The 72,089-nt window shown below is 44.1% G+C and overlaps 2 protein-coding genes and 2 pseudogenes across 2 annotated transcripts; 2 read left to right on the plus strand and 2 right to left on the minus strand.

The window, feature by feature from the left end:
* The first annotated feature begins 26,858 nt into the window (after positions 1 to 26,858).
* Positions 26,859 to 27,806, plus strand: LOC115638047 (olfactory receptor 11A1-like). The gene has a single exon (XM_030539644.1). It carries the CDS (start codon positions 26,859 to 26,861, stop codon positions 27,804 to 27,806), a length of 948 nt encoding a protein of 315 aa, XP_030395504.1.
* Positions 27,807 to 36,792: 8,986 nt separating this feature from the next.
* Positions 36,793 to 37,749, plus strand: LOC115638048 (annotated as a pseudogene).
* A 15,597-nt stretch (positions 37,750 to 53,346) lies between these two features.
* Positions 53,347 to 54,027, minus strand: LOC115638049 (olfactory receptor 6B1-like). Its single transcript, XM_030539645.1, has one exon. It carries the CDS (start codon positions 54,025 to 54,027, stop codon positions 53,347 to 53,349), a length of 681 nt encoding a protein of 226 aa, XP_030395505.1.
* A 7,581-nt stretch (positions 54,028 to 61,608) lies between these two features.
* LOC115638050 lies at positions 61,609 to 62,653 on the minus strand (annotated as a pseudogene).
* Positions 62,654 to 72,089: the final 9,436 nt, after the last annotated feature.

The following is a 72,089-nucleotide window of genomic DNA, read 5'->3' on the forward strand; positions in this document are numbered from 1 at the left end:
GCACATACATGCTTCTGAGACATAGCCTTCCCCTCCCCTGGCACTCACCTGGAGGAGACACTGAGGCGGCTTCTGGTGGGAGACAGGATCATTGGCAGTGGACCTCACTCATCACCTGAGCAGCTTTTGGGGCTTTGGTGAGTGTTTGACCCTGTGATCTGCACACCCCGCCCCCAGCCATCACTCCTGCAAACTGAGCAAGGGGCAGCCCCATCCACTACCCCAAGTGAGGCTATGGCAAGGGACAGCAGAGGAGGAAGGAAGCCACATGTGATGGCTGTCACATCCCCCCAAGCACCCACCACCCTCAGATCCCACATCCCCCTTCCAGCCCCCAAACTCTGTCCCAGAGCCTGCACCCCAGACTCTGTCCCAGAGCCCAACCTCTCAACTGTCCTACACCCCAATCCCTGCCCCAACCCAGGGCCTGCACCCCAGACCTCCTCCTCCAACCAGATGCTTGGCAGGGGTATGCCAGGCTCTTAACATGGTAATTACGGGTACTTGCAAGCTAGGTAAGAGATTTTTTAAATAGATGAAAATGAAAGAATCAGAGCCCATTCCAAGTATGGGGGTCAACTTGGGATGAGATTAAAAAGGAAATGGGGAAGGTGTTAGGGGACCCAGAGGGATGGGGGCTGGTTGAGGAGCCCACCCTCCTTGGTAAATGGGTAGCTGAAGGAGGTCTGTGCCCACTGAGACAGGATGCTTCCAGGGAAAGGAGGCACTTCAGTCCATTTGTAAGAGGTTTGAAGTAAAGGCAGCATTATGGAAGGCTGCCACTAATCTTTCAAGTGTGGTGCTACTCCAGGAAAGGCAGCTGGAGGATTGTAAATTAGAGTTAGGGGTGGCTAAAGATAATTTGGCACTACACGGTTTGGAGTCAGAAGCAGAGTCAAGAGCCCACCTTAAGAGACAGAGCTGTGACTTGGTCATAGTGGAGTGAAGGAAAAACGTTTCAAAGTGAAAACCAGAGAGTGAGCAGGTTAACACATGGAGCTACTCAGAAACAGTGAACTGCCACAGAGAAGAGCAATCCTGTAATCCATCTGGCATGCAAAAAAAAGCAGCAAACACTGGGGGAACAAATTCAGGGTTTACAAGAGCAAGTAACAACTCCCATTCCTCTCCCAGAGCCAGGATAAAAACTAAAGGTAAGTGTTCCCAACTGTTTTAATCCAGGGAGCCCTACTCTTTGCTCAGAGCTAACTATATTCTTGTCTGCTTCTTCACCGCAGTTTGCTAAATTTGCTGTTGTTAGCCTATACTTTAAAACAACCTCACTGGGTTAATTGGTTGCTTTTCACCCCACCCCCCTTTCGCACTTTGGTTTTTCTGATGTTTTAATGGAGGGTACTTTGGATACTTATGTGAAATGGTTTTGCGGACAAAGCATGACAGGGGTCTGCTGTATTCCACTGAAATTTTTAGAGTAAAAGACGCATGGGCAGCCATAGAGACAAATGTATTCCTGCCTTGTTGAACAATCCCAAGGTAAAGAAAGCACAGACTAAGGCAGCTGTGTCGCCAGGATTGTACTTGGTGGCTTAGCCCTGGTCTACACTGCGAGTTTAGGTCAAATTTAGCAGCATTAGATCGATGTAACCCTGCACCCGTCCACACAACAAATCCATTTTTGTCAACATAAAGGGCTCTTAAAATTGATTTCTGTCCTCCTCCCCGATGAGGGGATTAGCGCTGAAATTGACCTTACTGGGTCAAATTTGGGGTAGCGTGGACACAATTCGATAATATTGGCCTCTGGGAGTGAGAGTGGCGCGGCCGTGGTTTGTCCCTCAGCGGGGCTGTGGAGTATCCCACCGCCTCGCCCTAGCTCACCAGCTGGTGGCCCTGCTGTCCTGGGAACTAATGCACACTCAGCTAGGGGGGTTCAGACCCAGGGTGGGGTTGAGTCAATAGTCTGAAACTGGCTCAGGCCCTAGGTCAGGGTGGAACAGCAAACACTGAGTCCGAATGCTCAGACCCTCAGGCAGGGCTGAGCAGTAACAATAGTCTTAAGCCCGGCCCTAGGTCAGGGCTGGGCAACAAACAGGGCTGAGCAGTAATCATAGGCTTTGGCCTCCTCAGGCTAGGGGAAGGGGGAGTCTGCCACCCCGGAATGGGGTGGCAGGGGGGACACAGGTCCTCCCACTCCACTGCGTCCCAGGCAGGGGCCCTAGCAGCGGCCAAGACTTGCTGCTGTCAGTGGGGATCCTGGCCGCAACACACTGACATTGGCTCTGGCAGTGCTGCAGCCAGATGGGGGTTGGTTGCCCCTGGGATACTTCCGCACTCCCCCTCGTAAAGTACCTGAGTCAGTGTAGCATCACCGGCGGTCTCGAACACCAGCGGCTCCTCGGGGTAGCAGGCAAGAGGCAGGCTCGACTCTTCCTTGGGGTAGCTGGAGCGTGGTGGCAGGCTTGGCCAGTCTTCCTCGGGGTAGCGAGCATGGGGCAGGCTCGACTGGCCGGGTGTGTGGTCTGGCTGGCAGCGGCTGCAGACATCTGGCCCCTGCAGTGGCTGGGCCTTGACTGAGCTCTGCAGGAGAGCATTTATACTTCCGGGTCTGCATTGTGACCTCTGAGGGGCAGGTGCAGGACCCAGTGGCTCCGCCCACGGTGGTGGTAGGGGAGGTTTGTCCCTCAGTGGGGCTGTGGGGTATCCCACTGCCTCGCTACAAGGATGCTCTATTGTAATCACTCTGGACAGCACTCTCAACTCAGACGCACTAGCCACATAGACAAGAAAAGCCCTGCGAACTAATTTCATTTCGTGTTTGACCAGCATGATGAGCTCAGAGGTAACCATGCAGATTGCATCAGCACAGGTGACCAACTGCAAAAGAGCTCCAGCATGGACAGAACGGGAGGTACTGGATCTGCTCGCTGTATGGGGAGATGCATCCATGCTATCAGAACTCCTTTCCAAAAGATGAAATTCAGTAACATTTTAAAAAATCTCCAAGGGCATGAAGGACAGAAGCTATAACAGGGACTCAGAACATGAAACTTAAGGAGCTCAGGCAAGCCTACCAAAGAGCCAGAGAGGCAAACAGCCATTCTGGATCAGAGCCCCAGATATGCCGCTTCTATGGTGAGCTGCATGCCATTCTAGGGGGTGTCCCTACAACTACCCCACCCCTGTGCATGGACTCCATCAATGGATTCTCACACAACAGGGATGCAGATTTTGGGGATGAGGAAGATAAGAAGAAGGTTGAAGATAGCGCATAGCAAGCAAGAGGAAAAACCATTTTCCCCAAGATCCAGGAACTGTTTTTCACCCTGGATCTAGTACCCTCCCAACCCACCGAAGGTGGGCTCCCGGACCTAGAAGGCAGAGAAGGGAGCTCTGGTGAGTGTACCTTTGTAAATATAATACATGGTTTAAAAGCAAGCATGTTTAATAATTAATAGGCCCTGAAGACTTGAGATGCATTCATGGCCAGTACAGCTGCTGGAAAAGTCTGTTAATGTGTATGGGGATGGAGTGGAAATCCTCCAGGGACATCTCAGTGAAACTCCTAGATGTAGTCCCAAAGCCTGTTAGCCACGCGGTGGGGGAAGGAGTGAAGTGATCATCCCAGGAAACTGGGTGTGTGTGTGGGGGGGGGTTAGTTAGGTTTGTGCTTCACATTAACCCAAAAACCGCAGCCCCTCCTTTTTAAATTGCCAACCCAATGGGTGCTTGGTATGTGAAATGAGGGCGCTACTGTTTGAAACCATTCCCACATGTTATGAAAACTGTGGATTACCACAGCTGCCTGCAAGCTGAATTCTGTTGCCCGCCAGCCCTGTGTGTATGATCTCTCACACCAAACCGGCAGGCCCTCAATATAAGAGGCAAAATGCAACCATGTAAAGAAAGCACACATGCTATGTAACGTTAACAGCTTGGTTCACTGTGAAAGCGTCTACCCCTTGTTCTCTAAAATGTGTCTTTCTCAAGACTACTCTCCTTTTTTTTCCTCCCGCAGCTGCAAATGTTTCAACACTCCCTGTATCAGCTTTGTCCCAAAGGCTAGTGAAGATTAGAAGTTGAAAAAAACACACTCACGATGAAGTGTTCTCTGAGCTCATGCAGTCCTGTCCCCAGCAGAATGCATGGAGACAGACACTGTCAGAGTGCAGGAAAGCACAAAATGGATGCAAGGACATGTGGCGGGATCAAGATGATAGGTGGCATCAGGGTGATGAGAGGAGGCAGGATGCAATGCTCAGGCTACTAGAAGATCAAACTGATATTCTCCGGCGTATTGTTGAGGTGCAGGAAAGGCAGCAGGAGCACAGACTGCCACTGAAGCTCCTGTGTAACCAACTGCCCTCCTCCCCAAGTTCCATGTCCTCCTCACCCAAATGTCCAAGAACACATCTGGGGCCTCCGGGCACACAACCACTCCACCCCAGAGGACTTCCCAAGCAACAGAAAGCTGCCATTCAATAAATAAGTTTTGAAGTGCAACGTGACCTTGTTCTTCCCTCCTCCCCTTCTTCACCACCCCACCCAGTGCTGCCCTCCTCCACAGGCCTCCAGGCTACCTTTGCATTTATCCCATTTGTGTGACAAATTAATAAACAATGCATGAATTTGAAACAACAATTAATTATTGCCTCTGCAAGTGGTGATCAAAGGTGAGAGGGGAAAGTGGTTGGCTTACAGAGAAGTAGAGTGAACCAAGCGGGTGGGTTTTCATCAAGGATAAACAAACAGAACTTTCACACCATAGCCTGGCCAGTTATGAAACTGGTTTTCAAAGTTTCTCTGATGCGCAGCATGCCCTGCTGTGCTCTTCTAACCACCCTGGTGTCAGCTGCACGTAATCAGCGGCCAGTTGATTTGCCTCAACCTCCCACTCAGCCATAAACGTACCCCCTTTAGTCTCACAGATATTGTGAGCACACAGCAAGCAGTAATAACGATGGGGATATTGGTTTCACTGAGGTCTAACAAAGTCAGTAAACTGCGCCAGCGCACTTTTAAACATCCAAATGCACATTCTACCACCATTCTGCACTTAGCCTATAGTCGAATAGCTCCTTACCACTGTCCAGGGTATCTGTGTACGGCTTCATGAGCCATGGCATTGAGGAGTAGACTGGGTTCCCCAGGATAACTATAGGCATTTCAACATCCTCAAAGATTATTTTCTGGTCTGGAAAGAAAGTCCCTTTCTCCAGCTGTTCAAACAGACCAGAGTTCCTGAAGATGTGAGTGTCATGTATCTTTCCCAGACATCCCATGTTGATATCAGTGAAATGTCCCTTGTGATCCACCAGTGCTTGCAGCACCACTGAAAAGTACCCCTTGCAGTTTATGTACAGGCTGCCTTGGTACTCCAGTCCCAAGACAGGGATATGCGTTCCGTCTCTTGCCCCACTACAGTTAGGGAATCCTATTGCAGCAAAGCCATCCACTATGACCTGCACATTTCCCAGAGTCACTTCCTTTGATAGCAGCACCTCAGTGATAGCTTTGGCTACTTGGATCACAGCAGCCACACAGTAGATTTGCCCACTCCAAACTGATTCTGGACTGACCGGTAGCTGTCTGGCATTGCAAGCTTCCACGGGGCTATTGCCACTTGCTTGTGAACTGTGAGGGCTGCTCTCATCTTGGTATTCTTGTGATTCAGGGCAGGGGAAAGCAAGTCACAGAGTTCCATGAAAGTGCCGGTACACACGGGAAAATTTTGCAGCCGCTGGGGATCATCCCAGACCTGCAACACTATGTGGTCCCACCAGTCTGGGCTTGTTTCCCAGAACCAGAATTGGCGTTCCATGGCATGAACCTGCCCCATTACCACCATGATGTCCAAATTGCCTGGGCTCGTGCTTTGAGATGATTAGATGATTGTCCTCATCACTCTCGTCACTGCGCTGCTGTCTCCTCCTCACCTGCACTTGAAGTTTCTGGTTCTGCATATACTGCAAGATAATGTGTGTGGTGTTTACAGTGCTCATAACTGCCGCTGTGACCTAAGTGGGCTCCATGCTTGCTGTGATATGGCATCTGCACAGAAAAAAGGCACGAAACAATTGTCTGCCGTTGATCTGATGGAGGGAGGGGCGACTGATGACATGGCTTTCAGGGTTGGCTTACAGGGAATTAAAATCAACAAAGGGGGTGGGTTTGCATCAAGGAGAAACACACACACCTGTCACACGAAGCCCGGTCAGTCATGAAACTGGTTTCAAAGCCTCTGTGACGCGAAGCATGTCTTGCTGTATTCTTCTAATCTAATTGCAAACAGCCTAGTCAGCAAACAGCACCAGCGAGATTTTATGCATCCAAAGGCACATTCTACCGCCATTCTGCACTTGCTCAGCCTATAATTGAACTGCTTCTTACTACTGTCCAGGCTTCATGAGCCATGGGAGCAAGGGGCAGGCTGGGGTAGGTGTGACCACGCCATGCTGCCAGCTGGGAGAGCAGCCTGAGGCAAAAGCCTCCAACTCACATGATATTCAGGCAGGACTGAATCTCCATTAGATAAAACTTAAAGAAAAGAATGACCTGGAGTCACTCCCATTTATGTCCAGCCGCCCTCGACCGACCTCACCGAGGCTGGCAGGAGCAACCAGGAGACAGCAGCAGATGGTGCAATATGGCTGCTAACCATCTTTGCTAACTTGCAAAGGCAAGGAGCTGCTGCTGTGTAGCAATGCAGTACTGCGTCTGTCAGCAGCACCCAGGAGATTATGGTGGCAGTGAGCTGAGCGGGATCCATGCTTGCCGTGGTATGTCATCTGCACAGGTAAGCCAGGAAAAAAGGTAAGAAACAATTTTTTGCTGTTGCTTTCATGGAGGGGGCAGGGCTGACGACATGTACCCAGAACCACCCTCGACAATGTTTTTGTTGCATCAGGCATTGGGAGCTCAACCCAGCATTCAAATGGGTGTCAGAGACTGCAGGAACTGTGGAATAGCTACTGCAGTTCAACGGTCCGAAAAATCAATGCTAGCCTCGGTACTGTGGAAGCACTCCGCCGACTTAATGCACTTATTGGGGACGCATACAATCGACTGTATCAAATCAATTTATAGAAAATCAACTTCTATTAAATCCACCTAATTTTGTAGTGTAGACATACCCTGAGTCTTTATTGGCAGACTGCACCATTTTAAGAAAAAGTGTAAGAGTCAACTCAATGATGCTGCAGAAACAGCAGCTGATAAACACAGCACTCTGAGTGAGAGATCGGAGGGTTCAAGTTCACAAAACCATGCTGGCAGTGAAACTTTAAAAGCCATGGCAGCAAAGACTAATATAATGAAGCTCAGATATGATAAACTGAATGTGGAAGTAAGCGATTTAGGGGGGGTAAGAGGAGCAATTTGCCCCAGGCCCCACAGGGGCCCCCACGAGAGTTTTTCGGGGCCCCTGGAGTAGGGTCCTTCACTCCCTCTGGGGGCCCCAGAAAACCCTCGGGGGGCCCAGGCCCCCAGAGCTTCTTCCGCTCCAGGTCGTCGTCAGCAATTCAGCGGTGGGGGGTCCTTCCGCTCCGGGACCTGCTGCTGAAGTGCCCCAAAGACCTGTGGCGGGGGGTCCCTGCTGCTAAATTGCCGCTGAAGACCCAGCACTTCGGCGGTGGATCCCGGGGCGGGTCTTCAGCAGCAATTCAGCAGCGGGGGGTCCTTCCAAAGTGCCAAAGACCCTAGGCCCCTGAATCCTCTGGGTGGACTTGCTTTATTGTACCCCCAAATTTGTGGATGACACTAAGCTGAATGGGCTCCTGAGCCCATGCCCCAGTCTGTCTCCCCACACTAGCCCTTCTGGAATCCCCCAGTAGCCCCATGTGCACTGCTCTGTCCATCCTGTGCTTCGCCCCTGGGACTGTTGTGAGGAATGCAGCCTCTCGCCCTCGCTCTCTGCCATCTGGTTGCTCTCTCTTCTGGTGCCACAGCAGCCCCTAGTGAGCAAAAGGTGAAACTGCAGCACCTTGCCCGCAGTATCTATATTCTGCGGAGAAAAAAAGTCTGTGGAGGACATGAATTCTGCATGTGTGCCATGGTGCAGAATTCTCCCAGGAGTAAAAAATCACATCAGCACCTTTGAAAATTCCAGCCTACACTCCACTCAAACAAAGCAATTGTCCCATCCAGCAAGCCCAAGAAGAGAAGTGTCCTTTGTCTTTAGAAGACTGAAAGCATCAAGGCTGTTCTTTGTTCTCTCTACACAGATAATTCAGGAGGAATTGCCGAGACTCAGGCCTGATCTACTCTACAAAGTTAGGTGAGCTTAAATATGTTGCTCAGAAATCCATTTGTCTGAACAGTTTAGTTATGCCACTCTAAGCCTTCCTAAGTCCCTGTGTAGACATCTCTGTTTGGTACACGGTCCTGACTTCCCTGGTAAACCCCCTCATCTACAGCCTGAGAAACAGAGAGGTCAAGGAGGCCCTAAGGAAAGCTTGCAGGAAATTCAGGTTTGGACAATGCTACCTGATCAGTTTCCTTAGGTTGAAATGAAATAGATATCCCATAGGCTGGTTTAGGACCAGAATCAAAGCCTACAAAAATACAAGGTCATGTTGCCATTTGCTTCCATGAGCTTCTTGTCATGCTCTTATGGAGTCACAGCTGAGGAAAAAACGGAGGTGTGTAGACCTTTAAAAAAATCTGTTACCCCATTCCTGTCAGGACCCAGCGCAGATGCCACAGGTGGGACACAACTGGGCAGGTGGGAGACTTGAACTGATGGCTGGTCAAAATAAAGAGAGTAGGGGAGACTGTGCTCAGTGAGAGGGTGCAGGTGTTGTACATCATTCAGCTGTGTGTGTGTGTGTCCTCTCTGTGTGCTGCACCAGCTCTGCGCAGATGGCCAACACAGCAGACCTCAATCAAATGGCTCAAGAGAACCACCAGACTCCGAGTCAGTAGCGAAGTTGCTCAGCCAGGTTTATTGTTAACGAAACACGGTCCTGGTATCCCGTAGACTCCACAGGGCCACTGATCATGTAGGCCCATTACAATGGACCAGTTCAGTCAGTGATGGGACTTTCCACTGCCCGCTAGGCCAGACAGTGGGTTAAGGTAAGGTATCCCAACATTTATAGGCTGAGACAAATAGTCTGGGATAAACAACTTATGCGTCACTTTATGCGTTTCATGACATGTTTCTTTCTTACGTCCCCTTGTACCTTTCTCCTGATGTTTCAGATAAAATACCACTCTTTATCACTTTTGTCAAACCATTATACCATGATCTAGGTTAAGGGGTTCTTGTGCTGGCCTGCTGTGTGTTTTAGCAATGCATATTCCATGTGTTTTAGCAATGCTAGAAATACTGGTGCCAAGTTCATGTACCAGATGCTGACTTGCCAGCAAGCATCTGCTTTTGACAGGGCCGGACTGTTGCTCATAGCATAATTTTTGCTGACTTTGGATCAGGTTTCAGGTCTTGCACCAGGCCCATGCTTCAGGCTGTCTCTTTCTACTGCAGCATGCAAAATGGACACAGTGAGAAGTACTCACAGACACACACAGTGCCTACATTATAAAAATATAACGTTAGCATGGAACTCTAGTATTAGGAAATTGTACAATTAACTTTTTTTCTGATAGTTAATTACCTCCCCTGGCTTCTTTCAAAAGAAACAGAAAAGCCAAAGGAAACCCTCTAACCTGTGCCACAGAATACAGGCCACCAGCACAGGCCGCTTATTTGCCCATTTTCAAAAGTGACATATAGCCAGTTTTTTTTAAGTATTTAAGTTCCCTGCTGGCAAGTCAGGCAAGGGAACACCTACCTTCTCCAGGTTTGCATTACTCTGGGGCTTCAGCATCTGGATGCCTGGTGTGGAGCTGCAGAGGGCATGTCCAGAGGTAGAAACATAGGCGCCTATGGCACATTTAACACAAAAATTTAGGTATCTACAGGGTTTTCTGGCAGCTGAATAGGGGTTTTATGAATCCGGGGGTGGGGGTAGATTCTATGACTCACAGCCTAACATGGAAGCTTTGTGACTCTAGCCCTAGTTCCACATCCTTATCCTCATGTTATAATGCTCTCCCGGAATTTGATATTCCTATGTGTACCCCAGAACTTGACAGCACTGCAGTCAGCCATTTTCTATGTGCAGCCACTGCCGGCTGAAAACCAAACATCACATAGCTAGGAATAATCTATGGCCTTTGTGAGACAAGGTCAGATAGCTGCACATTTGCAGTTTGTTAATCAGAATGGGAGGATGGAATAGAAAGATATGAAGGAAAGCGAGTGAAGAGCGACTTTGGTTTTAGGTGCCCCAAACATATTGTTGTTATGGCTAGAAATACTAGAAATGTTTTGAGATAATGAGTAGTTTGTTGAGATTAGGAGAATTGTTGAACCAGCAGAGGTTATTATGCTGACCCACTAGAAGTCTCTATCGGCTGGGTGCTTTGTTAGCATTAGCTATAAAAGATTAGGTAAAAGTAAATATCTCAGAGCAATCCAAGGGAGCTTTTCTTCAGGAAAGGAGCTGACATCTAAATTCCCCATCAGTTGGAGGGAAAGAGGGCCCCTGGAAGTCTGGCTGGTGATCATTCAAAACCATCTCAGACTGTGGGAAAGTATATCTGGGATGTTCTAAACCTATTGCTTATGTCTATGTGTGCTTATCATCTAATAAATTGTAGTTTTAGATAGAGCACACTTACTTGCATTAATCATTTATGAGATGAAATTGCTGTGTTCCCGTTGATTTATCCCTGACCCTGCCTAAAGTGAAACAGTTAAATTACCACTGTTTTGGATTCCGAAAACCCTGGGTAACAATAGCTAGGGAAACTAAGGCAGAACGAGGTGAAATTACCTGCCCAGAGTCACTCAGCATGTTAGTGGCAGGAACAGGCATAGAAACAAGCTCTCCAGAGTCCCAGTCTAGTACACTCTCCACTCCACCATAATTGACAATGGGACCTAAGGGTGTTAGGTGCCCAACTCCCATTTACTGTCCATAGGATTTGAGTGCTTAACATTAGTCTCTTATGGGAAAATCCAGCATGTACCTTTATAGCCAGACCACTATCCTGAGAATTCCTTCCACTCCAGGTGATGTTTCTACCAGTTTCTTCTCATGTTTTACCATTTTCTAGGATATCCTAATAGCTGTGTATCTGTTACCAATAAAAGAACTAATCTAAGTCTTCTCTTTCTTTCTTCTTTGTTTTCATGCTTCCCCTTATCTGTCCCCTTCATATGCAGTGTGAGGAATAAATGCACCAAGGTTTGTCTACATATAGAAGCTGCACCACTTTAACTATAGTGGCCTATCCCTGCCTATGACAGGGCTACATGCCACTGAACTGGAAAGTCAGGGCCCAAGCCAGCCCTGGTTAGAGAAGGGTCCCCACCTGAGGGGAATCAGGCCATTTCCAATAAAGGGCAGAAGGGGGCTAGAATAAGAGGCAAGCTCAGGAGGCTGAAGTGAAACTTCAGAGAGTGAATGAGGGGAAACTCTGCAGCCATGGGAATTGCTCCAGCTAGGAAGAGCTGGGAGTAATCTGCTAAGGCAGGAAGGACTCAGACCAGATGGGGGGGAGTTTGGGGTGTAGGCAGCTGGAGGGAAGATGTCTGTGTTTAGTTTTAAATGTTAAATTAATAAATGAAACCTAAATTGGGGGCTATTTTGATTGGACTGGAAAAAACTGTGTGTAATTTATTTGAGGAATGAAGAATGGAAACTGAGGTGAGGGGCTGAGTTCTGGCCCTGAGGCCTGCAGGGGGCACCATTAGATGCTCACATTGACACAGAGCAGATGCAATTATACTGGTGTAAAGCTGCTTCTATCTGTATAGTTCATCCCATATGGGAAAGGGAATAAGCTATACCAGGGATCGGCAACCTTGGCACGTGGCTTGCCAGGGTAAGCATCCTGGCGGGCTGGGCCAGTTTGTTTACCTGCCACATCCACAGGTTCGGCTGATCGCTGCTCTCACTGGCCATTGTTCACCGCTCCAGGCCAATGGGGGCTGCGGGAAGCGGCGCGTGCCAAGAGATGTGCTGGCCACCACTTCCCATTGCCCCCATTGGCCTGGAGCAGTGAACCACGGCCAGTGGGAGTCGCGATCGGCCAAACCTGCGGATGCGGCAGATAAGCAAACTGGCCTAGCGCACCAGGTGCTTACCCTGGTGAGCCAAGTGCCAAAGATTGTCGATCCCTGAGCTATACCAATATAAGGGACCTAAATATTGGTAAACTGTGTGCGCACTAAAAGTTGTACTGGTAGAATGATTTCCATAAGTCACACCACTAACCAGAATAGTTATACTGGTGCAAAATCTGTGTGGAGACTTCGCGTAAGTAAGTCCCGGTGAAAATACATCAGTACACGCCTGGCTTTGAAAAAACTGATAATCCAAGAAATATGACTTCTTGCACTAAAATGGAATGCTGAGAATCGAAATTGATTTTCCAAGTCAAAAGCCACTGACTGATGGAAAGTCTGTTCTTTAAAAAATACAATTATGTGTGCTACAAATATTCAGCACTGGGCATTATGAAAAAAAAAACAACACTCTAGTTTGTTTTGCATTCAGAAATAAGTGGATATTTGTATTCTTCTGTAAAGGCTGGAACAAACCTTTCCTTCAGGGATAGAAGTGGCTGTATGCTAAAAATGTCGTGCTGGAAAAGCCCAGTTTTTTAATCAAATTGCAGAATATGCTGTAATACACACAAATGGAACGATCGCAGTCACTGTATCCAAAAAGGATCATGAACTGGCTAGTGGGAATATATAACCAATCCAGTAGAAGAGAGTAATCAATAATGATCTAATGGTTATCATATACTCCAGTAGACCAGCAAGGTACCTATAATTTTGGTACAAGATTCTCTAATTTGTATAATTGCCATGGCACTGAAGATCCCTGAAACTTTTCCGGGATATGTGAAGAAACCATTTGCACTTTATAATCTCAGGTGGTTAACAATTCAGTGGGAGCTGGGTGATTATTGTATTTATTGCCCCTCCCCCTTTGAAAATCTCAAGCTATATTTGTAAATCACTTTGTTATACCTGCATTTTATCTGAGCAACAATCTTCATTTGCTCTTTTCAGCAATGTCTGACCAGGAGGTTTTGAACTAAGGATAACATTGTGAAAAATGCATCTGACAAAGTGGGTATTCACCCATGAAAGCTCATGCTCTAAAATGTCTGTTAGTCTATAAGGTGCCACAGGATTCTTTGCTGCTTTCACAGATCCAGACTAACATGGCTACCCCTCTGATATTTTGAAAAAACACTTGAGCAAATTTCAAAAGGGGTTTAGGAGCCTAAGACCCATTGACTTTCAGTGAGATTTGGCTGCTAAGCCTTAGTAACAAAGATACTATTGAATGTTGTATTCTTAATGGCTGCATCCTTTTCCCTGGAGTATTTAGGCGCCTCATGGGTGTTTCTAAAGCACTGAGGCTCCTCAAACACACTGATTTCCAGGGCCGCCCAGAGGATTCAGGGGGCCTGGGGCAGGGCCGAGTCTTCGGCAGCAATTCAGCAGCGGGTCCCTCTTGGAGGAGAGGACCCACCACCAAAGAATGAAGCGGCAGCAGTAGAGCTGCTACTGATCATGGCTTTTTTCTTTTTCTTTTTCTTGTTTTTTTCCGTCGCTTGCGGCGGTGCTTCTACTCACTGGGCGGCACGACGAGGCTTCAGCAGCACTTCAGCGGCGGGTCCTTCACTCACTCCGAGTCTTCCACTACACTGAAAGAAGCTCTGCCGAAGACCCAGAATGAGTGAAAGGCCAGCCGCTGAAGTGCCACCGAAAACCCGGAGTGGCTCGCGGGGCTCCTGCGAGGCCTGGGGCAAATTGCCCCACTTCCCCCCCCTCCCCTCCCTGGGCGGCCCTGCTGATTTCAAAGGGCGTTTGGCACTTTGAGACTTTCAAAAATCCTACCACAGGCTGGCTTCCACAAAGGGTCTGGGGTAATTATCTTGAACTGCAATATTTCCTCCAGAGATTAATTGAAAAACATAACCCCCAAAAAAATAGAATCTCTTTGTGAAAAATGCTATTAAGTGCGACACAAATATTCAACATTAGGGATTATGCTTTGGAGACACAAAATTGCTCACTTGATGGTAAACTGGAATGAGATCTTATTGTATGTTTGAGAGCTAATTATGTTAGAAGGGTCCAGGGAATACCAATCTTCTCATTTGTTTTGCATTCAGAAGTGGATATTTGTATTCTTCCGTAAAGTCCGGAACTACCCTTTCCTTAGGGGGAAGAAGTAGCAGTATGTGAAAACACATCATGCTGAAGAAGTAGCTTTTGGAATCAAGTTGCAGAATATATTGTCATGTGAATGCCATATGAATATATGCCATACAAATGAAATGGTTATATTGATAGCACTCAAATAGAAGAATGAACTGGCTAGTGTAAATGTATAGCACTGACCTCTACAGGACAGAATGAGAACAGTTCTGTTGCTTATCACACTCCCCTATAGACTACAAAGGAGCCTGAAGTTCTACTATAAGATTATAGACTCATATAAATCAGAAGGGACCATCATGATCATCTAGTGTGACTTGCACATTGCAGGCCACAGAACCTCATCTCCCCGCTCCTGTAAAAGACCTCTGACCTCTGGCTTCGTTACTGAAGTCTTCAAATCAAGGTTTAAAGACATCAAGTTACAGAGAATCCATCATTATACTAATTTAAACCTGCAAGCGATCTGTGCCCCATGCTGCAGAGGAAGGCAAAACACCCCAAGGTCTCTGCCAATCTGACCTGGGGGAAAATTCCTTCTTGACCCCAAACATGATGACCAATTAGCCCCTGAGCATGTGGGCAAGACGCATCAGGCAGATACTTGTACAACTTCTGTGGCACTGAAGATCCATATGACCCTGAAACTTTTCAGGATTTGAGAAGAAACTATTCGCACTTTATAATCTCAGGTCTCTAGCCTCAATACTTGCACCCTTTGGGCATTTTCAAGAAGCCTAAGGGAATTGGGTGCCAAACTCTCATAGCAACTCAGTTGGAGTTGGATGTTTGTTGTGTACATTACATCGCTTTGAAAAATCCAGCCCAAATGTATCGACCAGCTTGTTGCACCTGCATTTTATCTGAGCAACAACAGCATTTGCTCTTCTTGGGAATGATTGACCAGGAGGCCTTGAACTGAGAGTAACATTTTCAAAAGCACTCAAGAAAATTTTCAAAAGTGACTTAGGAGCCTAAGTCTGATTGACTTTAGATGGGAACTGGGTGCGTGCTTTGTTCCTATTGAGGGCAACAGGACATTTGGTTGGTGAAATTGTAGGCTCAGCTAACTATGCTGAGATTTTCAAAGCTGCCCAAGGGAGCTGGGTAGGAACTCAGTGTCTAAATCACTTAGGCAGCTCTGACAATCCCATAGGTAAACTTTATTTTTTAGAATTAGTAAGTTATTTCTTCACAGTTGATGCAGCATTCACTCAAGAAACAGAGAAAATCGTTTTACGATTAGAAGTGTCTTCCCTCTCCAGGACTTTCCCTTTCAGATTAGAAATTTGACTCTACTGACATAGCGTGAAATTAAAGATGATATTAACTTTTCTGTGCCTGTTATGTTCCCCTGCACCTTCCCTCAGAAAGAAATATAATGAATCAGAAAAGATGTTCCCCATTTAGTGGAGGGTACGATGAATAGGGCACATTGCCAGACACAGCAACAGAGCCATGCTAGCCCGTCTGGGATATCTCATTCTATCTGCTATGAAAACGGAAGTAAGTGAAGTGGGGAAAGAATGAGGTGGGGAGAGAAAATGGACTGAATAACCTGGATCCTGGGTCCTGAAATCCTGAGTAAGGAGGTGACATCACACTCTGGCTTGTGATAGACCTATTGTACAGGTTCCTTGAAGGCCCCAGTTTTTGAAGCAATGTACATTTGTTAGGTAACTAAATTCCATGGAATTCAAGGAGAATTTGGCAATGATCTCTCTCAAACTCCCAACCCAAGGCAAAATTATGGAATTTGAAAAACCTGTCAGGTCACCTCTATCCTCCTAGCTCCTTCTCTGGCCCTCATCACTATGCTATCTGAGCACCTCTCTGTCTTTCATGTATCTATTTCCCCAACACTCCTGTGAGTTGCTATTATTCCTTCTTTACAGATGAGGCACTGATGCACAGAGGAACTGATTTACAGAGGTACTTTTTGTGACCTAAAGACATACAACCCCCCGCGCCCCTCCCCCCAGCAGGATTTGAAATCAATAGGCGTCAGATACTGAACCAACCCAGGTACCAGTCTGCATTCTTAGGTTCTTACACACCTTTGAAAATCTGGCCAAAACTAACACAAGAGACCTTTGACAAACTACGATATTGAACCATCCTCTACCAATTCCAAAGCAAACTTTTTAAGTGCTGAAAGAGTATTGTGCCACTTTAAACTTTCCTCCTTGCTACAGGAAAGACTGTATTCTTCAGAGTGTCTTTGGAGAATCTATTCTGTGATCCACACAAAGTCCTTCAGAGTAGTAAGTATAGCAGCTGGGTCACGTTTGTCCATTGAGAATTTTGATTTTGACTGGAACGTTCAGTTCTTGTACTGGGATCAAGCCATGACATGACTACCTCACTGCTAATGGATTTCTTTAGTTCCTCAAACGCATTTTTATATTCATCTGTCCAAGCCCATATTCAATCCTTCCTGGTTAGATTTCTCAGATATGGCAGCTAACCTCAGAATAAATCTGCCACACTAATTTGCAAGCCCTAGCAGGCTTTAAACTTCAGCGGGATTGTAGGCATGGTGGCATTGTGAACATCCTTCACTTTCTTAGGCTCTCCTGAACACCATCTTTGGGGATGTAAAGGCCAAGACTATAACAGGGTTCAAAAAAGAACTAGGTAAGTTCATGGAGGATAGGTCCACCAGTGGCTATTCTCCAGGATGGGCAGGAGTGGTGTCCCTAGCCTCTGTTTCTCAGAAGCGGGGAATGGGTGACAGGTGGTGGATCACTTGATGATTACCTATTCTGTTCATTCCCTCTGGGGAACCTGGCACTAGCCAGTCAGGATACTGGGCTAGAGGGACCTTTGGTCTGATCCACTATGACCGTTCTTATGTTCTTCTGTTCTTGTGGGAATATGCATCCAAAAAATTCTAAATGATAAAGCTTTGCATTTTTGAATCTCAGCATCTACACTCATTAAATAATTATTTTCTAGTCCTCCCCTTTTGTCTGCCTCTCCATAATTTCCTGCAACTGTGAAAATTTAAATTGATAAAAATAAAAAAGCTGAATACCCATGATTCTGTGCAACTGTGAACATTTAAATAGATACAAATTGCACAAAAATGTTTAAAAATAAACATCAATATTATCCATCAAAATTATCAAAAAAAGGAAAATAAATTCTGCCAAGCCTATATATAAAGTGTGTTATGTTTTGTTGTATATAAATAGTACTCAATATTTTAAGAGTTAATCCAATTAAATTTAAACAGTAGTAAAATATTCCCATTGTGGTCATCAAGTCTGACCTCCTGTATAATTCAGGGCAAAGAACTTCCCCAAAATAATTCCGGTTTCTATTTCTATTGAACCATCCTATGTCTTGAAATTTGTTTTCTGCTCTCAATCTGTTATTCTATAGCAGGGTGGTTATCCCGCTCCTGCCCTGAAGAAGTTAAAATCAGCCTTTGCAGGGAGCTGTGGTGGGGAGAACGCAGCTACTAGGCTGATTGAGGAAGCAGTGGCAGCTGGGTTATGCCCCAATCGGGCCACAGTTGGCCCTATAAAAGGCCAGTTGAGCCAGGAGCTGACAGTCTCTCTCTGCCTTCAGAGAGAGAGATGGGAGCCTGGCTGCTGGAAAGCTTAGGGTGCCTAGAGTGAGGCAGGGCTGGGGAAAGGCCAGAGGGGCTGGGGAGCTCCAGGCTGGCTACTCCCCAGGCTGCAGGGCCTTGTCCAAGGTCCCATAGAGGTACTGGGTTGCAGAGAAAAGCAGCAGGTCCAAAAACCCTCTTGCCTGTGATGAGTGGCTTATACTGCAGTCTGGCCCAGGGAGTGGGGACTAGTTGGTGCCTGGCAGCAGCCTATGACTGAGGCGAGGGGGGATAGAGGGTGGGGGTTCCTGGGGAGGGAAGACTCAGACTGTGGGGTATTGCCTAGAGGGGAAGCATCTCAGGTAAAAGGGCACCAGGGTCCTGGGAGGGACATGGGGGTCAGTGGCAGCAGGACACTGGCCTACAGAGGGCACTCAGTGTTGGAAAGAGCTTATTCCCTGAGATGACCAGCAGGAGGTGCTGCAGCAGTGAGCCCCACACTGTCACACATTCCTTACTTGTTCTTTCTTTTGCTCTTTCCTTTCAACTAGACGTTTTAAGTGTCTTCTTTGGGTTTGTCAGTGGAGCCTAGCTCCTTTTGGCACCCTGGAATGTCCAGTGAGAATTCATAGACATCAGGAAGTCTAGTCCACCCCCCATGAGGCAGGACCAAGCAAACCTTGACCATCCCTGACAGGTGTTTGTCCAACCTGTTATCAAAAACCTCCAGTGAAGGGGATTCCAGCACCTCCCTTGGAAGCCTGTTCCAGAGCTTATCTACCCTGAGAGTGAGAAATGTTTTTTTTAACATGTAACCTAAATATCCCTTGCGGCAGATTAAGCCCATTACTTCTTGTCCTGTCTCCAGTGGACACAGATCAATTGAGCCTCGTCCTCTTTATAAGAGCCCTTAACATATTTGAAAACTATCAGCTCTTCCTGACCCCCAGGTCAGGTTTTTTAACCCTTTCAATAGTTTTGTTACTCTCCTCTGGACTCTCTCCAATTTCTCCATATCTTTCCTAAAGTGTGGGGTCCAGAACTGGACATAGTGCTCCAGCTGAGGCCTCAAGAGTACTGAGTGAAGTGAGACAATTGCCTCCTATGTCCTACAACTATCCTGTTAATAAACCCCAGCATGATATTTGCCTTTTCATTCAAGCTGTGATCCACTATAACCCCAGTTCCTTTTCAGCAGTACGACCACCTAGCCAGTTTTTCCCGCTTTTGTAGTAGTAGAGTTAATTTTTCCTTTCTAAGTGTTGTATACTGCACTTGTCTTAGTTGAATTTCATCTTGTTGATTTCAGGCCAATTCTCCAATTTGTCAAGGCCATTTTGAATTCTAATCCTGTCCTCTCCCAGCCTGATGTCATTCACATTCCATTCTCCAAGTCACTGATGAAAAAATTGAATAGTACCGAACCCAGGACTTATCCTTGTGAGATCCAACTAGAGGAGCCCTCCCAACTGGACAGTGCATGATTCATGTCAGAAAACCTATAGAATGACCCTACTGCTGCGCTGGTGAGAAAGCACTTGGAATAGCATGTCCTGTTCTGGTGTCCAGACTTAAAAAAGAATATTGAATATTTGGCGATGGTTCGGAGAAGAGTTGCGAGAATGATTGGTGGCATGGAGAACCTGCCAACATGGAGTTAGGAGGCATGGAAAGCACAGCCAGCCTTCCACCAACAGTCCTAGTAGCTGCTAAATCAGGGCCATGCCTGCCAACTCTCTCTGCAGGTGCTCTGGTAGAAGACAAAATCTATGTACAGTGTTTATCTGTCCTGCATTCCCATGATATCTAACCATCTCACAGCCTTTCATGTACATATCCTCACAACATCCCTGCATGGTACGGATGTGCAGTCATCCCCAGATACACTTGGGCCATGGAGGCACAGATCCACAAAGGGACTTAAGTGCCAATCTCCTATGTGAGGTGCCTTAGTCCTATGTTTGGATACCACTAAGCCCTGCACAGCCACCATCTAATTCTGGAGTTACTTAACATCCCTCAGTGCCTTAATGGTCACCGTAAAATTCCCCAACATACCCAAGTTTCTGCCTCTGGGACATGTGCTACACTAGGAGGCCTATTTCACACCTAAGCCCCGGCGCGATCCTGAAACCAGGTGAACCTAGGCACTGCTTGCCTATCTTGCCCACAGGGTCTGATCTGATAACCCCACCCAAAAGAGCCATGAGAGAAGAGGCCTCCCTTATAACCTTTAGCTCAGTGGTTGGAACATTCACCTGGGATGTGGGAGACCCCAGCTCAATTTCCCTCTCTGCCTGAAGGGAGAAGGGATTTGAACACAGACTTCCCAACTCTCTGGTGAGTATGACTGGGCGATTCGGATCTGAGTATCTCTCACTTTCTGACATTGATGTTGTTCCACTGTGTTTAAACAATTAATATGAATTAGGTCAGAGATGCTTCGGATTTTCAAAGGAAACTAACCGAGTTTGGTGACCAAATTTCATTAAATTCAGTGAAGGTTGAGTGTCTAATTCCCTTGGGCTACTTAGAAAACCTTACTCTCCTGTTCTCCAGGGTCAATCTCATCCATACTGGTGACAGGTACTGCCTACAAATATCTTGCTAATGTTGATTTAAAATTGGCAGTATATTTCACTGCATTTGCTCTATTCCCGAGTGATGGACATGGAGTAGCTGGAAGACATTTGACATCTGAAAGTAGTAGCCTGGGGAAGGAGTTCATTTTTTATGGCAACTGACAACATCGGGTTTAATTGCACAAAGGATACAGACCTTTAAACTTTATCCCTGGACCTGTTGGATTATTATGTTGCTCTTAATATATTATCTCCCCTGATATAGACTTGATAATGAGAGAGAAACAAACAGAAACCAGAGAGAAGAGATTTCCTTTGAGGTTAGATATTCTCCTCTCCCCATTTCTTTCCCTTTCAGGTTAGGAGTTTGACTCTCTTAACAATGTCTAAACTTTTCCTTGTATGCTAATTGAAAATTCCCATTTGCAGAAATGCCCAGAGAGATTTATCTTCCTGCATGAAGGATAAATAATGAGACAATGGAGAGAGCTACTTTTATACATGGCAAATGCATACCAAGCAGGGCAGCAGAACCAGGACATCCTATGTGCAGGTTACTTTGCCGAAGGGAATCAAATACAATGAGAGATTGTATTAGAACATGCATCCTAGCCCCTGAACCTGAAGTTCTGAGAGAAGGGGTCATATTGAATGATTCCATCTTGAAATAGACCTGAGATAAAGGTAAATCAATCTTCATTATGCTTTTCAGTTAAATGACAGCTACAGACAGACAGGAGCCAGAAGCTGATAATGTCCATTTGCTCTGCTCGGTGCTTGATTTTACCTTTCAGGATGGGATCTGCCTCACTGGGATGTTAGGAAGATAGATAAAAATTGTTAACATCCATCTAACTATATAGGCTGAATCCTTCCAGTTCCCCTAGGAAGATTTGGCAGTCTCAGCCTGCATAGTATATTTTGGAACCACAGAAATGGCTCTGTTGGATCAGGGCATTGGTCCATCCAGTGTCTTGTTGTCAATAGTTACATGCACAAGCTGATTGAGAGGGAAGTATTCTAGGTAATGTAACTCTGGCTGTTCTAGCTATCCATATAAATGCTTGGGCCTTTTTTGCATCATTGCCTCATTGCTTGTGGCAGTGAGTCCTGCAGCCTAGTATTTCTTTACAGGGCTGTTGGAGGTGGAGGAATGGTACCGAGGCTCCAAGAAATGGGCCTGCTGCTTTATGTGTGAGAAATCATTTCTGTCTTGTCCATTTTAGACCTAGTGCATTTCATTTCTGTGCCATGCCTCCTCTTCTGTATCATCCATTACCTTGTTTGCCTTTGTCAAAGCCCTTCTCATTTTTTTTCTGGGCTGGGAATTTTGAAGGTCCTAGAGGAGGACGGCTTTAATTTTTAGAGGGACTTGGGTTACTAAGGCATTCAGGCACTTCAAGAAGCAGATAGACAGTTAGAGGGATTTTGGTTTCAATGAAATTTTGGCATGTTTCTGAAAATCCTTGTAGGTGCTTATGTCAGTTATCTGCTTCTTTAGAGACTAGATGCCTTTAAAAATCCATCCCTAACACCTTTGAAAATCTGCCCCTTCTCTCTAATCTGTCTGGTACGACTCTAGTACAGAACTGTGTGACAGCCTACGGGCAATACTTCCAGTAATGGAAACTGCCCATTTATTCCCATCCTTTGCATTCTGTCTCTGAACTAGACTGCTGATCCCTTATTTCTTAGTGTTGAGGGAGTGATTTCTCACAGGAAATCAAATCAATGCACAGGAAAAAGGCAAATATAGTGCCCATCTATAAAAAGGGAAATAAAGACAACCCAGGAAATTACAGACCAGTCAGCTTATCTTCTGTACCTGGAAAGATAATGGAGCAAATAATTAAGCAATCAATTTGTAAACATCTACAAGATAATAAGGGGTTAAGTACCAGTCAGCATGGATTTGTCAAGAACAAATCTTGTCAAACCAACCTGAAAGCTTTCTTTGACAGGGTAACAAACCTTGTGGATGGGGGAAGTGGTAGATGTGGTATATCTTGACTTTATTAAGGCTTTTGATACTGTCTCACATAACCATCTCATTAACAAACAAGGGAAACGTAACCCAGGTGGAGCTACTATGAAGTGGGTGCAAAAGTGGTTGGAAAACCGTTCCCAGAGAGTAGTTGTCAGTGGTTCACAGTCATGCTGGGAGGGCATAACGAGTGGGGTCCTACAGGGATCAGTTCTGGGTCAGGTTCTGTTCAACCTAACCTAATTGCCTTCTATGAGGAGATAACTGGGTCTGTTGATGAGGGGAAAGCAGTGGATGTGTTATTCCTGGACATTAGCAAAGATTTTGATACGGTCTCCCACAGTATTCTTGCCAGCAAATTAAAGAAGTATGGGCTGGATGATTGGACTATAAGGTGGATAGAAAGCTGGCTAGATCATCAAGCTCAACAGGAAGTGATCAACTGCTCCATGTCTAGTTGGCAGCCGATTTCAAGTGGAGTGCCCCAAGGGTCGGTCCTGGGGCCGGTTTTGTTCAATATCTTCATTAATGATTTGGAGGATGGCGTGGACTGCACCCTCAGCAATTTTGCAGATCACACGAAACTTGGAGGATTGGTAGATATGCTGGAGGGCAGGGATAGCATATGGAGGGATCTAAACAAATTAGAGGACTGAGCCAAAAAAAACCTGATGAGGTTCAACAAGGACAAGTGCAGAGTCCTGCACTTAGGACGGAAGAATCCCATTCACTGTTACAGACTAGGGACCGAATGGCTAGGAAGCAGTCATGCAGAAAAGGACCTAGGAGTTACAGTGGACGAGAAGCTGGATATGAGTCAACAGTGTGCCCTTGTTGCCAAGAAGGCTAAGGGCATTTTGGGCTGTATAAGTAGGGGCATTGCCAGCAGATTGAGGGATGTGATCATTCCCCCCATTCGACATTGGTGAGGCCTCATCTGGAGTACTGTGTCCAGTTTTGGGCCCCACACTACAAGAAGGATGTGGAAAAATTGGAAAGAGTCCAGTGGAGGGCAACAAAAATAATTAGGGGGCTGGAGCACATGACTTATGAGGAGAGGCTGAGGGAACTGGGATTGTTTAGTCTACAGAAGAGAAGAATGAGGGGGGATTTAATAGCTGCTTTCAACTACCTGAAAGGGGGTTCCAAAGAGGATGGATCTAGACTGTTCTCAGTGGTAGCAGATGATAGAAGAAGGAGTAATGGTCTCAAGTTGCAATGTGGGAGGTTTAGGCTGGATATTAGGAAAAACTTATTCACTCAGAGAGTGGTGAAGCACTGGAATGGGTTACCTGGGGAGGTGGTTGAATCTCCTTCCTTAGAGGTTTTAAAGGTCAGGCTTGACCAAGCCCTGGCTGGGATGATTTAGTTGGGAATTGGTCCTGCTTTGAGCAGGGGGTTGGACTAGATGATCTCCTGAGGTCCCATCCAACCCTGATAGTCTATGATTCTATGATTCTATGAATATTTTCATCAATGATTTAGATTATGGTGTAGAGAGTACACTTCTAAAGTTTGCTAGATGATACCAACCTGGGAATGTGCTTTGCAAGTGCTCTGGAAGATAGGATTAAAATTCAAAATGAGCTGGACAAACTGGAGAAATGATCTGAAGTAAATAGGATGAAATTCAATAAGGACAAATGCAAAATACTCCATTTTAGGAAGGAAAAATCAGTTCACGTATACAAAATGGGAAAGGACTACCTAGTAAGGAGCACTGTGGAAAGGAATCTGGGGGTCATAGTGGACCACATGCTAAATATGAGTCAACAGTGTAACACTGTTGCAAAAAAATGAACATCATTCTGGGATGTATTAGCAGCAGTGTTGTAAGCAAGACCTGGGAAGTAATTTTTCTGCTCTACTCTGCGCTGATTAGTCCTAAAGTGCAGTATTGTGTCCAGTTCTGGGTGCCACATTTCAGGAAAGATGTTCACATATTGGCAAAAGTCCAGAGGAGATCACCAAAAGCTATTAAGGATCTAGAAAACATGACCTATGGGGAAAAGATTGAAAAAACTGGGCTTGTTTAGTCTGAAAATGACCAGAGCTGGCAACTGTTGTGGAAAGTATGACAAACGAAAAAAAACCCTGACCAGAATACGTGTATGGCTCATTCCCAAAACATCAGTGTTCTACAATCAGGAGTGGCTCCAGGCCCCAGCACGCCAAGTGCATACTTGGGGCATCAAGCCGCGGGGGGTGCTCTGCTGGAGCCGCAGGATGCCTTCGGCGGCTTGCCTGCGGGAGGTCCGCTGGTCCCGCAGCTTCTGGACCTCCCACAGGCACAATTGCGGGAGGTCCGCTGAAGCCACGGGACCAGCGGACCTCCTGCAGGCAAGCCGCCGAACGCAGCCTGCCTGCCATGCTTGGGGCGGCGAAATGCCTAGGGCCACCCCTGTCTACAATATCAAATATTCATGCAGATCCACCAAGGGGACCAATTTACTTATTTTTTAAAAGGAAGAAAAGCTTTCTTATAATCCAATGTCTGTCTACATAACTATCGCTCTGTCTTTCTCTTCATCTATCTAAATACTTACTGGGACAGATGTAGCTTGTAACTAATAAATGTATCTGTTATAAGACCTGGATATATGAGACTAAAACATGATAGGTAATGGATAAAAGAGTTTAAGGTAGGGGGCTGCAAACTGGAGGTCACAACCCCTCAGAGAATCGCAAGGTTTTTACAGTAGCAATGCAGAAGTAACTTTTTTGGGGGGTTGTCACAGCCTGAAAAGTTTGAGCACCCCTGTCAGGTTTAAAGCTGAATTGTTTAGCTTAGCCAAATGAAGACTTAGTACTGAGGATACGTTACCTATGTTATAAAGATAATTTAGCATAAGTAAGTTAATAATAAGCCCAATGAGTTTGTGTCTGTTTGTACTCTGATGTTTTGGAAATAACTGCTGAGTTTGGAGGGGCTCCAGAGATCAGTCGACACCACAAGATGACTTGATAGTCCGGGCAAAATGTGAGAGTATGTCTATACTGTGATAAAATGTCCACAGCACTGAGTCTCAGGCTCTGAGTCAGCTGATTCAGACCCACAGAGCTTGGGCTGCAGGGCTGCAAATTGCAGTGTACGTGCGCTCAGGCTCGGGCTGGACTCCGGGCTCTGAGACCCGCCCCCTCCTCACAGTAATGCAGTGACATGAATGCTGAGGAGTAAATAGGAGCACTGTCCAATTGTCCTACCAAGTGAAAAGCCCCCTGATAAATCCCAAAGATTGACTCGTGGGATTCAACCCTCATGTCTATTAACAACCTTTTGTGGGTGTATGCATAACTTATTATAAATGGGGCCCAGCTGCTGGCTAGAGTGCCTCACTTCCTAGAGGTCATTTTGTCCCCTGATCTTCAACAGGAGCCAGGATTCCACACTGAGATGTGAGTATGAAAGAATTAGGAAGACTGGCGGTGGACACCTTGTCCTACCCATTGCAATCTGTGTGGCAGTTATAGGGGAGGTTCCTTCGTGAAAAAGGTACATCCAATTAAATGTGAGTGTGCTGGTTGTTTCTAACCCGCTCCTCAAGTCTCCAATCCCTGCCATGATGCTATCCCACATGATGGTGTTAGCACTAATAACGGAGAAGTTATGGAGGCCAGATCTTCGACTAATACTAGAGTTTAAATGGGTTATCAATATCATTCAATACTATACTCAATAAAGGCTATAGAGAAATACCCTTTAAAAAAAGAGAGATGCCTGTATATATTTAAATAATTAGTAACAGCTAAGGTGCTAGGTCATTGAGTAAAAGATTAGGCAGCATTTTTCCTGGGTTTGCAGCTCCAATACAATGTTATTCTGCATTGCAGCTCTTTGCATGCAGCTATTAAAATGTGTACATAACCAGGACAACCAGAACATCTCGCTTTATGTCATGCCTTGAATCTGATTATAATAGGATTAAAAAAAGAACTAGATACGTTCATGGAGGATAGGTCCATCAATGGGTATTAGCCAGGATGGGCAGGGATGGTGTCCCTAGCCTCTGTTGCCAGAAGCTGGGAATGAGTAACAGGGGATGGATCACTTGATGATTATCTATTCTGTTCAGTTCCTCTGAAGCACCTGGCATTGGCCACTGTCGGAAGACAGGATACTGGGCTAGATGGACCATTGGTCTAACACAGTATGGCTGTTCTTGTGTTCTCATCCATAAACAATGATAATTTGTTGAACTATTTTAGAAGAAATGAATAATCTGTTACAGGAATGCAGATTCCTCACAACTGCCAAACCCAATAATTCATTTCGTAACCAGAAGGGAAGAATTTTTAAAAAGGAAACATCCATAGGTTCACAGATTCCAAGGGCAAAAGGGACCACCTCTTCTGAACACAGACAGCTCATAGAACTTCCCTAAAATAGTTCACATTTGAACTAGAGCAGATCTTTAAAAGAACATACCAGTCTTGATTTTAAAACTTATGGAATGATTTGCTGACAATGCACTAAACTTGAAGTAGATTTTCTCTGTATTTGCTTCTAGGGTTTGTTGGATACATCTCATGGCAAAGGCAAGCTGGGACAATAAAACGTCTGTCACAGAATTCATCCTCTTGGGATTCGGAGATCTCCCTGAGCTGCAGACCCTTCTCTTCCTCCTGTTTCTGGTGATCTACATTGTCACCATGGCTGGGAACATCCTCATCTTTGTGCTTGTTGTGACTGATCAGCACCTTCACACCCCCATGTACTATTTCCTGGGGAATCTGTCCTGCTTGGAGACCTGCTGCAGCTGCACCATCCTGCCCAGGGTGCTGGCCAGTTTCTCAACAAAGACAACTGAAATGTCATTTACTGGTTGTTTCATGCAATTATATGTCTTTGCTTCTCTGACAGGTATAGAGTGTTATCTCCTCTCTGTGATGTCTTATGATCGGTATCTAGCGATATGCAAACCCCTGCACTATGGAGCCCATATGAACGGCAGGTTCTGCCTCCAGCTAGCAGCTGGGTCTTGGCTAAGTGGATTTCTAGCTAGTTCCATCATAATATCATTGGTTTCCAAACTAATTTTCTGTGGCCCCAACAAAATTGACCATTTCTTCTGTGATTTCACCCCAATAGTCAAACTCTCTTGCAGCAACACTCGCCTTGTCACACTTTTGGATATCGTGCTGTCATCTGTATTCACTTTGCCCCCATTTCTGTTGACCCTGACATCCTACATTTGTATCATCACCACCATCTTGAGAATCCCTTCCACTGCCGGGAGGCAAAAGGCCTTTTCCACCTGCTCCTCCCACCTCATTGTGGTGACAATTTTCTATGGGACTCTGATGATTGTCTATATGTTACCAAACATCAAGAGACTGAGAGATCTGCACAAATTTTTCTCCCTTTCCTACACAGTCTTGACTCCTATGATCAACCCGCTCATCTACAGCCTGAGAAACAAAGAGGTGAAGGAGGCCCTTAGAAAAGGGATGTGGAAATGCGTGTCTCACACATGACAACATGGGATCCAAGAATTTTTTTGTTCAATAAAATGAAATGGGGAGAGGGTATAGTTGCATATATAAAACAAAGTCCCTAATATCGAGATGGTCCCAATAATATTGAGACATCTGGTCCCTAGCTGAGCTATGGAAAATTCAGGGCTTCCAGATTTCCAATGTCCATAAATCTGCCTTTGCTGGATAGCAAAAATCTGGTCAGTTTCCCAGCTTATAGTCAGTTGTGAAACTGACAAGACTCATGTCAAATTCATGTGCCAGGTCACAATGCAGGGAGCTGGGTCCAGCATCACGAGACAGGAGCTGCAGTTGTGGGGTGACAGTAGGGTGGGCTTGCTCTTTACCCCACCCTCACCTTACAGGGCCTCCCGTCTTCACTGGGGATGTGACCCACCCTCTCCTTGGGCATCCCACAATAAAATGAAATAAACCAAAATTCCAAAAAACAAAAGAAACAATTATAGATAGAATTTCCTGAGAATCCACTCATCGTATCTTAATGAGGGTACAGATTGAGAGTAGGGGTTTGCAAAGCCCCTTAGGTGATTCAGGCACTGATTCCCATTACACTTACTCAGAATTGGGTATCTAAATACCTTTGGCTTTCAAAGTCTCAGCCTGAAAGCTTTGTGCCCCTCATAGAGTTAAAATTCATGCTCTTTGATCCCAACTGCTACTCTGATTTCTACTACAGTTAGACCTAGAAGCCACTTCTGAGGCTGCACAGATATTTGCTGGCCTGAAGAGCTTCTACTTCAAAAAGAGACAGAGGATAGGAAGGCAAGCAAAGGCTCAGAGAGGGAAAGTACTTTTCCCTATGTAGCAAGTGTACCAGGCTTGCATCCTCAGTGCTCTCATGTATGGTGGGGAAACACGGACAATTTTGCGCTCATCAGGAGAAAAGGTTAAACAGTTTCCACCTACATTGTTTATGCCAACACCAAATGGCAAGATAAAGTTACCAACGCAGAGATTCTTCAAAGGGCAAATTTACCAAATGTGACAACCCTGCTCAAGCAAAGATGACTGTGCGGGCTGGGCCACCTGAGTAGGTTGAAAGACAGACACAGTCCCAAGGACATGCTATACAGGGAGCTATCAGAGGGAACAAGAACAACAGGACGTCCCAAATTTCACTATAAAGACACATGCAAGTGAGATATGAAGGAATTTTGAATTGAATCTGACCAGTGGGAAAACTTGGCAAATGATTGTAAGAAATGGCACCATCATCTCTATCAGAGGTATCAAAGTCCATGGCAGGAGCTGGTTCCTACAGCTTGAAGAGAAAAGAGCCCATAGGAAGCAAGCAGCTCCCAACCAAGATACCTACATTTGCAATAACTGCCAAAGATCATGCAAATCTTGGACTGGACTATTCAGTCACATGAGACATTGCAAATCTTCTACCTCATAGGATGCAATTCCCACTGTCTCTCATAGATGAAAGGATGCCAACAACATATGTAGCACGGCTGAGAATAAAAGCCAGGTTTTCTAACACTAGCCAAGTTCTCTATTCTCTAGGTCAAAGGGGATTTCTAGGCATAGCAAACAAATGGGCTCCCAATATTGGCAGCACTGGTGAAGAACAGGACACGTGAGCATGGACACTTGACCAGAGAAAGGAATGGATATTTAAGGAGGCACAGAGTTCTGAGTCTTAGAAGTGAGGAAGCTCTTCTGTTTAAAGCAAAAAGCTTCAACAAAATAAGAAAGAAATCCCAATATTTTCAATATAGCTAGGCTTAGAAGAATTCATTTTTTTCATATATGTAATGTTGACTGGCAATGCTGGTATTTATTCTTTAGTATTTTTTCTATTTTTAATCTATTTAAATTCACAAGTGTGGGACATTATGGGGGATCAGACAATGGCGAGGGGAGACAACAATTATTTAATGACAGCTGACATCAAGATGGAAAAAGTTACAGCTTTATAACCATTAGAACACAAATTGTCAAACTCACATGTCCACATATACATGGTAAATAGCCTCAAATCAAATTGTAATGAGTTCTCAGGCCACACGTTTCTTATTTTGATGCTCTGTAACTTTTGATTATTATTGAGGGAAGTAGTTTTTTTCATTGATTTGTGTGTGTGAATGGTAAGATTGACATTTACCAATAAAAATCTAATCTTTCCAAACCTAAATATAGCAAAACAAGTGAAGAAAAGGTTGAAATGGGAAAGGACCGATATTAACCTATAGCTTCAACTAGAGGGTGACAGAGTGCAATAGATCATAAAAAAAAAAGCTTCCTGTCTAGCGGAGCACTGGCAAGAGAGCTGGGGTAAACAAAGGATTAGAGTAGGACTTAGGAAGGAAGAATCCCATGCACTTCAACAGGCTGGGGACGACTGGCTAAGCAGCAGTTGTGCAGAAAAGGACCTAAGGGTTACAGTGGACGAGAAGCTGAATATGAGTCAGCAGTGTGCCCTTGTTGCCAAGAAGGCCAATGGCATATTGGGCTGCATTAGTAGGAGCATTGCCAGCAGATCAGGGAAGTGATTATTCTTCTCTATTCGGCACTGGTGAGGCCACATCTGAAGTACTGCATCCAGTCTTCCCCGTCCCCCCCCCTCCCCAAGTACAAAAGTGATGTGGACAAATTGGAGAGAGTCCAGCAGAGGGCAACAAAATTGATTAGGGGGCTGGGGCACATGACTTATGAGGAGAGACTTATGAGGAGAAGCTGAGGGAACTGGGTGTATTTACTCTGCAGAAGAGAAAAGTGAGAGGGGATTTGATAGCAGCCTTCAACTCCCTGAATGGGGGATTCCAAAGAGGATGGAGCTAGGCTGCTCTCAGCAGTGGCAGATGACAGAACAAGGAGCAATGCTCTCAAGTTGCAGTTAGAGAGGTCTAGGTTGGCTATTAGAAAAAGCTATTTCACTAGGAGGGTTGTGAAGCACTGGAATGTGTTACCTAGGGAAGGAATGGAATCTCCAGCCTTAGAGGTTTTTAAGGCCTGGCTTGACAAAGCCCTGGCTGGGATGATTTAGTTGGGGTTTGTCCAGCTTTGAACAGGGGGTTGAGGTCTCGTCCAACCCTGATATTCTATGATACTGTGATTCTATGATCACTGAAGAATTTTCTGATGGAGGGGGAATCTCCAGTCATGGCAGTGCTTATAGAGGCAGCCTCCTCCACCATCACCATCTTAAAGGTCCATCAATGGCTATTAGCCAAGATAGCTAAACCCCTGATGGACAGATGCTGGGACTGGATGACAAGGGATGGATCACTCAATAATTGCCCTGTTCTGTCCCTTCTCCCTGAAGCATTTGGCTCTAGACAGGATACTGGGCTATATGGCCATTCTTATGTTCTTAGATAAACATTTTTAACAATGACCATAATTCATTATTGGAATAACGTATCTAGATACGTGGTGAATTCACCCTTACTTCAAGTCTTTAAATCAAGAGTGAATATCTTTCTAAAAGATACACTCCAGCTCAAACAAAATGTACAGATTGATTGAACAATCAGTGGTAGAAGATCTTGGCCCTGTGTTCTGCAGGAGGTCAGATTTGATTTGATAATTGGCCCTTCTCCCCTTAAAAGCTATGAATTTATGAATGAGCCATTCACGGTCTGCAATAAGGGTGTCCACACTGGAATGTGCACCAGTCCGACAACTGGTTTAATGGAAATGGTGCACATTTGTGTGTTGAAAAGGCCTCTGTTTAAAAACAGCAATTCAAGTTAAACCTAGTGCTATCTCTATGCATGCAGAAGGCTTGAAAAACAGAGAGAGAGAACATGTGAGCTCCTAAAAAACATTTGACATCAATACATCTAGGAGCCATTCTCTCCAGCTCCCATGAAACATAAAGATCATTTAATGAGCCCATCTGAGATCCAGCGCTCTGAGCAATTTAAGGCACTCAGTCCTCAAATGCCTTGATTTCAGATATAAAGAGCATACCCTGCAAACCTCATACATTGTTGAAACAGAATACATCTTCACACCAGAGCGTTAGACTTCTATCTCTTCCACAGATAGTAGGTTTGATAACAATAGCCTCCAACAGAGCTGGTTCTAGAAGCTGGAACTAGCACTGATTTCAATCAGATCCATTTGTTCAATGAAATTAGATCCCATTAAAAGGTTGGCTACTGGTATTCATACCTGAATTGGTTTCTTTTTTTTTTCATTTTTTTTTCTATTTTGAATAAAATGATACCCAGTGATGCCAAGACCCTGAAATCTGCCTGGTAAGTGCATGCTATTTATATTAGATCTCACCATGTGGGAAAGGCAAGAACGAAATTACTGCAAAATTGACTGTTCCAAAATTTTACCGTTTTCCAAAGTGGCCTATAATGTTGGTTTCCTTGCTTTTTGGTTGCCCAGTTGTAGACCAATGTCAAGGTGGATTAACTCCTTTGGCCTCTTTGTAGAATCTGACCTAAAATTGTCTAACTGAGGAACCAATGCAAAATATGAGTCCGCAGATTATTTCCTTAATTATAATAGACTCTAATTCTGATCTTAATTTCACCAGTTTTACGTTACTATCATCTCATCCTTGACTCTGACTCCCAGTCACACACTGTGACCCTCATCATTCCATACAAAAGGCAGCCCGTAAACTCTTTCTTGCCCATCACTTTGATCATGTAATTCCCCTTGGAATCCTTCTGTTGGCTTTCCAACCAATATTGTATCATATTGAATCTTTGTGTCACTGCCTTCATTGCTGTACATAGTTTTGTCCCTCCTTCATGATCTTCTCTTTGTCAAACCTCCCGCCCCTCCACTAATGTACTTACCAACACTCTTGTCAGATTCTCATCCATGCCATCACCTCTGTGCCATCTTCCATGCAGCCACCTCTTCATAGTTCAGTCTCTCCGAGCTCTTCAGACCTTCGCCACATGTGACTCCCTCTTAAACACCCAGTCCTGCCACTCTTTGTATGCTGAATCTTGCTGATTTACCTACATACAGGACTTTAAATTGTATATATGTAGCCTCTGGTTATTCCCTTTGCCTGACTTCTGTCAACTTGTCTGTCCTCAAATTTTGAGTTCTTCATATCAAGGATTGTCCTTCTTAAGTGCTTGGAAAGTGTCTAACACATAGGGGGGAATACTCTTCTTAGAAGAAGAGGAAAATGTATATATTATTATATATTAGTGTATCCCAACTGTTATAGTAATTATTATAACAACAATGGACTTCAAAGGACTTACTCCTGTGGCTTGATTCTCATCTAGTGTAGATCTGCATAATTCCAGTGACTTCACAAGAACTACACTGATTTATATCAGCAAAGGATACACCCCTCCTATCTATCTATCTATCTATCTATCTATCTATCTATCTATCTATCATACCACACTTTTCAATATCTGTGCAGCTACATTAGCTTGAGATCAAAATCTGGTCCAGAACACTTTCTCTTAAACTATATTTTCTAGAGAAAAAACAGTCCAATCCTGCTCATGTTGAAGTCAACAGGAGTTTTGTAACGAACATCAGTGGGAACAGGAGAGAATCCAAATATTGATTAATGATAGAGAATAAGAATGCCTATCTCCTGTACTTTTTGATTCAAGTTGCTGCAGGAGGATGGGCAGAAATCTGTCAATCTTGGGATAACATTAAATAAAACAGATTCATTCAGCCCTGTGAGCACCTCCTTGCAGTTTGACAGCAATTTCCATTTGATCTATTGACTAGCTATAAGGGCACTGATTCTCTTGTGCCTTGCACCTTGTCTCATCATTAATTCTTGCACAATGAGAGTGCAAAAAATAATTGATAATGGCTGTTATTTCCAAGGTGCCTATCTATATCTGTAGAGACCTAAAGACCTTTGAAAATCTGGCCATTAGTTGCTTTTTGAATATTTCACCCTTTCTCTAGACACCTGAGTTCAACACAGACATCAGCTGCAATCTTCTCTGGTCCACCTCTCTATTGTTTCTCCTGTTTAGAATCTACATCATCCCTCCACCAGAGTTGTACACTGCTCCACAGCAGAGGGAAGTGTTGATAGAGGTATGTTTGATGGGAGTGTTGGGAAAGGGGTTTCAAAGGAAATGAAGAGAGCTAGGCATCCAAATTCCATTGATTTTGGGTCCTCAATCCCTTCTACTTCTGTTGAAACCCAAAGCTTCATTTCTCCAACTTCCCCACTAGCTTATTTCTATATTTCATTTTAAAGAACCGTATCACAAACTAAGAGCACCTGCAGCAGTGAAAGGGACAGGAAGAGCTAAAATAATTTGCTCTTCTGATTATCATACGTTCGTCAATTTTAAGGCCAGCTGGGATGATGAGGATTGTCTAATCCGACCTCCTCCATTGCACAGATTTGGCTAGAGGTACCCAGGACTGTTCATTTTTGTACCAATTAAAATAAGTTACCAAGACATAAAATAACGGTGAAAAATCAGTATTAAACATAGGACAAGACCTGAGCTGGGGTGAATGTGTGTGGATCCAGTTACAGCATAATGGAGCTGTGGTGCAAAACTGGAAGATCATGGGGTCCTGGCACAAATCTGTGTGATGCAGCCCACCAACCTCAGCCATGGAATTTGGAGTAGCTCTTGGATGTAGAATCATCGAATCATAGAACAGGAAGGGGCCTTGAGAGGTCATCTAGTCCAGTCCCCTGCACTCATGGCAGGACTAAGTATTATCAGGACAATCCCTGACAGGTGTTTGTCCAACGTGCTCTTAAAAACCTCCAATGACGGTGATTCCACAACCTCCCTAGGCAATTTATTCCAGTGCTTAACTACCCTGACAGTTAAGAAGTTTTTCCTAGTGTCCAACCTTCTTGCTGCTTGGCCTATCCTCAGAGGTTAAAAAGAACAATTGGTCTCCCTCCTCCTTGTAACAATCTTTTATGTACTTGAAAATTGTTAATATGTCCCCTCTCAGCCTTTACCCCTCTTCCCAAAACTTTCATACAATCACAGACATGTAGGACTGGAAGGGACCTCGAGAGGTCTAGTCCAGTCCCCTGCACACAAGGCAGGAATAAGGCACATGGGAAACTAGGGATCAGATTAAAGGTTTTCATTAAATGTTTTCTCAGCGTCCCCCCGTCCAGTTGTTAACACCTCAACAGGAAATTCCTTCGGATTCCCTCTGTGTCACCTCTTTCCCTTGGCCAATACGTTCATTCCTGACTTTAAAGTTCTGTCCCCAACGGGTGGTCTGGCACCCACAGGCTGTTTTACCTCCAGCTCTGAATGCTGAAAGGAATCACAATTTCAATTTAGTAAGACCTCATCAGCATGGAACAAACAAAGCCTCGTCTTCCTCGCTTCATTTCTGCTGTGAAAAGGAGTCATTTTAAAACAGTTCCTTTAGAACAGCATTTCTCAAATTGGGGTCCACACCAGGAACTGCGACCAATGGGAGCTGTGGAGGAAGCGCCTGCAGGAGTGAGGGCAGCAGACAGAGCCTCACTGGCCACTCCTGTGCCTAGGAGTCGCAGGGTCCTAGTGGCCACTTCCAGGATCCATGGTAAGCACCACTGGGACCCTGCACTCCTCACCCCCCACACACACCTCAACCCCCTGCCCCAGCCAAGAGTTCTCTCCTGCCTAAAATCCCTCCCAGAATCTGCACCCCCAACCCCCCAGCACAGAGCCCCCTCCTGCAACCCAAACACCTCATTCCTGGCCCCAGGCCAGAGCCCGCACACCCAGCTGGAGCCCTCAGCCCCCCAACACACACCCCCTGCCCAAGCCTGGAGCCCCCTCCTGCACCCCAGATCCCTCATCCCTGGCCCCAGCCCAGAGCCCACACTCCCAGCCAGAGCCCTCACCCCTCTACACCTCAAACCCCTGCCCCAGCCAGGTGAAAGAGAAGAGGGTGGGGGAAAGCGAGCAACAAAGGGAGGGGGGATGGAGTGAGTGGGGGTGAGGGCTCGGAGAAGGGGCAGGGCAGGGACAGGGTTTCTGTGAAGGAGAGGGCAGGAGGTCCCCAAAATTTTTTAAATCAAAATGTGGTTCCTTGGGTTGCTAAAGTTTGAGAACCACTGCTTTAGAACATAAGAACGGCCATATTGGGTCAGACATAATGGTCCATCTAGCCCAGTATCCTGTCTTCCAATAGTGGCCAATGTCAGGTGCCCAAGAGAGAATGAACAGAACAGGCAATCATCAAGTGATCATCAATTTTCAGAGCTGAGCTAATTTAGTTACTGGGGCATATTTTTTAATGTTATAGGCTCCTAACGATTTAGATAAGTGCTGATTGAGATTTTCTAAAGTGCCTAGGCACCTAATTCTCATTGATTCCAATGGGAGTTAGGCACTCAAACTGCTTATGTACTGTTGTCAATCCCTCTAGGCAACAATCTGCATCTTTAGGTGCCTTTAGAAATCTTACCCACACTTTTTTTAATTTAAGACAAGGAGCAATGTTGACTGTACAAATTCTATTCTTAGATAAATATTAAAAGAGTGGGTGGCAACTAATGAAAAGGTCTGGGGAACCAGCAAAACTGAGATGTAGATCTTAATACTCCATGAGTAACAGTGGGGATTTTTGTAGTGTAATTGGAGTTGCATGCCAAACCCCCATATGCCAACCACAGGTAAACATATAGGAAGAATATTCAAAGCCCCTTGATAGACTTGGATGCTCAGTTCCCATTACAACTAATGGAAATTTTGTCATCCAGATCCCCACGGCAGATTTTGAATTTCATCCATTGTTTCTGTGAGAGTTCCATGAGCGGTTGATCCTATCAGTTCATTCAGTTTGGCCCATCTTTCCTTGAATAGCTATAGAAGTAATCTAATGCAGGCAGTAAGACTTTCCCATTCTTTCTCTTCTTTAGGAGTGGTCAACCATCTTTCAGCAAAGGGTGTTTTCAACCGTAGGGATATAAGATATTTATTGAGCTTTAAAAGCTGGGTCTAGTCCCTGAATCGTTCTGGTTTATTTTCTGTCTGTGCTTTATTGGTGCACTGTGCTTTCTCTAGACACTGCGCACATGGCAGATGTTGAGAGGGGAAACCAAAGCGACATTACAGAATTCATCCTCTGCGGGTTCAGGATCTTCTATCCATTCCAGATCGCTCCCTTTGTGCTGGTTCTGCTAATGTACCTCACCACCGTGGCTGGGAACACCCTGATCATTGTCACCATTCTGGCTGATCGGGGCCTTCACACCCCCATGTATTTCTTCCTGGGGAACTTGTCCTTCTTGGATATTTGGTACACATCCAACATCGTCCCCAAAATGCTGCAAGGTTTCCTGGCTGAGAAGGGCGTGGCGATCTCCTTCAGCGACTGTGTTACACAGCTTTATATCTTCGGCTCCCAGGCAGCCACCAAAAGCTTCCTGCTAACAGTGATGGCCTATGATCGCTACTTGGCGATATGCAACCCGCTGCGTTACATGGCCCTCATGAATGCGAGGGTGTACGTCGAGCTGGCTTCCTGCTCTTGGCTGGGTGGCTTCCTCTTCAACCCAGTGATAATGGCCTGGATCTACAGACTACGTTTCTGTGGCCCTAATGAAATCGACTATTTCTTCTGTGACTTCATGCCCCTGGTCAAGCTGTCATGCAGTGACACCCACCTGATAACTTTAGCAGCATTCTTGCTCTCCGCTACAGCCACCCTGATCCCCTTCCTGCTAACCCTCATATCCTACGCATTCATCATAACAGCGATAGTAAAAAACCCTTCCAGCACTGGGAGGTAGAAGGCCTTCTCCACCTGTACCTCTCACCTTACTGTGGTCAGCACTTTCTATGGGGCACTGGCCATTGTCTATGTAGTGCCGACAGCCAATTCTGCTGTCAACCTGAACAAAACATTCTCCCTTCTCTACAGCCTGGTCACCCCATTGCTCAACCCCCTGATCTACTCCTTGAGGAACAAGAATGTGAATGATGCCCTGAGGACAATGGCTGCTAGACTGATGAATTTTCTAAGGAAGTAGAGAAAAAAAGGGAGGTTTTAAAATGAAAAACTTTGGGTCACATTCAGATGGTGCAAACTAGCATAACTCCAGTAGTGAGCTGGAGCCGGTTCCCACCAGTTCGCGGGAACCGGTAAATTTAGAAACCCTTTTAGAACAGGTTGTAAAGGGTTTTTAAACTTAACAAAAGCTCCAGCAGCTCCCTGCCCTGCCCTGGCCCCGGCCCCAGCTCACCTGGCTCCAGCTCTGCCTCTGCCTCCTCCTCTGAAGGCTCCCCCTCCGGGCTTCCCGCCAATCAGCTGTTAGTGTGGGAAGCCTGGGAGGGCTGAGAAGGAAGAAGCAGCTTCCTCCAGGTGAGGTGGGGCAGGAGGCGCGAGGAGGGCTCTAGGCGCCGCGCGTCTCTGGCCCCGGCCCTGGCCCCAGCTACAGCCCCAACTCCAGCCGGCACAGCTCCTGGTCGGACCCCAGCCCCGACTCCGGCCGGCTGGGCAGCGCGGCTCCAGACAGCTTGGTAAGGGGGGTAGGGCAGGGGTGTTGATAGAGGGCAGGGGGTGGATTAGGGTCGGGACTTGGGGTGGTCAGAGGGCAGGAATGGGTTTGAATGGGGGCAAGGGTCCCGGGGGGGACCGTCAGTAAGGACCAGGGGTTGAATGGGGCGGTGGGAGGCAGTCAGAGGCAGGGGTTCCAGGGGCAGTCAGGACAGAGAGAAGGGGTGGTTGGATGGGGCAGGGGTTCCGGGGGGGCCATCAGGAATAAGAGGAGGGGTTGGATGGGGTGGCAGGGGGCAGTTACAGGAAGGGAAGGGGAGTTGATGGGGCAGGAGTCTAGGTGGTGGGGTGTCAAGGAACGTGGAAGGTTGAATGGGGCAGGAGTCCCGGGGGGTGGGCAGGAGTCCCAGGGGGGGCATGATCCCCTCGTGGGGTGAGGAGGAGGGAACCAGTGGTTAATATTTTGGCAGCTCATCACTGCGTAACTCCGTCTAAATCAGTGGAGATGTGCAAGTTTGTACAAGATGCAGATGCAGTCCAGGCCCCACCAGATTTAGCAGCCAAGGAAATCTCATGTTGTACTCCCAACTGCATCGATAGCATGAGTGCATGAGTTATTGGTCTAGATCTGCCCCATACCTATTTCTCCACGTGCTGCATTTGCCATCTGAAGCTGTATCCTAGCTGGTGCCCTCCATGGACCACAGTAACCTGGGGTTTGCTGTCCACCAGAACATGCTCCAAGAGATGATGATGGGACAGATTTTTAAAAGTATTTAGGTGCCTAAGGATGGACATAAAACACATAGTGGAGGGTTTCCAAACCACCACGGAGCCTAATGTCTATTAATTTCAAAGCAGTTAGACACTAGGCACTTCTGACAATCCCATAGTATGTCCCAGTATGGATAAGCCCTTACAGTTGAGTTCAGCACCTAAAGCAAGGATTCAGCTGCTTCTGTTTGCATGAACAGTACAATGTATACTCCCCAAAACATGCTCTTTGGATAGCAATGAGGTGCTACATTCCCAACATAGCTCCATTTCAACTGACGACCCAGATTTCCTACTGGTATAAATCGGCGTCACTATGCTGAAATAAGCATAATGATACCGAGTTAGAACAACTGAGGATCTGGCACACACAAAATGTAACTGTAACTGATACCTGGATTCATCCATTTACTAATAGATCAGGATATAAATATCATAAACCATTTCCCAGAACCCTTTCCTCAAAAATTGAATTAAATTCACATCCTGAATAAAGATTCATTTGGAATGAATTGTTGTTTTTCTTTATTCTTGTGGTAGATAACCAAAGTTGCAGCCAGAACTGGGGCCTCGTTCTGCTTAGTGTTTTACACTATCCCTGCCCCCGGAGAGGATACAAACTAAGAAGATTTGAATTTGCCCTTTAACAGCTGGGTGGAAGGATGGTACAGTGGTTAAAGCACCAGGTGTGGGAGACCCAGCTTCAAGTTGTGTGTGCCTTTGGGCAAATCACTTTGTCACTGGGTATTCAGTGGTATTTAGGTGCCTACCCTGCTTAAATGTTTTTCTGAATCCCAGCAGGGGCTAGATTCACAAAGAGATTTAGGAGCTAACTCCTAATTTAAAAGCTTAAATCCCATAATCAGACTGAGAGGGCCTTGCATTGGAATAGCCTATAGCCCAGCGGTGAGGGCACTCACCTGAGACATGACAGATCCTTTCTCTCCATTAACTGATGGCTGACTCTCAGCCAGGGGTCCCCCACATCCCAGGTGCACCCTGTACCCATTCGGCTAAAAGTGAGGCGGGGGCTCCACATCCTCATTTTGTGTGAGTTCACCTACAGGCCCCCATCTGCATGTTCTGAGCTTCTTTCTCAGACCAGGCCTGCAGGGGACTCAGGTGGAGGAACATCTTTCTCCCCCTACTTCATGCATCACACTTGGGCTTAGGCGTCCGGGTGCCCAGAGTAGAGCAGCAGCATGTGAGCTCAGACACCGAAACATCCGTACCTAGGGAACTTTTACTGCAAAAATGTAGGCACTGACTCCAAGCGAGTTTAGGCATCTACAGGCTTCGGAGGCAGCTGAGTGAGGAGGTTGTGAATCGCAGTGATATCTGATTCTGGGATTTAGGAGCCTAGAGTGGCAGTTAGGCACCTAAGCTATAGAACTGGTTCATGCTTCTTCTTCAGAGCAAACGAAGAACCTAAGAACAAAATTGTCCTTGGACAGTGCAACTACTCACAGCCCCTTCATAGGGCTCCTGCCAAAGTCCTTCATGTGAGTTCACTTCCATAGATGTTTCCTTTCCTTGAATGTCTCCTTGCAGGTTTTTCATCAAGGATGTTCCACAAACAGCAAACTCAGTACAAATCTGCACAGCTGTTCAGAACACTGAGCACACCCAGCAGGAAGTGTAGGCCAACACCTACACTCAGCCAATCAGGAAAGAGAATTATGCCATGTGGTTTGTGCACCCAATGAAAATAACTCAAACTCCTGATGTCACATAGCCTGAGAATGAATGTTAGCCCATGGACTGTACAAATAATATTCTTGGTGAATAAACCTGACAGTCCTCCTCAGTTGATCAACCATTTCGGAACAAAAAATATTTCATAGAAAAATGATTATTTTTCACCCAAACTGAACATTGGCAAAAAGTATAGCCACACTGCAGAAATTTTTAATTTGGGAGAAAAATTATATGGCACTTTGTGTTCAGTTCAATACAAACTTGGTAAGTGAAATTATTAATTCACCCAACAGCAGTAAATAGATTTTTAAAAAATTAAAATCCACATATTTGCAAAATTCAGTAACTGCCTTCCACGTTTTTCATAAAATATTTTTTAAAATATTCTGTGAAAAAACTCAGACCCCTGAAAAATGGCTCAGATACCAACCCCTCCAAATGAGAACAACTTTGAAATAACACTTCTTAAATTCAGCTGGGTTTTTTTTTTCCTTCTTTTTTTCATTTCTGACCAACTTTTGCCCATGGACAATGCGCAAACAGAGAAAGATTTTATTTATTAAAGAAATTGTTCTGTATCAATTAGTCACTCCTTCCCATCTGGGATGAGTTAAAAGGCTACGGACAGGAGCAACCCAAGCTGTGGCTCTTGGATCCATTTTTCTTTGGCTTATCTAACTTAGCTTGGATAGCTGGAATGCTTTTGAAAGCCATAAATTTATTGAGAGCTTTTCTCAGGGACTCCATGATCTCTTATTTTGGTGCCATGGCATTAGGGCTTCTGGAGAACCTAGAGCAGGTCTTCTAACTGAATACAGTAATGAGATTCTCTTTCAGATAAAATCATAATCACAGAACAATGCATGACAGCCTAAACCCAACAGCAATATTGAAATCCTAGGCATGGAATAAAACCATCTCCACCATCTTTTCATGCACAGTTTGGAACAATGTGACTGTCCCCATCCCTAAATTGCCCTGCCATAGAATGAGTGCATTTAGGAGATGGCAAACAGAGAATCTGGACTGAATCCTTCTTCCTAAGAGTCTAACTCTGGCTTTGCCCTTCTCAAGCCAATGTTCTCGGGAATTCTTTCTGGGCATTTTCCTAGCATCATGGTCCACACACACCCACTGCAAATGACACAAGTTGAGTACTGGGCTCTGTAGTTGTTTTTGATGGAAAATTGGATTTTCAATTAAACACATTTTGGGGGGAGTGGGATGGGATTTCTGCTTTCTGTGAAAAACGTCCTTCTTTTGGTCAAATGATTTCAGCAATAAAATGATTAACCTCCTGAAATGATTCCTTCAGACATGTTCTGCAAGATACATTTCATATTCCTCAAGATATAGCTTAATTTTCATGTTGAACTCCATTATGTATAGTTTAAGGAGTGGAGGAAAAAATGTCCTCTTGAGGGAAATGTCATATACAAAGCAATTCTTTCATGTAGGGTTCACATTTTTACACATCTGCTTTCTTGTAAATATAAAATGTGATGTAACTTTAATGAAGTAAACATATCAAATGGAAGAATATATCCTGATAATATAAATTCTTTTTTCTTTCTTTTATTTTCTAGACAGCTGCATTCAAGTCTGAAATGTTCTCCATCCTCAAATGTAATCCAAGATGAAATATATTTTTAAATGCCAATTTTTGCCTTTTGTATTAAAAATGTATATATTTGGACTGAGAATGAGATGGAAATAGGAGACAGACTTGTTGAAAATCTCTGGATAAAGATAAAAGGGGTAAAAAATAAGGGTGATGTCATGGTCGGGGTCTACTACAGACCACCAAACCAAGAGGAAGAGGTGGATGAGGCTTTTTTTAAACAACCAACAAAATCCACCAAAGCACAGGACTGGGTGGTGATGGAGAACATCAGCTACTCAGATATCTTTTGGGAAAACAGCACAGCAAGGCATAGATTATCCAACAAGTTCTTGGAATGTATTGGAGACAATTTTTTATTTGAGAAGGTGGAGAAAGCTACTATGAGACAGGCTGTTCTAGATTTGATTTTGACAAATAGGGAGGAACTGGTTGAGAATTTGAAAGTGGAAGGCAGCTGGGGTGAAAGTGATCATGAAATCGTAGAGTTCATGATTCTAAGGAATGGTAGGAGGGAGAATAGCAAAATAAAGACAATATATTTCAAGAGGGCAGACTAACAAACTCAGGGAGTTGGTAGGTAAGATCCCATGGGAAGCAAGTCTAAGGGGTAAAACAATTGAAGACTGTTGGCAGTTTTTCAAAGAGACATTATTAAGGGCATTAAAGGAAACTATCCCACACATAGGAAAGATAGGAAATATGGCAAGAGACCACCTTGGCTTAACCAGGAGATCTTCAATGATCTAAAAAAACAAGAGTCCTACAAAAAGTGGAAACTCGATCAAATTACAAAGGATGAATATAAACAAATAACACAAGAATGTAGGGACAAAATTAGAAAGGCCAAGGCACAAATGAGAGCAAACTAGCTAGAGACATAACGAGTAACAAGAAAACATTCTACAAATATATAAGAAGCAAGAAGAAGACTGCGGACAGGGTACGACCTTTACTCAATGAAAGGGGGAAAACAATAACAGAAAATGTGGAAATGTCAGAGGTGCTTAATGACTTCTTTATTTCGGTTTTCACCAAGAAGGTTGGTGTCAACTGGACGTCTAACATAGTCAATCCTAGTGAAAATGAGGTAGGATCAGAAGAGGCTAAAATAGGAGAAGAACCAGTTAAAAATTACTTAGACAAGTTAGATGTCTTCAAGTCACCAGGGCCTGATGAAATGCATCCTAGGTTACTCAAGGAGCTGACTCAGGAGATATCTGAGCCATTAGCAAGAATCTTTGAAAAGTCATGGAAGATGGGAGAGATGCCAGAAAAGGAAAAGGGTAAATATAGTGCCTATCTATAAAAAGGAAAATAAGAACAACCCAGGCAATTACAGACCAGTCAGCGTAACTTCTGTACCCAGAAAGATAATGGAGTAAATAATTAAGCATTCAATTTCCAAACACCTAGAAGAAAATGAGGTGATAAATAATTGTCAGCATGGATTTGTCAAGAACAAATCATGTCAAACCAAACTGATACCTTCTTTGACAGAGTAACAAGCCTTGTGAATGAGGGGGGAAGCAGTAGACGCGGTATATATTGACTTTAGCAAAGCTTTTGATACTGTCTTGCATGACCTTCTCACAAACAATCTGAGGAAATGCAACCTAGATGGAGCTACTATAAGGTGGGTGCAAAACTGGTTGGAAAACCATTCCCAGAAAGTAATCAGCGGTTCACAATCATGTTGGAAGGACATAATGAGTGCGGTCCTACAGGGATCAGTGCTGGGTCTGGTTTTATTCAACATCTTCATCAGTGATTTAGACAGTGGCAGAGAGTACACTTACAAAGTTTGTGAATGATACCAGGTTGGGAGAGGTTGCAAGTGCTTTGGAGGACAGGATTATAATAAAAATGATCTGGACAAACTGGAGAAATGGTCTGAAAAATAAGATGACATTCAATAAGGACAAATGCAAAATACTCCACTTAGGAAGAAACAATCAGTTGCACACATACAAAATAGGAAATAATTGCCTAGGAAGGAGTACTGTGAAAAAGGGATCTGGGGGTTATAGTGGACCACAAGTTAAATATGAGTCAACAGTGTAATGCTGTAGCAAAAAAAGTGAATTTCATTTGCTAATCAAGTCTAGTCTATGTATATTCTTATACCATACTCATCACAGTAGTATTTGAGCACTTCCCAATACTACACTAAGCACTCAGAAGAGCTTACAGGGTCAGACACTGTACGTAAAGTAGATAGAATAGATAACTCATAAGAGCATTAGGAGAGACACTATGCTGTTCCCATAATTTTGAATGTTGATGGTCCTTTGCTGGACCCTGCTTCAGGCACTAGAGTACATACAGAAACTTTTATGGGACTTAAAAATGAGCTTAAAGTTAAGCACAGGTTTAACCAATTTCCTTCAAAGGGAGGGCCTAAAGGACAAAGTCCAAATTTCTTTACAGAGTTTAACTTTTATTAATCAAAGTAGAACTTCAAGATCAATAAGAAATTACAAAAGATAAAATAAATACACAGCAGCATGTAAGGGACTGGGGCACAGATGAGCTTGCCTAGCAGTCACAGCTGGGTTGAGGTCTGCTCAGCAGGGACGGGAGTCACCGGGCAGGAGTTGGAGGAACCACAAGGCCCCCTAACCAAGAGTGAGGATCAGAGTCTGGCTGGGATCAGACACCTGAGGTCAGAGGTAGAATCAGGTTAGTATTGTGAGACAGGAATCAAAGCCAAAGTCAGGCCAGAGTTAGAGACTGGAGATGAGGAGACAAGGCAAAGTCTGGTATTGAAGCAGGTCAAGGCCTGTATGTTTGCCCAGATGACTTTACTGGGGTAAGCCCAGGGGGCACTTGGCCAATCAGAGGGCTGCAGGGTACTGTCACTCTGGGTCTCATGGGCAGTACTTTCTGTGGTGCCTGCTCTCCACAGTACTTCCTGGCAGTGCCTCTGCATGACCTTCGAGTGGCACTGGGAGAATATGGCCACCTCAGGTTCTGCAGACTCATATTCTAGTCCCCAGGTCTTTACACAGTGCTATCAAAGTTAAAATGGATTCATTTAAAATATGGTATGAGGCTAAAACATATCCAGAACTTTGGAATCACAGTACGATCAATGAAAGTCTTATCGCAAAAAGTTAAATTGATTCCAACGTTCTGCTCTTTTTGGGGGGGAAGGAGGCTGCGGGTGAAGAGATTTAGATACCAGTATGGAAATATGCATACTTGGTGTAAGTCCTTATCCACTTGCCAGTTAAACTGGATACTAGTTGAAATTTCAAGACTATCAGCAACTATTCAACCAAATGAAATTCTAATCACAGAAATTATCTTATTACTGAAATATCAATTTAACCCAAAGTTATCTTCTTAGAGAATTACAAAAGGAAAGGGAAGTTGAAATGAAACATTTTGACAATAACACAAAACAAGAAAGCTGAAACAAATTACTTCCAAATTTCTCATCTAACATTTTGTAAAAATTGGCCCATTCCCATAAAACATTTCATTTTCTCAAAGCAGCGTTTCCTGACAGAAGACAGTTCTGTTAAACAAAAAGTTTCAACTAGCTCTAAAAATAACTATAGGTGTGAATTCCAACAGATTTATTATTTCAGTAGCAGTTTGTATGTGGACTAGACTGCATGTGTGTATGTGTGCGTTCACATGCTCATACTTGCTTATTGGAGATGATAAATTGCAATTGTGGGCCAGAAAATAGGAATCAGATTTCTTTAGCTACAGCACTGAATATAGCCCTGAATCAGTTTAGGAACAAACCTGAGTGAACATCAATCTGGGGCCAGAAGTATTTCATACAATAAACGCCCAGGCCCTTCACGTGAACCAGGGGCTGTCAGCGTGAAGATAGAGAGCAAACAAGAGAAGATTCTTCTCTGACATGCCAAGTATTCCAAGGAATCAAAGCAGGAATGAAAAAAAAAGCCCTCTCTAGAAATATGAGGTTGTTCTTTTATTGCAAAAATAATCCTGGGACACCAATTGGCTTTAACATACTATATACTGTGCTTAAATATAATGGTCTTTCTGGCCTTAGCAATTCTTGGTGTTAATTACACCATCTGAGTCTTGGATCGTGGTGAAGTTAAAGCATATAAGAAAATGCTGCCAATATTTTTATTGGACACGAATTGGCTTTTTTTAACTAAGAGGAAACTGCCAGTCACAAAAATAAGTTTTTGCCCAAAACAGCGATATTTTTTTTTGTTGAAGCATAAAACTGGCACCAGTAAATGGATTTTTTTTCTGGATTTAAGTGGAACATTTTGGTTTTCATTTGCCAAAAGTGAATATACATTCATATACATACATATTAATTTTGAGGTTTCAGTTTTTCAATGAAAATCTATTTCTCTCCCCACCCTTGTTTTCTGGGCAGCTCAAATAGGATGTTCTGGCTCTACACTGACACTGCACCGACCTAAGTACGTCAACCTTCACTCTACACCTCGGCGGAGGTGAAGTCATTAAGTTGGCATAATGGGCGACTTACATCAGTGGGAGCGAAGTTTTAATGTAGACAATGACGTAAAGAGGTCAGCGTGAGCTGCCTTGTCTCAGCCTAACTCTGCAGTGTAGACCGGGTTCCAAAAGGTTTCAGAAAGTGCTGGAAATGAACATCGACTTACACTTGATGTCCTATAAATAAGAATCACCCAAGTTCAGGGTCCACATAATTACTTTAACTCCAAACCTTAAGAAGTTACTAAATAGAAAGGACATTCACATTATCCAAATCAGTACCAGTACGGCCCAGTCCAAGGAACAACTAGATGGATGATCAAGTTCATGATGGCAGGCCTGAAGTATCAATGAGTCATGTGATTAGAGGTAGGATTTAGGTTTTTCTTGTACTAATGCCACTAGTTGTATTAATTCTGTTTGTCATTTACAGTTTTTAATTCCCAAATTTAAATCTCGTCTTGAAGTACTCTCTGTGGCTACATATGTGAGCGTTTCTAATGGAAGGTTAATCAGATAAAGTGTGACCATAATTAGTTGTTAGTCGAAGCTTTACAATGTTCGTGTAAGAAAGACAATAAAGAATTGTTAGCCAGTAGATTTTACATGGCCTACCAAGAAGAAAATATATCAAAAGGTCATGAGACTTTGGTGCAGCTGTTTCAAATTGGTGTGAGCTTTATGATTGGCTATGCTGCCTAACAGGTTATGGTTGGTACAATCTCTGTGGAGGTGCAGGTCAGGAATGGGACCTGGAGACTGGACTTCCCTCTGCACCATCCAGATGGGCTTCACAGATCAGAGCCAACTTATTGGTCCTTCAGAAGGTTGGTGATCATTAGTGACAGTGGGTGGAAATCCTGAAATCAATGGGAGTTAGGCATATTTGAGGACCCTGCTAGGCACCTATCTGAATATTTAGGTGTCTAAATGCCTTTAACACTTGGCCGTTAGGCACTTTTCAACATTTCACTCCTCATCTCCTCCGTTTGTCCAGCAGAGGCTTATGTCAGGACATGTCATCATTCCCCAGGACACCTTGTCAAGCATTCCATGTGCCCATATTTAAATCCTGCAGAGTGTGGCAAGGCTGTAACGTCAACCCAGGGATTCAGTTGTCAATAGGAAGTGGAGCACCCGGGCCACATGGAGAATTCAGACTGTCCATTGGGAATGCAGAGATGTGATTATCCCCAGCTGGCATTGCAGGAATTCAGTAGAAAACCACTTGAGACTGGGCCAAATTCATCTGGTGTGAGTCCACTGGATTCCAGGGAGTTACACCAGGAATTGAAATGCTGTGGGAGTTGGGTGCCTAAACCCCTTACAGGCTTATTTGAAAACCCCACCTGAAGTTACCTGTTTTTCAAAAGAACACACAGAAGCAGAGTTTGTGGCTAGATAAAGTTCCTCCACTCCCTGCTCCTGGTCAATGTGCTTCAACCTCCTCTGCAGGAACCCCTTTTGTGGGTGACAGGAAAATCCATTCTCCAAGGTCCATGGCTCCAGTCTCATTATCAGCAAGAGAAGAAACTAGTGAGTTTTGTTTGCACAATCCCCAGTCTCTTCTATCTGCATGAATGAGGGAGGGGTCCAATGACTTCCCATGGTTATTCTTGCTGAGGGCAGATAATGAAGCACTAAACCTTCTGATTAATTTCTGTCTATGCTGCAATCACAAGTAAAACTGATTGAAAAATTCCTATCCAATCTGTTTTTCCACAGAAAATTTGGTTTTCAACAAAGGAATCATTTAGCAAAAAAATGTCTGCTATCTGGGGAAAACAAACATCCTAACATTTTTTGTCTGAAAACTGAAAACTTTCAGGCCTCTGCTCTGAAATGCAGCCTCAGCATCTAATGGGAGCTGTACTTCAGTTGGATCATGATTATATTCTCCTTTATGGGCTGGGCTCCCTAGCCAGACTACATCCCCCATGAAGCACTGCAGCCATGGGATTCCCATGATGCACCACAGTAGCTCAGGAAGAAGGTATCCCATGGTGCAGATGTCGTCAAGTGAGGAAACCTGTCCCATAGAGATGAATGGAGGGTTGTTTTTTTGTCGTAAAGTCCAAATTTTCCACTTCCACTTTTTTTGTTAAAAAAAGGATATTTTAAAACCAAACAAATTTTTATTTCAACAAAACCATTTTTTTAATGAGGTGAAAAAAATCCCAAAACAAACACACTTTGAATGAAGGAAATTACACCAAATGAGGCAGCAGTCCCAGTACAGAAGTGAACTACACAAAAATAAAACAAGACAATGGTGTCCTGGATCTTAGAACCAGCCAAGTCTCTCACCTAGCAGAAAAGGCCTCCTGACAACAGGTAACTGAGCCTGGTCTTGCAGCCAGCCCTGGACATGAGAACTGGTTCCCAATGAGCAGCCCAGACTGTAACCCCAGCAAAATGCAGGCAGAACAATGCATTGCACACCAGTGCAGCTCAGTGACCTAAGCCCACTAATTGGGCCCTGCCAGGGAATCACTGATGACAAAGCCAAGATTTGCCACTACAAATTAGCTGCAACTTGTGTCATCACCAGTGAGTGGGTGCTGAGCAGTGATCAGGTTTCTTTGTTAGGGTTTGGCTACACTTGCAGCTGTACAGCGCTGGGAGTTAAAGCTGTCTTCGTACAGCTGTGTAGGGAAAGAGCTGCAGTGTGGCCACATTTCCAGCATTTGCAGTGGTGTTGGGAGTGGTGCATTACGGGCAGCTATCCCAGCATTCAAGTGGCTGCAACATGCTTTTCAAAAGAGGTGGGTGGGGTGGAGTGTGACAGGGAGCGTGGGGGAGAGAGAGAGAGTGGATTTTTGGAGCCGACACTGTGTCAGCTCCCTGCCTTGCAAATTCCGACCACTTCCCTCACCCACTTCACTCTTAAATGCAAATAGCCTTCAGACCAGATAAGCAGCTGCTCCAACAGACTCCCTTCCCTGCCCCCTACAGTGCTGTTTCTCTCCTCAAGCAAACACTAGCTGTGGACATTCCTTGTCTGCCTCTGCTCGAGCCCCGAGTTTACAACAAAACAAAGAGAGTTCTTTAGTTAAAAGCATTATGGGAAAATTTCAGAAGTCAGTTACAGCATAGTAAGATTAATCACTGTTTACACTGGCACTCCAGCGCCGTTCTCTTTATTCCTCTCATCCATGTGGAGTACAACCAGCGCTGTAACCAGGGAGATACAGCGCTGTATGTGCCTTGCCAGTGTGGACGGGGAGTAAGTTGCAGCGCTGTAAAACAACCACCAGCGCTGCAACTCTCCAGTATAGCCAAAGCCTTAGACTGCCCATCCCGCACCGCATGTCTTCATCTCTGTCGCTGCTGCATTCACTCACCGGACGCAAATTTCTGCAGCAACATCCCATTCCATTGCAACAGCCTCTTGCTACATGAGACATGCTGGTATCATCATGGACGCCCTTGGCTTGATCACATCTGCGTGTCAGGCTTCTCATTCCCCAGCTGCTCCTGCCTCTGCCAAATGCACATAAAGGAAATCATTGGAAGGATCTCAGGATTGAGTCCAGTTGACCATTCACAGTGTTCCTTATGAGGGTAGCCTACCACCTCAATTGGACTTGTTAACAATCTCTTTGATTGAACTTCTGAAAACCCTGAGAAGTTTTGGGCAGCAAGGGACTTCTATAACTGGGGGCTTTCTTGTCCTGTCGTGTTTGAAGTCCTTTGGCCTGTTTACAAAAAGAAATTAAACATGAGTCACTTAAAAACATCTAAGCTCTCAGGCCATGTCTACGCTATAAAATTACATTGACCTAATTTACATCGGCATACAGCCGCCACAGTAATTACATCCCTTGTGCATGTCTGCACTTTGTGCCTTGACTTGGCAGTGCATGTCCTCACCATGAGGGCTTGTATTGATTGTACTGTCAGTTCAAGGCATTGTGTGACATCTCCTGAAAGCCAGAAACAGTCGAGATGAGCAACGCAGTGTCTAAGCTGACACTGCGTCAACCTAATTACATCAACCTTGACTCTGTGCCACTCCTGGAGGTGGAGTTATTAAGTCGGCATAGTGGGGCACTTACATTGGTGGGAGTGAAATTTAAGTGAAGACACTTCCATACTTAGATAGATATAAGCTGCCTTGCATTGACCTACTTCTATAGCATAAACCAAGCCTGAGATTTCTTCCTCAAACTTTTCTCCATAAAAACAAAACAGATCTCTCCCCTTCCTTCACTTGCACACAACCCCACACAAAAACTAAGAATATTGAGATAAACACCTTGTATGTGACCAAGAGTTCATGGTCAGAGGGAAGATCAAACACCTGTGAAGAAGTGTTTGAACTGATTCCCATGTCTCAACCCCTAAACATCATGGTGGCACTACATAGGTGAGGCTCAAACATTGGAACTGATTCTTGACCACATATTAATTTTGGATTAAACCTAAAGGAATCAGGCACCCATGTCTAGCTGGGGTTTGGTGTTTAATTCCCTTAGGTTCCTTTGGAAATCCTGGCTTTCCTGGTTGGCAGACACCAAGGCTATCCCAGATTTGGAAGTACTGGCTCTAACTTGAGCTCAAGAGAACATGCTCTCCAAGATGTAGAAAAGAGCAAACTTGAGAAGATCTAAGACCAAGAAGAAGAGGACAGTGGTTTCTGCAGATGGACACACATGCACATATGTGTGTACAGACACACCAATTAATGTAAACAGTCTTCCATAGTTTATGTAACCACTGCATTGTGAATCACCCTGTATTGTCCACATCTGATATTTTCATTAGTAAATTTCCTGTCCTACATTGATCTGAATTATACCATTGTTTTGGAGGAAGAATAAAACTATCCACTTATTTCTGACAGCAAAAGTACATCAGAGATTTATATTCACTGTCCAATTCCCAAAATTTTTGAGTCCCAAAACTTTTTAACCATGTCTCACTTCAACCTGTCGCCATTATGGACAATTTGGTGTCTCCGAAGCTTTGTTCTTAACAATGCCTGGTGTGACTTGACTTCTGTTTCCCCAAAAGTAATTGTAATGATTGAAACAGATTCAATGTGTCTCTGGGGGGAAACATTTCACATCATGATGAAACACTAGTTTATCTATCTGAGAGGTGCCTGTCTGATATGATGGATCATTACAAGGTACTGTTTCTTTGCTATTCATTCTCTGCTGCCTTTCAATGGTTAATTTCCTGAAATAACTGCCCAGTGCACATTCCTGACACAATTCTTCCAGCTAGTGGTTCTCTTTCAGAATAAATCTCCCCTTCCCAACAGGTATCCTCTACTGACAGTTAATGGCCAATATATACTGGAGGTCACTTTTTTTGGAGGGGAGGAACAGACAAGATGGGTGAGGTAATATATTTTATTAGACCAACTCCCTTGGGGAGAAAGACAAGCTTTAGAGCTACACAGAGCTCTTCTTCAGGTCTTGAGAATGTAACCAGAGTGCTGCAGCTAAATACAAGGTGGGACAAACCATTCATCTTAAGGAGTTAACACATATTGAAGGAGACCATTTAAAATGAACTCAGGAATGAGCATCTCTGTAGTCATAGGACACTGTTGGGTTAGTGGGCAGCAGGGTGTGCTACAGATTGTGGCAATGTGTCATAAAACCAATAAAGCTACATGTGAAGAAAACAAAATCTCCCAAACCTCCTCGCATCATTGTTGACCAGATCGATCAAAAATCAGCCCACATGTCCATGTTATTATCATTCTTTTATTCTCATTGCTAATCAAATTCGCAATCAAAATATTTGAAGACGACAACGCTAGTCAGAATAGTTAAAATTCCGTTTTCATTGGCTGTTTAAGATACCTTGATCCTGGAGTTGTTTCTGTCGATGGTTTTTCTGTCAACACTGTCTCTCTAGTCACTTAATCTTTGCATCCTACATCCTGCATTGCAAAAGCTTTAATAGAAGCCCCCAGAATCTTAAAAACTGAAAATTTCTATGAACATTTTTGGAAAGAAAACAACCAGCTCTCACTTTGTCTGACATTTTGACTGTTCCAAGGAATATTTGTAACTGGTTTTAATTTGGGGAAATTCCTCCCTCCCTCCCCTTTCTCTCACATTCTAATTTCCCAATTTTTTCTAATTAACCCCCTCTCCCACTTCCACTCACACACTTTAGCTCAGTTTTCACTTCTTCATTCTTGTTTTAAAGACAGGGAGGGCAGGGTTGTAGAAAGTGTTATTTCCTCTCCGTTTTACATTTTCACATTAAAGAAAATTGCTTTTCTCCTCTGAAAAAGAAAGAAAGAAAGAAAGAAAGAAAGAAAGAAAGAAAGAAAGAAAGAAAGAAAGAAAGAAAGAAAGAAAGAAAGAAAGAAAGAAAGAAAGAAAGAAAGAAACTCAGTGGGGGAGGGAATTAAAATACATAAGAAAGTCAGGGGAGGTTCCCCCGTTTTCTCTGTAAGATGAAACAATTATAGCTCGTATACAAAATGGGCTTTCCGCGGGAAGTTAATATGCAATAGCTAGGGTGTGAATTTACAGTGCATTACCTATTCTACACTGACACCACCATTCCACACCAAGTTATTTGCACTAACTACGCTGGGCCTTTTCCCTATCTACAAAAGCCCTTAGTTTGAAATGTCTCAATTCCTGTACACATTAAAAAGGCATTGAAAGCTCTTTTCAGGGCCTCCTTGACCTCTCTGTTCCTCAGGCTGTAGATGAGGGGGTTAACCATGGGAGTTAGAATCATATAGAAGATGGAGAACACTTTGTTAAGGACCTTCAGTGTGTCGGTATCTGGGAGCATGTAGACAATCATCAGCATCCCATAGAAAAGTGTCACCACGATGAGGTGGGAGGAGCAGGTGGAAAAGGTCTTTTGCCTCCTGGTGGTGGAAGGGACTCTCAGGATGGTGGCAATGATGCAAACATAGGATGCCAGGGTCAATAGAAATGGGGGCAGGGTGAATATTGAAGCCAGAATGAAAGCCAAAAGATCCATCAGCCTGGTGTCACCGCAGGACAGTTTTTTTACTGGAGCAAAATCAGAAAAAAAATGATCAACTTCATTGGGGCCACAAAAAGATAACTGTGATATCAAGGATCGCAGTATATTACTAGCCAGAAGCCCATTTATCCAAGACCCAGCTGCTAGCTGGAGGCAGAACCTGCCATTCATGAGGGCTGTATAATGCAGCGGTTTGCATATTGCTAAATACCAATCGTAAGACGTTGCAGACAAGAGGCAACACTCAACACCTGCCAAAAAACTAAAGAAATAATATTGCATGATACAGGTTCTTACTGAGATGGTTCTGTCCCCAGTCAGGAGACTGGCCAGCATCCTAGGCCAGATGCTGGAGCTGTAACAGGTTTCCAAGCAGGACAAGTTCCCCAGGAAGAAGTACATGGGGATATGAAGGTGCTGATCAGTCACAACTAGTGCAACAATGAGGATGTTCCCAGCCACAGTCACAATGTAGATCGCTAGAAACAGCAGGAAGAGAAGAAGCTGTAGTTCTGGAAGATTTCCAAATCCCAGGAGGATGAATTCTGAGATGGACGTTTGATTTCTGCCTGCTGTGTTAGCCATCAGGTGTGTCTATGGAAAACGAAATACATTATAGGTTGTCATTATGATAAGAGTCTCATATGGACCAGCAAAGCAGGAATGGAAGGTGGATGAGGCATTTCTAGAACAAATAACACAACTGTTCAAAACACAAGACCTGGCACTAATAGGAGACTTTAACTATCCAGACATCAGTTGGAAAAGTAATATGGCAAAACACAACATTTTCAATAATGTCTTGGAATGTGTTAGGGACAAATTTTTTTTCAAAAAGTAAATGATGTACCCAGGGGGAAAACCATTTTAGATTTGATTCCCACCAACAGGGAGGAATTGGTTGTGAATCGGAAGGAGGAAGGCAATTTGGGTGGAAGTTATAGTGAAAAGCTAGATTTCCTAATTCTAAGGAAAGGAAGGAGAGGGAGTCACAGGATAAAGATGACGGATATCCAAAAGCCAGACTTTAACGAACTCAGAGGACTGGTAGGTGAGTTCCCACGGGAAGAAAATCTAAGGGCTAAAGGAGTTCAGGAGAGTTGGCAGTTTCAGAAGGAGACAATATTAAAGGCACAACTGCCAGCTATTGCGATCGAAGGAAAAACAGGAAGAAGAGCAACAGGACAATATGTCTCCATTGGAAACTCTTTAATTACCTGAAAATCAGAAAGGAAGCTTACAAAAAGAGGACATGGACAAATTACTAAGGAGGAATACAAAAAACAGCACAAGCAAGTAGGGACAAAATCAGAAGGGCTAAGGCAGAAAATTAGTTACACCTGGCGAAGGACATAAAGGCAATAAGAAGAGAGTTTTTTTAAAATACACTAAGAGCAAGACAAAGGAAAATGTAGGTCCTCTACTTGGTGGGGAAGGTGCAGGTGTTTAATGCCTATTTTGCTTCATTCTTCTCTAAAAAGGTTAATGGTGACCAGATACTCAACACAATTAGTATTAACAACGAAGTGGAAGGAACACTCACCAAAATTGACAAAGAACAGTTAAAGCATAAGAAAATGAGATGGAATTTTCAAAAGTGCCCTGGGGGTTAGATGCCCCAAAACTTATGAAAGTCCTTTGAAAGTCCCAGCCACCTTTCAGTTTTCAGTACTTTTGTAAATCTCACTCTTAATTTTTCCCCTCTATTTAATGTATATCATATCAGGCACTTTTTGTATCTACCTGAATGTGAGATCCTCAGTTAATCTGTAGAACTCATTGGTGCAGAAAAGCAAGGATTGAGGGAAAAGGCTTAGAGAATTATTTTGAATAAGAAGAAGAATGGCCACAGCTCTAGTAGCATGGACCGAAATGTAAAAGGAGAATAAATGCTGATATTTGAGCTCATAACCAGACATCGGCAACCAGGAGTTATCAAGACACTTCCATTACTGGGTTATTAATCCCTAGTTGTCCATTTCAGGGATTTTATACTTTTTCTGTCCATCACAGGAACCAGGATAGCAAAATTCATGCACTGAGGATGTAAAGGGTTGAACAGCCAAATGGCAACATTTGAAAGCTTCTCCAAGCTCAATTTCTCTAACACCCTTCTAGCGTTATAGATTGTGAACAAAGGGCATTGATGACCTTGTGTTTGCTTATCCATAGAATAATCAGTGACATCCTCATATTCCCAGGCTAGCCAAGTGCTTAGTTACACTGACCATTTTCACAAAAGTCTTTTTTATGCTCTTTAGATATATCCGTCTTATTAGTCAACATGTGAGACAAACAAGTGATACCTCAATGTCTCATTTCCAGAATCATGGAATATATATTATTGACATGTGCCCTAAAACTCCCAGAAGCACGGACAATGAGGCTTACCCAAAACTCTGGTACATTTCTAGCTTGGAATGATGGTCTCTGATTTCTCTGGGATTCGGGTTCGACCCTCTCAGTCACCTCTCAAATTTAATGACTCACTAAAGAGAAATGCTGGAGCCACAATTTATCCTGGAATGTGTTCTTTCCCTGCTAGTCTGAAAAGTAAACACCTCATTCACCAGGGAAGATGGGATGTCCCCTGTCACTGTTGAAGAAGATTTGGAATGACTGAGCCAGGAAAGTTCCTGGGTTTTCTGTGTAGATGGCACAAATAATGATCCCAAAGCAATCAGCCTTTCCCTCTCCAAGGACGTCTCTCCTCTGATACCTGATCAACGGGGTAATTGCTCTGTATGATGCATGTAAAGTCTGGCTCATCTTAGTACAACTCAGGGGAGGCTTCTCTGAGGTGACATGCATGAAGTCAGAGATGTAGGCAGGGCAGTGAAAATAGAGAAGCCCTCAACTGAGCTGAGTGCAGGAGTCAAAGGGAAAACAGAGACTTAGGGCCGGTCTATACTACAAAGTGAGGTCATCTTAACTACATGGGCAGTGCGATGTAAATAAGACAACTTAAGCCCTGCTGTAGACATTGCAGGATTCATGAAAGAACTTCTATCGCTGTAGTAAATGTCTATGTGAGGCTACTTCAGAGCCACAGCTGTACCACTTTAGCGTTTCTACCGTAGACACCCAAAGACAGCTCCACCCGAGACCTAGTGAGAATTCAGGATTTGCTGCCATATTTTTCCCCCTTTCTTAAATGAACTCACATGGAAAATTAATAAAAGATGAGGACACCCTCTCCTGTAAGGAGCTGTGGGATGAGAACTTGGTTTTGTAGAGCCAGGGTTAGCTGACAGCAGCACATCACCACCAGAGGATTTATAGCAATATAGATAAGGAGCAAGGCAGAGATTAAACAGTGCAGGAAGTACAGTCCAAAGGGTCCAGAGCGACAGCACCCTGAGGTCTTTTGACTGCCCCATGTTCACTATTAAACCCTGGAGGGTGGCCCACAAAGATGTCTGCGTAACCACACAAACTTCCAGCCTGCTGTTACTCCAGACTTAACCTGGCTTTCTGACCTCCGGACACTGACTCTTGCTTATCAGTCCCTGCTCTAGCAACTACTCCAATCCCTGCCTGCTCACCAGCACCATGTGTCCGCCCTTGATTTGTGAATACCAGCCCAGCTGTGACTGGTAGGCCAGACAGCCTACGCCCTGGTCCCTTATAAGATAACCTGTGGGCAAACACTTTTCACAAAGTTGTCATTCCATGTCAGACCTCTCAGGCCTCATCCTCAGAGCAAACTTCCCCAACAGCTTTAAAAGGAGAGCCTGGGAGCTTAAATTCACAACCTCCCTAGAGGCTAAAAACCGTGAATGTAATAAAGAAACTAGGTTTATGGATAATTGCAACAATCTTGTTATCCACAAAACCCTTTTTTTTTGTTTTAAGACTACAGAGGAGTTAACTGGCCACTTCTCCTTGAATGCTTTCTTACGATATGTGCTAACTCCTTATGTTAAACCACCTGTTCCACTGTGTGTTTAACTATGAAACTCTGAGTGTGTTTCCTAGGAGAGCTCTCAGTAGCCCAAAAGCTTATCTGTCTCACCAACAGAAGCTGGTCCAATAAACAATATGACCTCACCTACTTTTGAATTTCTCAGCTAATACAATGTGTAGCCATCTACTGGACATGACACAGTATAACTATCTGACATTCATAACAACCCCTAATGACATCTAGTGCCCCTTCCACAGAATAGCAGCCACTTCCCATCCCCACCCTCTGCTGCCCCTGGCGCCCATTATACAGTATAGCCGCCCCCCTCCCACCCCCACCCTCTACTGCCCCCTAGTGCCCATTATACAGTATAGCCGCCCCTCTCCCATCCCCACCCTCTGCTGCCCCCTAGTGCCCATTATACAGTATAGCCGCCCCCTCCCACCCCCACCCTCTGCTGCCCCCTAGTGCCCATTATACAGTATAGCCGCCCCTTCCCCAACCCCACTCCCTGCTGCCCATAGTGCCCATTATAGAGTAGACCTGCCCTTCCCCAGCCCCCACACTGCTACTCTAGTGTGCATTATATAGTATAGATACCCATTCCCAGCTCCCACCGTCTCCTACCCCTAATGACAATTATACAGTATAGTCACCCCTTCCCTGCCCCTCACCCTCTGCTGCCCCAATGCCCATTATACATTATAGACACCTCTTCCCTGGCCCCACCCTCTGCTTCCCCTAGTGCCCGTTATACAGTATAACCACCCCTGCCCCTCCCCTCATGCTTTGCTGTTCCTAGCACCCATTATACAGTATAGCCGCCCCTTCCCCGCCCCCACCCTCTGCTGCCCCAAGTCCCCATTATATAATATAGACACCCTGTGACGTGTTCGGTCACAGAGACCCCCCTGAGGCTGTCACCTGATGTGCTTTAATTACCTCTGAGCCCATTTTCCACTGCCAGTTTGGGACTCCAGAACCCTGGCTTGTTGAGCCAGACACACTAGTCTGCTGCAACGCAGACCCATGTCTGGTCCACTCCCCCAAAGCTGCAGACTAACCAAAAACTACTCAGCAAGTCACCTATCTCCAGCACCCAGGCACTCAGTTCCCAATGGGATCCAAACCCCAAATAAATCCATTTTACTCTGTATAAAGTTTATACAGGGTAAACTCATAAATTGTCCACCCTCTATAACACTGATAGAGAGATATGCACAGCTTTTTGCTTCCCCCAGGTATTAATCACTTACTCTGCATTTGTTAATAAACAAAAGTCATTTTCTTAAGTATAAAAAGTAGGATTTAAGTGGTTTTAAGTAATAACAGACAGAACAAAGTAAGTTACCAAGCAAAATAAAACAAAAAATGCAAGTCTAAGCCTAATACATTTAAGAAACTGAATACAGGTAAATCTCACCCTCAGAGATGTTCCAATAAGCTTCTTTCACAGACTAGACTCCTTCTTAGTCTGGGCCCGATCCTTTCCCCAGTACAGTTCTTGTTAGTTCCAGCTCAGGTGGTAACTAGGGGATTTGTCATGACTGGTAGCCCCCTTTGTTCTGTTCCACCCCCTTTTATATCTTTGTCACAAGGCAGGAGTCTTTTGTCTCTCTGGGTCCCCAACCCTCCTTCTAAATGGAAAAGCACCAGATTTAAGATGTATTCCAGTACCAGAAGACATGATCACATGTCACTGTAAGACCTCAATCTCCATTCTTTCAGGGCTGGCCTGCACATAACCAGGAAGGTTTGTGAGTAAACAGAGCCATTCAAAGCCAGTTTTCCTAGTTAATGGGAGCCATCAAGATTCCAAGCCACCATTAATGGCCCACACTTTCCATAATTACAGTAGGACTTCAGAGTAATACCTTATATTTCCAGCTTCAGATACAAGAATAATACATTCATACAAATAGGATGAGCACACATAATAGATTATAAGGTTTGTAATGATACCCTACAAGAGGCCTTTTGCATAAAGCATACTTCAGTTACATTATATTTACACTCATAAGCATATTTCCATAAACATATGGAGTAAAATGTCACACACTCCTTCACCACCCCCACACTTTGCTGCCCCAGTGCCCATTACACAGTATAGCTGCTCCTTCCCACCCCCATCCTCTGCTGTCCTTAGTGCCCATTATACAATATAGGTGCCCCTCCCCACCCCTCACCCCCTGCTGCCCCTAGTGCCCATTATACAGTATAGCCGACAGTTCCCCTCCCCAACCTCCCCTCCCCTTGTGCACGTGATGCAATACAGATGCCCCTTCATACCCTCTGCTGCCCCTAGTGCCCATGATACTGTATGGCAGCCCCTTCTCTACCCCCACGCTGTGCTGCCCCTAGTGTCCATTATATAGTATAGCTGCCCATTCTGCATTATACAATATATCTGCTGCCTCCCTCTGTGGCTATTATACTATCAGTCCCATTTTGTGGTCCATCTAGTATCCATTTTTTCATGCACGTACTTTTAGATTAATTAATTTGGCGAACATAGAAAGAAGATCAATTTTATTTTTGCATCAGATGCTAGTATCTCGTTTTATTACTTTGAAAAGAAAATGTTTAAATGAAGTATATATTGAAAACCCATTTCCCCATGATATTTTCCACAGGACAAGCTGCATTTCTCTATTATTTAAACTGTAATTGAGTGTTATGCATACAGGAATCAGACCACGTGCTTCAGATTTTGAAAGATCCCTAAGGGAGTTAGAAGCCCATATTTGAGAAATGACTCAGAAGGGGAAATAAGTGGGAGTGAGACACAAAGGCTTGTGAGGACATGCTTTCACCCACCAAGAGGGGACTTTTCACCCTGTTGATTGAATTGTTGGACAGTCAGAGAACACCAATTTAAAGGGAGTCGAGGTAAAATTGCGGAGAGTCCAAAAAAGAGCCACTAGAATGATTAAATGAATAGAAAACCTGCCTGATAGTGATAGAGTCAAGGAGGTCGATCTATTTAGCTCAACAAAGAGAAGGTTCAGGGGTGATTTGATCCCAGTCTATAAGCAACTACCTGGCGAAAAATATTTAATAATCAGCTCTTCAATCTAGCAGAAAATCATCTAAAATGATCCAATGGCTGGAAGTTGAAGCTAGACAAATTCAGACTGGAAATAAGGTATAATTTTTTTAATAGGGAGACTAATTAGACATTGGAACAACTTACCAGGGTCATGGTGAATTCTTCAGCATGGACAATTTTAAAATCAATATGGGATATTTTTCTAACAGATCTGCTTCAGCAATTATTTGGGAGCAGTTCTCTGGCCTGTCCTGTGTCCTAGGAAGTCAGACTAGATGATCACAATGGACCCTTCTGGCCTTGGAATCTATGAATCTATGAAAATCAAGGTTGGAAAGAACTCTGTACGAAGAGCGGAGCCACATCTGGAGAAGGAAAATGACCATTAAATGTTACCAGCAGTGAGTGTTTTGGAATCACTGAAATAATGTTTTCACTTTCCCAAGTGTTTGTGGATCTGTACATTCCTCCCAAGTAGGGTTGCCAAAAAATTTCTATCAGGACTTTTTTTGATGGAAAATTGGGTTTTTTTGACTAAATGTGAATTTTCATAGAAAGGGTCTGATTTCCTTGGAAGAGTTTCATTACTCATCACAAAACTTAAAATAGTTTTGGACAAAAGTTTTTGACCGTTCTTGGCAGAAAACTTTTGCATCATGCAGCTGACACTGTGCTGTAAAATTGGAACAACATGCAGATAGTGGTCAAATTTTCAGCTTTGCAGAGCTTCAGTTTTCCCACAAACTCAAAATTTTCCATTCAACATTTGCATAAGAAAGAAAGAAAGAAAGAAAGAAAGAAAGAAAGAAAGAAAGAAAGAAAGAAAGAAAGAAAGAAAGAAAGAAAGACTTTTTTTCACAATTAAAATATAGGAGAATATATGAGGAATTAAAATATATGAGAAAGAGTGGGGAGGTTCCCCATTTTCTCTCTAAGATGAAACAATTGCAGTGTGTATACAAAATGGGTTTTCAGAGGGAAGTTATTACAAAATAGCTAGGCTGTGAATTTACACTGTATTAGCTAGTCTGCACTGATGCCACCATTCCACACCAATAGCTATTTGCAATCACCACACTGGGCTTTTTCCCTTTGTATACAAGCCCTTGAATTTGACCCCGTCTCAATTCCCATGAACATTAAAAAGGCATTGATGGCTCTTCTCAGGGCCTCCTTGACCTCTCTGTTCCTCAGGCTGTAGATGAGGGGGTTAACCATGGGAGTCAGAGCAGTGTAGAGGATGGAGAACACTTTGTTAAGGACCTTCAGTGTGTTGGTGTCTGGGAGCATGTAGACAATCATCAGTGTCCCATAGAAAGTTGTCACAACAATGAGGTGAGAAGAGCAGGTGGAAAAGGCTTTCTTCCTCCCGGTTGTGGAAGGAACTCTCAGGATAGTGGTGATGATGCAAATGTAGGATGTCAGTGTCAACAGAAATGGGGGCAGGGTGAATATTGCAGTCATAAGGAAAGCCACAATGTCCATCAGCCTGGTTTTGCTGCAGGACAGTTTTTTTACTGGGGTGAAATCACAAAAAAAATGATCAACTTCATTGGGGCCACAAAAAAATAACTGTGATATCAAGGATGTCATTGTGCTACTAACCAGAAGCCCATTTATCCAAGACCCAGCTGCTAGCTGGAGGCAGAGCCTGCCATTCATGAGGGCTGCATAATGCAGAGGTTTGCATATCGCTAAATACCGATCATAGACATCACAGACAAGAGGCAACACTCAACACCTAACAGAAAAGCAAAGAAATAATATTGGATGATGCAAATTCTTACTGAGATGGTTCTATCACCAGTCAGGAGACTGGCCAGCATCCTAGGCAGGATGGTGGAGGTGTAGCAGGTCTCCAAGCAGGATAAGTTATCCAGGAAGAAGTACATGGGGGTGTGAAGGTGCTGATCAGTCACATCTATTGTAACAATGAGGATGTTCCCAGCCATGGTCACAATGTAGATCACTAGAAACAGCAAGAAGAGAAGAAACTGCAGTTCTAGAATATTTCCAAATCCCAGGAGGACGAATTCTGAGATTGACATTCAATTTTCCCATTCTGTTTTCGCCATCGGATGCATCTATGGAAAAGGAAACAAATTATAGGATTGTCATCATGGTAAACGAAGGGAAGGTGGATGAGGCATTTCTAGAACAAATAATGCAACTATCCAAAACAAAAGACCTGGTACTAATGGAGGACTTTAATGACTGGAAAATTAATACAGCAAAACACCACATTTCCAGTAACATCATGGAACATGTTGGGGACAACTCTTTCTATCAGAAAGTCAGTGAAGTAACCAGGGTGTCAGCTATTTTAGATTTGATTCTGACCAACAGGGAGAAATAGCTTGTGACTCGGAAGGAGGAAGGCAATTTGGATAAAAGTGATCATGAAGAGCTAGATTTCATGATTCTAAGGAAAGGAAGAAGAGAGAGCAGCAGAATAAGGATGATGGATGTCCAAAAGCCGGACTTTAACAAACTCAGAGAACTGGTAGGTAAGGTCCCAGAGGAAGAAAATCTAAGGGATAAAGGAATTTCAGTAGAGGTGGCCCTTTCTCAAGCAGAAAATATTAAAGGCACAACTGCCAGCTATTCCGATATGAAGAAAAGATGGAAAGAAGAGCAAGAGCCAATATGGCTCCATCAGGAGCTCTTTTTAATGAACTGAAAATCAAAAAGGAAGCCTACAAAATATGAGAACATGGACAAATTGCTAAGGAGGAGTACAAAAGAACAGCACAAGCATGTAGGGACAAAATCAGACCGACTAATGTACAAAATGAGTTACACCTGGCGAAGGACGTAAAAGGCAATAAGAGGTTTTTTTAAAAATACACTAGAAGTAAGACAAAGGAAAATGTAGGTCTTCTACTTTGTGGGAAAAGCGGAGGTGTTTAATGCCTATTTTCCTTCAGTCTTCACTAAAAAGTTTAATGGTGACCAGATATTCAAGACAACTATTATTAACAGCAAAGGAGTAGGAACACAAGCCAAAATCAGCAAAGAACAGTTAAAGCATCAGAAAATTAGGTGGGATTTTCAAAAGTGCCTTGTGGGTTAGACGCTCCAAACCTTATGAAAGTCCTTTGAAAATCCAAGCCATCTTTCAGTTTTCAGTACTTTTGTCAATCTTGTCTTAATTTTTTTCCTATTTAGTTTATATCATATCAGGCACATTTTGTACCTACCTGAATGTCAGTTAACGTGAGGAACTCGCTGGAACAGAAAGGTAAAGATAGGGGGGAAAGGCTAAGAGAATTATTCTGAATAATAAGAAGAATGGGCACAGACCTAATAGCTCAGATAGAAATGTACAAAGGGAATAAATCCATCTATGTCATGTTATAACCAGACACTGGCAACTAGGAGTTATGAAGAAACTTCCATTATAAGTTTATTACTCCCCAGTTGTCTATTACAGGAATTTTATACTTTCTTCTGTCCATCACAGGCTAATCAACTGCTTAATTACATTGACCAGTCTTTTTTATGCTCCCTAATATGCCTGTCTTATTAGCCCACATGTCAGACACACGGGTTATTCCTGAGTGTCTCATTTCTGAGGTCCATGATGAGGTGATATCCTACCACTGTGGAAGTGAATGGAAGTTCTCCTATATATTTCAAAAGAGCCAGGATTTTACCCGGTATTTTGGAAAGTGGAGATATACCTATCTCATAGAACTGGTGATTCTTACTTATTTCCGCGATTTATGGAATATACATTATTGACATCCACCCTAAAACTCCCAGAAGCATGGACGATGGGGCTTCCCTGAATCTCTGGTATATTTCAAGCTTGAAATGGTCTCTCATTTCTCCGGGATTCGGGTTCCACTCTCTCAGTCACTGCTCAAATTTAAGGACCCACTGAAAAGAAATGCAGGTGCTAGAGCCACAATCTGTCCTGGAACGTGTTCCTTCCCTTCTAGTCCCAAAATGCAGACACCTCTTTGTGTATATATCATTCACCATGGAAGATGGGGTGTCCTCAGACAATGCTGAAAGAGATCTGGAATGACTGAGCAAGGGGAATTCCCGTGTTTTCTGTGCAGACAGCACAAATAATGATCCCAAAGCAATCAGCATTTCCCCTCCAAGGACATCGCTCCTCTGACACCTGATCGACTAGGTAATTGCTCTGCGTGATGCATGTAAAGTCTGTCTCATCTTTGCGTGACCCATGGGCGGCTTCTCTGGGGTGACGTGCATGAGGTCAGAGATGCAGGCAAGGCAGAAAAAAAGGAGAGAGTAGCCATCAAGTAAGTGGAGTGCAGGTGTCAAAGGGAAAACAGAGACTCCGGGCCAGTGTACACTACAAAGTGAGGTCGGCCTCACTACACAGCCTGTACGATGTAAATAAGCTGACCTAAGTCCTGCTGTAGACACTGCTAAGTTGATGGATGAACTCCTTCCATCGCTGTAGTAAGTGTCTATGCAACGCTGCTTCAGATCTGTAGATGTATACTAAAACAGCCCCACCTGAGGCCTAGTGAGAATTCAGGATTTGCTGATACCTCTCTGCCCCTTTCTCAAATGAACTCACACTGAACAGCTAATGGTTCTACATTGCCAACAAGATGCCATACAGAGGTGTAGCCAAGGAGCAATGCAAAGATCAGGCACTGCAGGAAGTACCACCCAAAGCATCTGGACAGCACCCTCTGTTTGGCCCATGCTCACTAATGAACACTGGAGGGTGCCCCTGGAAGATGTCTGGGTAGCAACACAGACTTCCGGCCTGCTCTAACTCCAGCCCTAACCTGGCTTTCTGATCTCCAGTCTCTAACCCTGGCCTGACTCTGACCCTCACTCTTGTCTATCAGTCCTGGCCTCAGTGACTTCTCACTCACCACTGCCATGTGGCCATCTTTGACCTGTGCATGCCAGCCCAGCTGTGAGCAGTGGGACAGACTGCCTCCATCCTGGTCCCTTACAATATCACCCATGGGCAAACATTTTTCACAAATTTGTCATTCCATGTCTGACCTCTCAGTCCTCATCCTCAGACCAAACCTGCCCAACAGCTTCAAAAGGTGAGCCGGCGAGCCAAAATTCACAACTTTCACAGATGCTAAAAATCATGGACTTAATAAAAAAACTGGATTTACGGCTATTTACAACAATATCTTATCCACTAACTCCTCCCCCTTTATTGTCCTATCACTCCCGAGGCATTAACTAGCCACTTCTCCTCGAATGGTCTTTTACAATATATGTTAACTACTTATGTGTAACTCTTCTGCTCATCCTGACTCTGCTTACATACATTAAGCAACCTGTTCCACAATGTATTTATCTGAAACCTTCTGAGGCTATGGCTACACTTGCAGCTGTAGAGCGCTGGGAGTTAAACCTGTCTTTGTGCAGCTGAGTAGGGAAAGCGCTCCAGTCTGTCCACACTGACAGCTGCCAGTGCACTGTCATGGCCACATTTGCAGCATCTGCAGTGCTGTTGGGAGCGGTGCATTATGGGCAGCTATCTCAGCGTTCAAGTGGCTGCAAGGTGCTTTTCAAAAGCGGGGAGGTGGAGTGTGACAGGGAGCGTGGAGGAGAGAGAGAGAGTGGATTTTTGGAGCCAACACTGTGTCAGCTCCTTGCCTTGCAAGTTCCAAACCCCTCCCACACACCTCTCTCACTCACTGAAAGCAAACAGCATTTTTTTTTCCTCACAGGCCAGATAAGCAGCCGCTTGCTGAAACGGATCCCCCTACTCCCTCCCGCCTGCCGCACTGCTTCTCTCCTCGAGCAAACACCAGCTGTGGGCATTCCAGAGGGAGTCCCCCTGCCTCTGCTCATTCACAGCAAACACCAACTGTGTTTGTTTTTTTGATAAGCAGCTCCCAGAGCCTGGAGTTCACAACAAAACAAAGAGCAGAACCTTCACTTAAAAGGATTATGGGAAGCTTCTGGAGGTCAGTCACTGCGTACTAAGGTTATTCCCTGTTTACACTGGTGCACCAGTGCAGCAGCAGCAGTGCTATACTCTTTATTCCTCTCCGGGAGGTGGAGTATAAGCAGGGTTGTAGCCACGGAGATACAGTGCTGTATGTGCCTTGCCAGTGTGGATGGGGAGTGAGTTACAGAGCTGTTGGTGGCTTTATTGCACTGTAACTCTCAAGTGTAGCCAAGGCCTGAGTATCTTTCCTAGAAGAGCTCTCCGTAGCCCAAAGGTTTAACTGTCTCACCAACAGAAGTTGGTCCAAAAAAAGATATGACCTCACCTACCTTTGTCTTTCTCAAATATTACACTGTGCAGCCATCTACTGGCAATGACATAGTATAACAATACGACATTCAAAACTACCTCTAATGACATATAGTGCACATTATGCAGTATCGCTGCCCCTTCCCCACCCCCACTCTCTGCTGCCCCTAGTGACCATTATACAGTATAGCTTTTCTCATTTTGGACCATCTAGTGGCCATTTATCCATGTGGTACTTTTAGTTTATTTTGTTTGGCCAATACAAGAAAAGAATCAATTTTTGCATCTGGATCCCATGCAAGTATCACATTTTATTACTTAGAAAACAAAATGTAAAAAAGAACTATATATTGAAAAACCATTTCCCCACAATATTTTCCACAGCACAATTTATATTTTTCTATTTGTTAAAATGTAATTGATTGTGATCAATACAAGAAACAGACCATACAGCTCAGATTTTCAAACATGTCTCAGAGAGTTGGGTGCCTGACCTCCTTAACCCCCTTTGAAAACTGCAGTGGTGTAAAAGACTATTGAATGGAGCTGAAGGATCCTGGAACATTCTCGCCTAATCTTTACAGTGTTTTGTGTTCTCTAGACTGAGTCTTGAGCAATCTGGAATCCATCACCACAATCTGTTTCATAGCTATTGAGAAATATCTAACAGTCTAGAATATAATCTGACAGGTCTAGAATGCCTCTTCAGGGATGTGGAACATTGCTTGATATGTCGTTGTTGGTTTTTTGCAGTGTCTTTTGCAATCTGTAAAGTATTTTCAGAAATCTGTAAGGAGGCAAAAAAATTATCAGAAGAAATCCAGATATTTCCTTGAGGAAACGGGAATCAGTCTGGAAGATTCAGTAAACTACCCAGAAGAATGAACAATGTGTCAGGGCATTTGGAACATGTCTAAAGGAGCTTCTCATGTAGTTTTGTCCAATAATTTTTGACCTAAAAGCTTCCAAATGGCACCTTTCACTTCCCTGTTCCTCAGCCTGTAGATGATGGGGATAAGCATCAGAACATGACCTGTATAGATAAGGAAGAGGAGTTTGTCAATGTCCCTTGATCCAGTTGATTTCAGTTGTAAATACACAACCGTTCCTGAGCCATGGAACAGAGGCACCCCAAGGAGGTGTGAGGAGCAGGTGGAGAAGGCCTTGTGTCTGCCCTCAGCTGCCAGCATCTTCAGGACGGTGCAGATTCTTTTAATATAAGAGATAAGTATGAGAAGAAAGGGGTTGGGAGTCTGCAAAGAATAAGACACCTGTGAACACAGTTATCTTATTCCAATAGGTGTGTGCAAATGACCATTCTATCAGAGGGGGGACATATAAGAAGAAATGGTTGTTTTCAGGAGAGCTGCAGAAAGTCAAAGAAAGCACGAATCATGCTGGCAATGCGGGTGATGGAGAAATAGAGGAAGGCAGCTTGCAAGGATGAGGGTATCCCCTTCACATCTCTACACCTCTCCATTCAAGCCTCCATTGACCTTTGTGCAGGGAGTCTGTTCCCAGAAACCTCTGGAAGGTCTCGGTAACTCAGGAAGACTGCAGTTGCACAGGAAAAGCCCTGGCCAGAGACAAGCTAACTCTATTCACCCCAATCCAGAGCCATTTTAGGTGCATAGCACGTTATCTTCTTCAGCTTGACCTTAACCTTGAGAGGGAAGAAAACAAAGTAAGAGGGGATACCGCCATGGACAGAAGAATTGACATAAGGAGGAAGGGTAGTGTAGATACCAGTCTAACAGGTGATGCTGGTGGTAGAATGTCTGTGCCTAACCGGGTAAAGAATGTCTGTGAAGCCAAACGGCAAAAATTAAGATGTCTGTAGACCAATGCGAGGAGCCAGGTAACAAAATGGAGGAACTAGAGCTACTGGTGCAGGAAGTGAAACCAGATATTATAAGGATAACAGAAACATAGTGGAATAGTAGTCATGACTGGAGTACAGGTATTGAAGGCTATGTGCTGTTTAGGAAAGACAGAAATAAAGGCAAAGGTGGTGGAGTAGCATTGTATATCAATGATTAGGTTAACTGTAAAGAAATAAGAAGTGATGGAATGGATAAGACAGAGTCTGTCTGGGCAAAAATCACACTGGGAAAAAAAGCTGCTAGAGCCTCCCCTGAGATAGCGCTTGGGGTGTGCTACAGACCGCCGGGATCTGATTTGGATATGGATAGAGACCTCTTTAATGTTTTTAATGAAGTAAACACTAATGGGAATTGTGTGATCATGGGAGACTTTAACTTCCCAGATATAGACTGGAGGACAAGTGCTAGTAAGAATAATAGGGCTCAGATTTTTCTGGATGTGATAGCAGATGGATTTCTTCACCAAGTAGTTGAAGAACCAACAAGAGGGGATGCCATTTTAGATTTGGTTTTGGTGAGTAGTGAGGACCTCATAGAAGAAATGGTTGTAGGAGACAACCTTGGTTCGAGTGATCATGAGCTAATTCAGTTCAAACTAGATGGAAGGATAAACAAAAAAAGATCTGGGACTAGGGTTTTTTTACTTCAAAAGGGCTAACTTGAAAGAATTAAGGAAATTAGTTAGGGAAGTGGATTGGACTGAAGAACTTGTGAATCTAAATGCGGAGGAGGCCTGGAATTACTTTAAGTTGAAGCTACAGAAACTATCAGAAGCCTGTATCCCAAGAAAGGGGGAAAAAAACATAGGCAGGAGTTGTAGACCAAGTTGGATGAGCAAGCATCTCAGAGAGGTGATTAAGAAAAAGCAGAAAGCCTACAAGGAGTGGAAGATGGGTGGGATTAGCAAGGAAAGCTACCCTAGTGAGGTCAGAACATGTAGGGATAAAGTGAGAAAGGCTAAAAGCCATGTAGAGTTGGACCTTGCAAAGGGAATTAAAACCAATAGTAAAAGGTTCTATTGCCATATAAATAAGAGGAAAAGAAAGAAAGAAGAAGTGGGACTGCTAAACACTGAGGATGGAATGGAGGTTAAGGATAACCTAGGCATGGCCCAATATCTAAATAAATACTTTGCCTCGGTCTTTAATAAGGCTAATGAGGAGCTTAGGGATAATGGAAGGATGACAAATGGGAATGAGGATATGGAGGTGGATATTACCACATCTGAGGTAGAAGCCAAACATGAACAGCTTAATGGGACAAAATTGGAGGGCCCAGATAATCTTCATCCACAAATATTAAAGGAACTGGCACATGAAAGTGCAAGCCCATTAGCAAGAATTTTTAATGAAACTCAGGGGTTGTACTGTACGACTGGAGAATTGCTAACATAGTTCCTATCTTTAAGACAGGGAAAAAAAGTGATCCGAGTAACTATAGGCCTGTTAGTTTGACATCTGTTGTATGTAAGGTCTTGGAAAAAATTTTGAAGGAGAAAATAGTTAAGGACATTGAGGTCAATGCTAATTGGGACAAATTACAACATGGTTTTACAAAAGGTAGATCGTGCCAAACTAACCTGATCTCCTTCTTTGAGAAGGTGACAGATTATTTAGACAAAGGAAATGCAGTAGATCTAATTTACCTCGATTTCAGTAGGGCATTTGACACGGTTCCACATGGGGAATTATTAGTTAAATTGGAAAAGATGGGGATCAATATGAAAATTGAAAGGTGGATAAGGAACTGATTAAAGGGGAGACTCCAATGGGTCATACTGAAAGGTGAACTGTCAGGCTGGAAGGAGGCTACTAGTGGAGTTCCTCAAGGATCAGTTTTGGGACCAATCTTATTTAACCTTTTTATTACTGACCTTGGCACAAAAAGTGGGAATGTGCTAATAAAGTTTGCGGATGACACAAAGCTGGGAGGTATTGCTAACACAGAGAAGGACCAGGATATCATACAGGAAGATCTGGATGACCTTGTAAACTGGAGTAATAGTAATAGGATGAAATTTAATAGTGAAAAGTGCAAGGTCATGCGTTTAGGGATTAATAATAAGAAATTTAGTTATAAATTGGGGACACATCAGTTGGAAGCAACAGAGGAGGAGAAGGACCTTGGAGTATTGGTTGATCACAGGATGACTATGAGCCACCAATGTGATATGGCCGTTAAAAAAGCTAATACGGTTTTAGGATGCATCAGGCGAGGTATTTCCAGCAAAGATAAGGAGGTGTTAGTACCATTATACAAGGCACTGGTGAGACCTCATCTGGAACACTGTGTGCAGTTCTGGTCTCCCATGTTTAAGAAGGATGAATTCAAACTGGAACAGGTTCAGAGACAGGCTACTAGGATGATCCGAGGAATGGAAAACCTGTCTTATGAAAGGAGACTCAAAGAGCTTGGCTTGTTTAGCCTAACCAAAAAAAGGTTGAGGGGGCATATGCTTGCTCTTTATAAATATATCAGAGGGATTAATATTAGGGAGGGAGAGAAATTATTTAAGCTTAGTACCAATGTGGACACAAGAACAAATGGGTATAAGCTGGACACTAGGAAGTTTAGACTTGAAATTAGATGAAGGATTCTAACCATTAGAGGAGTGAAGTTCTGGAACAGCCTTCCAAGGGGAGTAGTGGGGGTAAAAGACATATCTGGCTTTAAGACTAAGCTTGATAAGTTTATGGAAGGGATGGTATGATGGGAGAGCCTAATTTTGGCAATTGATCTTTGATTATCGCCAGATAAGTATGCCCAGTGGTCTGTGATGGGATGTTGGATGGGATGGGATCTGAGTTACTGCAGAGAATTCTTTTCTGAGTGCTGGCTGGTGAGTCTTGCCCACATGCTCAGGGTTTAGCTGATCGCCATATTTGGGGTCGGGAAGGAATTTTCCTCCGGGGCAGATTGGCAGGGGCCCTGGAGGTTTTTCACTTTCCTCTGCAGCGTGGGGCCTGGGTCACTTGCTGGTGGATTCTCTGCAGCTTGAGGTTTTCAAACCACAATTTGAAGACTTTAATAACTCAGACATAGGTTAGGGGTTTATTATAGAAGTGGATGGGTAGGATTCTGTGGCCTGCTTTGTGCAGGAGGTCAGATTAGATGATCATATTGGTCCTTCTGACCCCAAAGTCTATGAGTCTATGAGACTTTCAAAGCAACCTAAGGGATTTGGATGCCCACTTTCCATTAACATTCATCAGCATTGAGTGTCCAATTCTCTTCAACATCTCTTTAAACTGAAGCCTTAAAACTTTCACTCTGGAAAATAGAAGA

This window comes from Gopherus evgoodei, chromosome 21, assembly GCF_007399415.2.
Source record: "Gopherus evgoodei ecotype Sinaloan lineage chromosome 21, rGopEvg1_v1.p, whole genome shotgun sequence".
NCBI lineage: Eukaryota > Metazoa > Chordata > Testudines > Testudinidae > Gopherus > Gopherus evgoodei.

Excerpts from the sequence above, each read along its gene's own strand:
- LOC115638047 (XM_030539644.1), top strand. The coding sequence starts at position 26,859 with ATGGCAAAGGCAAGCTGGGACAATAAAACGTCTGTCACAGAATTCATC.
- LOC115638049 (XM_030539645.1), bottom strand. The coding sequence starts at position 54,027 with ATGCAATATTATTTCTTTAGTTTTTTGGCAGGTGTTGAGTGTTGCCTC.